This window comes from Cryptomeria japonica, chromosome 7 (genome assembly GCF_030272615.1).
Source record: "Cryptomeria japonica chromosome 7, Sugi_1.0, whole genome shotgun sequence".
In the NCBI taxonomy this organism is placed as follows: Eukaryota; Viridiplantae; Streptophyta; class Pinopsida; order Cupressales; family Cupressaceae; genus Cryptomeria; species Cryptomeria japonica.
Genome location: NC_081411.1, coordinates 705,835,719 through 705,907,807, shown reverse-complemented (window position 1 = coordinate 705,907,807; position 72,089 = coordinate 705,835,719). Strand labels below are relative to the sequence as shown.

The 72,089-nt window shown below is 34.2% G+C and overlaps 1 protein-coding gene across 8 annotated transcripts; it reads left to right on the top strand.

Annotated features, from left to right (window-relative positions):
• The first annotated feature begins 13,870 nt into the window (after nucleotides 1–13,870).
• LOC131040229 (S-type anion channel SLAH2) lies at nucleotides 13,871–45,305 on the top strand. Of its 8 annotated transcripts, none has more exons than XM_057973111.2 (7): nucleotides 13,871–13,976; nucleotides 14,084–14,165; nucleotides 40,381–40,619; nucleotides 40,714–41,277; nucleotides 43,503–44,273; nucleotides 44,376–44,407; nucleotides 44,540–45,305. In XM_057973111.2, exons 3-7 carry the CDS (start codon nucleotides 40,431–40,433, stop codon nucleotides 44,832–44,834), a joined length of 1,851 nt encoding a protein of 616 aa, XP_057829094.1. In that variant the 5' UTR covers nucleotides 13,871–13,976; nucleotides 14,084–14,165; nucleotides 40,381–40,430; the 3' UTR covers nucleotides 44,835–45,305. The 8 variants fall into 8 exon arrangements, with proteins under 8 accessions (XP_057829094.1, XP_057829101.1, XP_057829095.1 ...); XM_057973116.2 differs by lacking the exons at nucleotides 13,871–13,976; nucleotides 14,084–14,165 and adding exons at nucleotides 33,141–33,421; nucleotides 33,536–33,653; XM_057973117.1 differs by lacking the exons at nucleotides 13,871–13,976; nucleotides 14,084–14,165 and adding exons at nucleotides 35,575–35,708; nucleotides 35,834–35,903.
• Nucleotides 45,306–72,089: the final 26,784 nt, after the last annotated feature.

The window sequence follows — 72,089 nt, the reverse complement described above, 5'->3', positions numbered from 1 at the left end:
CCAAAATAGTGTACCGGTAAATACGAATTAATGTAGTAAACAGAAACAATAATGACAACATAGAAAACACACCATAACACAAGATGTTTAATGAGGAAACCCGGTGTGGGAAAAACCTTGGTGGGATTTGTGACTCACAATATTCACTCACTGGCCAATGAATAAATATTACTTACAATGAGGGGCCTCCACATGCAAGAAGGCCAACTGCCTAAAGCTCACTGCTCAATCTACAAAATAGAAGTCTCACTGAATTACAAAATGGATTATGAAAATCCAATACAATGTACTGCTTCAAATCAGCATCAACTATGCCAAGTTTAGTACCTGTTTGAGCTCATACTATAACCATAAACCTTATACAAAATCTGCCCTTATTATTCACTCATTCTTATCTCATCTTCTATTTCATTCTATCATCTATCATCTATATCAAAATGATTTACAAAATCTCATACATATATGAGTCTATTACAATATGCCATGTCGGCTTTACAAAGATATATTTACAATTAAATACAATAAACAAAAGTTTATTCCTGTTGGTTGGGGTGTCGGTATACATTGTTGTCATTATCAGTGACGTGTCTGTTGGTGTCGGGTGGTTGCCAAAAGGTTTCCGGTAGGTTGCCATCAATGACAACGTCATCATTTCTCACTAGAGTGTAGAATGCCAACATTCATTTTGTTGTCATTGATGGAAACAAGATCAGATGGAAGTCATATACCAGCATTAGGAGGCATTTACCGGAAGACACCGACATTGGAGTATCCAAGGTTACACTAGCATCGGCACTGGCACCGGCATTGATATTGGCATCAAGTACGTCAAGGAAGCCGACATCAAGGAAATTTAGAAAATCATTTTGTAATTATTTTTGAGGCCGATATTGAATATATTTTGTATTGTATTGTAAGTCGACATAAGGAATATTGTTTGTAATGGGTATATAGGTCAGTCTGCTAGGTCATTTTGAAAAGTGTGCGACATAGGAGAATATAGCATAACTGTATAATGTGAAGTATATGTATGTAGATCATTTGTATGTGAATGTTATATCATTTAATGATCTATAAATATTTTGTAAGGCATTCTTGGAGGGAAGGTGATATCGGTAGTAGTGTTTAGGGTTTATGAACCGGTACAGAGTAGAGCTAGAACCAAAACTCTATTTGGCATAGCAGATGCATTTTGTCAGTTCATTTTCATTGTCTTACTTCAACAAAATCTTGTAGTCAATGAGACTCTTTAGTGATGAGCAATGTGCCTTTTGATGAATAATGATGAACAATTAGTACCAAACCGATATTGAGAGGGGGGGGTGAATTGGTACAAGCAATAAAACTTTCTCAGAACCGGTTTTTCTGCAGCCACTGCGCTTTGGCAAACAAATAGTAACACTGGTTTGAAATAGAGTACAACCGGTAAAACCAAGAATAACTAAGACAAGCATAAACCGGTTGACACTTATCTCTACATACAATCTAATACCTCATTTCCATTTCACCCTAATACATGAACAGGTAATCTATCATCAGAAATATATAAATAGCTAGATCAACATGATTTACCGCTAGACACAAGACACTAAATAATCACATGAAAAGCATCACACATGACACAGATTTTTTCACGTGGAAACCCAACTAGGAAAAACCATGGTGGGGATGAATACCCACAAGCTATTTTGAACTCTTTAGAAGTCCACTCTATTAGGAGCCTAGTCTGATTAAAAACTGTTACAACAAGTTTTGTTAGGAACCGATCCTATTAGGGATCACCCGGTTAAGGGATGGCTAGAATACTCGGTTAAGGGTTAAACCCTGTTAGAGGTTACCTTGTCAGAGGATTTTATGAACTTAATGGCTTTGAGTCACCCTGTTAAAGGATTTACAGCAAGTTGGTTAAAGCTACCCGATTAAGGGATTTTCCAACTGTTGAAGTAGTTAAAGATCAATAGATATTACAATGATCTGGTAGTAGCACTCAATGCCAATGCAAATCCACTTTAGTTCCCTCCTTCTACACTCACACTATGCATGTATCAATTCACTCCTCTGGTTTGGCAAGTATCATGTATCACTTCACTTGGATACACACACATTTGCCAACAACCTAAACATGAAACACAACATCGACCTTATAGAAAATAGATAGGTCGGTAGCATAAACCCTAAACCCTAAACATTTAGGTTTACCAATACAGTCAGTTCAATACTGACCATTAATCACATTTCATTGAATACAACGGTCTTGAACATATCTCAAGACATTCTCCATCGTTCATTCTTTGCTGCTTCAGGAAGCTGATAATCCATCACGTGCTCTCCACCATTTACAAAGACTTCGCACATTCTTGAGGTGGATAGGATTGATCTCCTTCATGCAAGATCCTTCACGCGCTCAAGCTGATGTGGCAACACAATCTAATCCTCATTACAATGCTAACTCATCACACAAGCTTGGGACACTTCAACCGGAAAGCCTGAAGTTGAGACTACCAACCAGTAGTCATGCAAAGCCTTCATATATCAGTTCTCATACTAACATATCGGTTGACCTTTTCACATATACCGGTTCACAATGTTATACCAGTTCTCACATATACCAGTTCTCTTGCCTGTTGCAAACTTCAATATACTAGTTCACTCTTCAGCATATTGACATCAATGACAATATACAATATCATCATGTCATCATACTCTACACATATGCCAACAATCTCCCCCTTTGGCATTGATGGAAATATACAAAGATATCTCTCCACTTCACATCTGCTCCCCCTTTGACAACAATGCCAAAGTGGAGGCACAAGCTTACCATGTTCCACTATGTTGCTCCCCCTTAGGAGTAGCATCCTTCAACACATCAATCTTAAAAAGATTTGACAATGCAATACCTGACTGATGTAGAGCACATAACTTTAGTTCACCTCTTGAAGGGGAAGCACCCCTAATTCACCACTCAAATAGGTAAATGTAGCCTTCGGTAGAGGCTTGGTGAATATGTCTGCTAACTGCTCTTACTAGAGACATGTTCCAATATAACCTCTTTGTTTTGAACCTTTTCCCTCAAGAAATGATACTTGAGTTCAAAGTGCTTGGTTCTAGCATGTAAAACCGGATTCTTGGAAATGTTAATTGCACTTGTATTGTCACAAAATATGTTTACCGGTTCAAATACAGGAACTTTGAAGCCATTCAATACATGTTTAATTCAATACTTGTATTGTCACAAAATGTGTTTACCGGTTCAAATACAGGAACTCTATTTTTTACTCATCCATGAGACCAATCTACCACCGAGAAAGAATGCGCCACTGGTTGTGCTCTTCCGGTCATCCACATTACCAACCCAATCAGCATTTGTGAATACTTTTAGGTTGAACTTATTATTGTATGGATACCATAACCCATAGTCAATAGTTCCCTTCAGATATCTAAGAATCTACTTGACTACTACCAAGTGGGATTCTCTTGGGCTTTGTTAAAACTGAGCAGTAATACCCATTGCATGTGCAATGTCCGGTCTACTCTGCACTACATAATGCAACTTACCAATCATTGATCGGCATTCCTTCTCATTTACCAATGTCGAGTCATCCTCTTTTGATAGCTTACAACTGATCACCATTGGTGTACCAACCGAGTTACTATCTTCCATGCCAAAGGTCTTCAACACCTCTTTGACATACTTGGACTGAGTAATAAAGATTCCATCTTTCATTTGTTGAATCTATAGTCCAATGAAGAACTTAATCTCCCCTATAAGTGACATTTCAAACTCCTTTTTCTTCTCATCAGCAAATTCATGACTCATCTTGTCATCACCACCAAAGATTATGTCATCAACAAATACTTCACAGATCATAATCTGATCTCCTTCTGATTTCAAGTAGATATTGCTATCTTCACTTGTTCTTTCAAATCCAATCTTTACAAGATGGGAGTGCAAGCGTTCATACCATGCTCTAGGTGTCTGCTTTAGTCCATACAAGGCTTTATGTAGACTACACACCATGTCACTATCTTTTGATAGGGCAAACCCATCTGGTTGCTCTATATACACCTCCTCTTCAAGTATTCCATTTAGGAATGCAGATTTTACATCCATTTGGTATACCTTGAATCCTTTAAAAGCTGCATATGCAAGAAGCATACAAACTCCTTCCAATTTGGCTACTGGAGCAAAGGTTTCTCCATAGTCTTCTCCTTCTTCTTGAGCATACCCCTTACACACCAGTTTGGCTTTGTTTCTTATCACTATCCCATCTTCATTCAGCTTATTTATGAAAACCCATTTGGTACGAATGACATTTTTATGCTCCGGTCTGGGTACCAAAGACCATGTACCATTCTTCTCTATCTAGTCAAGTTCTTCCTCCATTGCCTTGATTCAGTCTTCATCTTTATGTGCCTCTTTAAATGATTTAGGCTCAAATTTAGAGATCATACAAGAATTCTCTCTGACCTTTCTTCTTGTAAGGATTCCTGCATCGTTATCTCCTATGATCTGCTTTGGATCATGATTTAGTTTTACATATCAAGGAATGCTCTTGATTGATTCCTCCTGCTTTTCTTCTTCATCCTCATCTTCATCAACATCAACATTTACTAGTGTAGGAACACTATTAACGGTACTTGGTTTATTAGCAACTGGTTCATTTACCGCTTCCTCACTCCTGGTTTCCTCAGGCTTCTCAGATGTTTCATCAACTCTAACATTGATACTTTCAACAATTCTCTGAGTCCTATTGTTGAAACATTTGAGAGCTTTGGTCTTGGTGGAATATCCTAGGAATATTCCCTCATCACATTAGCATCAAACTTGTTTAGATGTTCACTCCGCTTGATGTAACATTTGCTACCAAACACTCTAAATTAGCTTACCACAGGTGTCTTACCTGTCCAATACTCATAAGGAGTCTTATCCTTACCCTTTTTAATGAGTACCTGGTTCATTGTGTAGACTGTAGTGCTCACCGCTTCCCTCCAAAAGTGTGAGCAACCTTTCCTTGGATCAACATAGTTCTAGCTGCTTCAACCACAGTCCGATTGTTCCTCACTGCTAGGCCATTCTGCTGTGGAGTCCGTGGGGTAGACAATTTCCCCTTAATGTCATTCTCTTCATTGTACTTGTTGAATTCAACGGAAGTGAATTCTCCTCCTTGATCAGTTCTAAGGCATTTGATTCTTTTACCGCTTTATTTTTCTACCAGTGCTCTGAAATCTTTAAACTTTCCAAAAGCTTCAGACTTATCTTTCAAGAATGTGACCCACATCATTCTTGAGCAATCATTAGTCAGAATCATAAAATACCTATCTCCCTGCACACTCCTAGTTTTCATAGGACCACACAAATCAGTATGCACAAGATCAAGTAAATTGTCTACAGTGAAAGATTTACCTTTAAAAGTTGAGGAAGACATTTTCCCTAGTTGACATTCTTTGTACAAAGGACTTTCCGATTTGTTCATCACCAACAATCCTCTAACTGCCTTGATCTTACTGACCTTCACAATGTTATCAAAGTTTACATGGCAGAGTCTCCTATACCATATCCAGCTATCATCAAATTTAGCCATAAGACATGTACTGGCATTTGCATTCAACTGAAATAGGTTGCCTTTGGTCTACATACTAGTGGCCATTAGTTCACCATTCTTTCCTTTTATTTTTCACACTCCATTTGTGAATTCCAGAGTGAGTCCACTGTCATTTAGCTAGGCAACACTCAATAAGTTGTGTCTGAGACCTTCCACCCAATACACATTGTTAGCATTGCTCTTTCCATTCAAAGAGATGGACCCTCTTCCTTTGACCATACATGGTGCATCATTACCAAAACGAACCACACCACCATCATATTCTTCCAAAGATAGAAACTTGCTCCAGTCGCCAGTCATATGGTGAGAACAGCCACTGTCAATAATCCACTCATTGGAATTATCAAAGCAGGAGACAAGAGCCTTCTTGTCTGACACATCTTCCTTTACTACAACAAACACAATATATTCATTTTCTTCATCTTCTAATTCCTCATCTGTGACACCTTCATCAACTGATACAAAATAGTTTCTCTGATTTCCTCCTTTGAATTTCTTGAACCTTTCCGGTTTGTCCTTGCTATCACCATTAGGACAGTTTATGTGTCCTATCCGGTTACAAGAGAAGCATTTCAAAGGAAGCTTACCATTGTATTTGTTGGTTCCCTTAGGAAGTCTCTTGGCAAGAAGAGCTTCAAATTCCATCAAAATCTCCTCATCATCCATTTCTCTGGTCTGTCTTGGTTCACCTCTGGTGCTTGCTTCTTTTCCTTTTCTGGATGGTGCAGCAGATGCTCTAAAAGCTTATTCAGTCTTCTGAACACTGCCACCAAAACTATTTAGTTCATAGGCTGTTAATTTTGCAATGATGGAGTCTAGGGATACCTTAGTCTTGTCTATTGATCTCAACTCCTGAATAGCAGCAACCCTTATTGCATAGATCGGTAATAAGGATCTCAAAACTTTGCTAACAATAGTGGAATCTTCCATTTTACTACCTGCACTCTTGATATCTCCAACAACAGTTTTGATTCTTATTCCATATTGTTGAATGGTCTCACCTTCAACCATCTGCATGTCTTCAAACTTCCCTCTAAGGCTTTCTTCCTTAGCTTGTTTTATATGCTCATCACCGCCATAGATATTCTCAGGAGTATCCCATACTTCTTTGGGATTATCTTTATCCTAGACATCAATAAACTCAATGTTAGATAAGTTGTTGATTAGGGCTTCCATGACTTGCCCATTCTCGTGGATCTCTCTTTTGATCATTGGTGAGAGTACCCATAGGAATAACATAAGCATTCTCAACATAGCTCCAACATTGAGAACCCATGCTTCTAATGTATATCTTATTCTGTCCTTCTATATTTTAAAATTATCTTTGTTGAATTTGGACCTTCCCTCTTCATCATTCTAATAGGATCTTTCCCTCAATCAGTTAAGCTTACAACATAGAGGACTTGGAGGTGCTCTGATACCAATTGATGAATAATGATGAATAGTTAGTATCAAACCAGTATTGAGAGGGGGGGGAGAATCAGTACAGGCAATAAAACTTTCTCTGAACTGGTTTGTCTATAGACACTACACTTTGGCAAACAAACAGTAACACTGGTCTGAAATAGAGTACAACCGGTAAAACCAAGAATAACTAAGACAAGCATAAATCGGTTGACACTTATCTCTTCATAAAATCTAATACCTCATTTCCATTTCACCCTAATACATTAACATGTAATCTATCATCAGAAATATATAAACAGCTAGATCAACATGATTTACTGCTTGACACAAGACACTAAATAATCACATGAAAAGCATCACACATGACACACAGATTTTTTTCACATGGAAACCCAACTGGGAAAACCATGGTGGGGATGAATACCCACAAGCTGTTTTGAACTCTTTAGAAGTCCGCTCTATTAGGAGCCCAGTCCGGTTAAAGACTGTTACAATAGGTTCTATTACGAACCGATCCTGTTAGGGATCACCCAGTTAAGGGATGGCTAGAATACCCAGTTAAGGGTTAAACCCTGTTAGAGGTTACCTTGTCAGAGGATTTTATGAACTCAATGGCTTTAAGTCACCCTATTCAAGGATCTACAACAAGTTGGTTAAAGCTACCCGGTTAAGGGATTTTCCAACTGTTGAAGTAGTTAAAGATCAACAAGTATTACAATGATCTGGTAGTAGCACTCAATGCCAATGCAGATCCGCTTTAGTTCCTTCCTTCTGCACTCACACTATGCAGGTATCAATTCACTCCTCTGGTTTGGCAAGTATCACATATCACTTCACTTGGATACACACACACAACATTTGCCAACAACCTAAACATGAAACACAACATCGACCTTATAGAAAACAGACAGGTCGGCAGCATAAACCCTAAATCCTAAACATTTAGGTTTACCAATACAGTTGGTTCAATCCTGACCGTTAATCACATTTCATTGAATACAACGGTCTTGAACATATCTCAAGAAGTTCTCCATTGTTCATTCTTTGCCATTTCACTAAGCTGATAACCCATCACACGCTCTCCACCGTTTACAAAGACTTCACACATTCCCGAGGTGGATAGGATCGATCTCCTTCATGCAAGATCCTTCACGCACTCAAGTTGATGTGGCAACACGATCTGATCCTCATTACAATGCTAACTCATCACACAATCTTGGGACACTTCAACTAGAAATCTTGAAGTTGAGAGTACCAACCGGTAGTCATGCAAAGTCTTCATATACCAATTCTCATACCAACATACCGGTTTACCTTTTCACATATACCAGTTCACAATGTTATACCGGTTCTCTTGCTTGTTGAAAACTTCAATATACCGATTCACTCTTCAACATATTGACATCAATGACAACATACAATAGCATCATGTCATCATACTCTACACATATGCCAACACCTTTCTGCATGTGCAGGCCCCCAATATATGTAATATCTTTTCATATGCCCAGTGAACTGATTTTGTGGGTCACAAATCCCACCATGGTTTTTCCTCTTTGAGGTTTTCCATGTATAAATTCTATGTGTTATGGCGTTCATTCATTTGGACGATTTATTTGCTTCAAGTTATATGTTTATTTGTTTACTAGCTTATATGTGTATGGTATAAAAGAATAAAATCTTATCTTAGTGGTAGAACACTAATTCAGCCCCCCTCTCAGTGTCATTGGATCCCAATAGTTGGTGCCCTAAATCAGTAGGGGTTGGTGCTCCTTGGGTTGGTACCCTAAATCTTTGTAATTCAGTGTTTCACTTGTGAGGTTGGATTGAGCAGTAGACTCCAGCAGTATTTCTCACTGAGGTTTTTCTCATATTGGGTTTTTCTCGTACATCTAGTGTTGTGGGTTACATTTGTGTGTTTGTCTCTTATGGTATCCACATTTATCCTACTGATTTGACTATTTAGTGCTTAGGATAATAACCAGTAATCTAAGGTTGTATTAAAAAGGAAAAGAATTTATGAACCACTGTTTCACCCCCATCTTAGCGGTACATTGTGCTCAACAATTGGTATCAGAGCCTAGGTTCTTGGTTGATTAAAGCTTGGGTAGATTTTGGACTTAAAACACAATGGCAAGAAATGAGTCTGCCTCCTCTAAAGCCCCCATGTTTGATGGATCTAACTATGTCTTCTGTAGCAGAAGAATGGAGACCTATATTTTCTCCCTTGGTTTTGATGTGTGGATGTCTGTCAAGAATGGGTATACTATCCCTAGTGTTCCTCCAACTGATTAAGATGCCAAGAAGGAGTATGAGAAAAATGTTAAGGCTAAACATGTTATCGTGAGCGGGCTATCGGATAGTTAGTTTATCAAGGTCATGCACTGTGCATCTGCCAAGGAGACTTGGGATAAAATGCAGAGGTTATTTGAAGGAGATGTAAAAGTCAAAGAGGCCAAGCTGCAAGCACTAAGGGGCCAACTTAAAGGCATCAAGATGAAGGATGAAGAAAAGATTGTAGACTACCTTCACAGATTTGACGAAACTGTGAACATCGTCAGAGGACTTAGAGAAGAAATTGCAAATGAGATTCTTGTCAAGAAGGTGCTCATATATGTGTGTCGGTTGAAGAAAGCCCTATATGGTTTAAAGAAAGCTCCTAGAGCGTGGTATTCAAGATTAGATCAGTACTTGAAGGAGCAAGGATTCAAAAAGGGGAGTGCTGACAACAACTTATACATAAAGAAAAATGCAAACCACATGATCATTGTGGTTGTGTATGTAGATGAAATTATTTTTGGAGGCAATAAGGACACCCTTTGCAAAGAATTTACTAATCAGATGCAATCAGAATTTGAGATGTCAATGCTTGGAGAATCGACATATTTCCTTGGTTTGCAGATATCACAACAAGATAAGGGAATCTTTATCTCACAAACCAAGTATGCAAAGAATATGTTGAAGAAATTTCAAATGGAAGACTGCAAACCAATAAGTACCCCCATGGTGACTGGAAGAAAATTAAGCAAGAATGATGAATCACCGATAGTGGATTAGACATTGTATAGATCCATGATAGGCAATCTATTGTATCTTACTGCTTCTAGACCGGATATAGTGCAGGCAGTGTGCATGGTGGCTAGGTTTCAAGCTACACCTAAGCAGTCACATATGAATGTGGTAAGAATTTTTTTAGGTACCTACAAGGAACACTCATTTATGGATTATGGTACCCTAAACAAGGGGAATTCATCTTGGAAGCATACACTAATGCTGATTGGGCAGGTTGCATTGATGACCAGAAGAGCACAAGTGGTGATGCATTCTTCCTAGGTGACTGGTTGGTCTCATGGAACTCAGTCTCCTTATCAACTGTCAAAGCAGAATACATTGCTACTACTACATGTTGCTCTCGAGTACTTTGGATGAAGAAAACCCTCAAGGACATACAGGTAGACATCACTAAACCTATTCTCATCCAGTGTGATAATTTAAGTGCCATCAACATATCAAAGAATCTGATGATGCATTCCAGGACAAATCATATAGTCATCAAATATCATTTCCTTAGAGAGAAGGTTGAAGGACAGGAAGTAAATATGGACTATGTCCCTACAGGAGAACAAGTGGCAGACATTTTCACCAAACCTTTTCCGGTAAGCACTTTTGAGTACTTAAGACACAAGTTGGGAGTTGTGTCACCTACATTATGCACTTAAGATACTAAGGTATTATATGGTTCAGGGGGAGTTCATAGTAGCATCTATAACTCTTGAATCACATGCTAGTCATAGGGAAAGTTCAAGGCTGTATGTCTCAGTACCAGCTGTAATCACTGGTATCAGCCTAAGGGGGAGATAGGTATGCATCAAAGGGAGAGTGTACAATACCCTTTGTCACTATATCAAAGGGGGAGAAATCTACTTGTATGAAGTGTCTTGCAGTAAGTTGACATCAATGCCAAAGGGGGAGAAATCTACTTGTATGAAGTGTCTTGCAGTAAGTTGACATCAATGCCAAAGGGGGAGATTGTTGGCATTATTGGCATTAAGTTGTCATTGATGTCAACTAGTTTGGCAAGGTCATCAGTAAGTAAGAAGTGGTGACCGGTATAAAAAAAGTAAGTTATATGATGACAATCCACATGTGAGTAAGTAGACAAAAGGAAGGTTACCAATACACATGAATTGTGTCATATGCCAGTAAAGTAGGCTTACCGGTTAGGCATAAACCGACATGAAGGTTGGTTGTTTGTTTGTGATGAAGAGGCAAAATGTTATTTGAATCACAATAACATTCGGTGAGAAAAACAAAAAGGATGGCATGAAGATATACCGGTAGGCAAGATGAATTGTCAAGAGGATGTGCTACAGATAAAGAGGATGTTTGTTGGTTATATTGGTAAGGTGAACTGAGCTGGTAGTCAACCTTGGTCAACGAAGAATGTCAAACCGACATAGAAATCCAAGCAAAGGTGGATGTCGACAAACATGACAGCTGGATGTCAGGTGGTGATATTGCACAGATCGGTGAAGTGTGCATCGACGTAACAAGTCAGCAAGCAGGTTGACTTTTATGAAGAACCCGCAAGTCATAGAGGATGCTAGAGGATTGCGACTCGAAGAAGGCAAGTTGTCAAGCGACTGAACTGATCCTGTAAGAATATTTGATGTTCATATCCATTTGCTGAAGGAAAAATCCAAGCCATTAATGGCATATGATAGAGAAAAACTGAAAAGCATGGTGCAGACTTCCAAATTTAGAAAATGCACATTAGAATGCAAAGCTTTAGTGGTGTTGATCGATGACATGAAGATCATATCCCTGGAAAAGCATATCGAAACAAATCAGATTTGGATCGAGTCGGTGAAGCCAAAACCTAACACAACATTGTTTGAATGAGGTTCTTAGCGGGAAACTTAGATTATAAATATGTGAGCTCGAGACAGAAATTGATGATGCTTGATGTGAAGAAGGAGAGTGAAGGGAGCTTGAGCAAAGAGAAGGATCATCTTCCTTGAATTTATTCTAAGAAAGTTGCAGAGTGAGTTAGTAGGCAAACCAGTGAGAGGGTTTAACCGATAGAGACAGAGTACTGGTAAACTATTGCAAGTCTAATAGTTGAGCTAACAAGTGAGTTGTGATTGGTCAAGAAGGCATCCAGGTGTGACTAAGTGTGGTGTGAGGCTGAGAGAGAAGAAGAGAAGGTTGATAACCGACAAAAATCTATTGACCAAGTGTTGCAAAACTCATTTGCAACCAGAAGTTATAACTGTATCAAAATTGTATTTCATTATACTTCACCAATTTGGAACTTGGTGCAGGGTTTGGTGCTCCTTGGGTTGGTGCCCTAAATCAGTAGAGGTTGGTGCTCCTTGGGTCGGTACCCTAAATCTTTGCAATTTGGCGTTTCACTTGTGAGACTGGATTGGAACACTAGACTCCAACAACATTTCTCACCGAGGTTTTTCCCATATTGGGTTTTCCTGGTACATCTGGTGTTGTGGGTTGCATTTGTGTGTTTGTCTCTTATGTTATCCACATTTGTCCTACCAGTTTGACTATTTAGTCCTTAGGATAATAATGGGTAATCTAAGGTTGTAGTAAAAAGGAAAAGAATTTAGGAACCACTAATTCACCCCCCTCTCAGTGGTACATTGTGTTCAACCATGCAGAAACTTCTACACAGCTGAATCCATAAGCATATTTGAATATAGCATGGACTATGGAAATCTCATCTCTCTAATACTCTTTGTTTTTTTTAATGGTTCTTAGGCCTAAACTAGATTTTATTAAGAAAAAAAGAACTCTAAAAAAATTAATAATAAGAAAACTCAAAATATGTAGAAATTTGAATACATACTACATGTAAATTTAAAACATCCAAATATATATCATATTTGTATACATATTAGGAGAGAGAGCGCTCTAGCTGAGCACCCTAACTTTGTGCTTCTCAAAATACTACGTGGAAATTTCAAATCACTCCCAATTTTTAACAACTTACTTGGCAATTCCCTTGCTAACAACTAAGGTTTCAAGTCCACATCATCAAATATGATGCCACATCAGCACACAAGTATCAATCTCACTTTTGTTTACATATTGGTTTCATTTTTTTGGGGCTGATTTTTTTTAGCGCTTACGATAACATTTCAATCAATTATGTGTAGTCATCATCACAATAACTTTAAAATCACAACTATTGATACCATGTGATAAAAAATATTGTACATTAAATCAACAAATACTATCGCAATAAGTAGAACGCACTCTTAACTACTGAATCGTGATTTTCACCATTACAATATTAACCTGTAGTACGCATTTGCGTTCCTATTCATTACAAGCTGTAAGGAATGACTCGACGTTCCTTCCCCCTCACGTTCTTCATAATTGGCGGATCCCACCGCACATAAAACAATTCGGAATTCTGCGTCCGCATGAAGTCGGGATAATACATTGCGTTCTGCACTGGAAAAGCAATTGCGAGCTGGCCACCAACAAAGATTTCTTTGGATGCGACAGCCACGTCATACTTCGCCGGAAACATACCGCCGTTTTTAGAAAAATTCCGTCAACACACCGGGCCCGGCTAACCAATACGCTGTTTAGTTGTTTAGCTCCCCTTACGATAATTTCTTTGTCAATTGACGGTAGTTAGACCCACTTTTTCTGGACCAAAGAAATACAGTGTTGCGTAAACAAATAAAAAAAATGCCACAGCTGGCAGCTCTAATCTCAAGAAGAGCTGCAAATATGTCGCAACGGGAATGGTTGTCTTCCAGAATCTTCATTATCCGTCAATTTCCGTTTTTGTCGCCCAATACAAGAATATAGTAGTGAGAAATTAGTTGTTTTGTGGTTTTGGACGAGAAGTAAATATAAATATAATGATGTTTGGGTAGAAATTGCGGTAGTTGATGTGACTTTGGTGGCGAACCGAAAAGTATCTGATCTCGAGTGAGTCATGATATAGATAAAATGATTTCTACATTTCATGCGATTTTTTTTTTAAATAGGAATTGAGCTTTAAATTTGGATGGTAATGTAAAGGTTCATGTCTCCAGGATTTGATCTGCAGATACTGCTTCGTGCTTCTTGCGAAATTTAAAGGTTCTTGAGATCGACTCGACAGATTCGTGATTCCAGGTATTTTTCTTTGCGCATATCGCAATATTCAAGCATTTATGGTTATTTCTTTGCTCGAATTTTGAACAAATGGTTGATTTGATTATGTACATTTGTGGCAAGTTCTCAGATATTTGGGATTATTTGTAATCTTTTCTCTGCTTTGTTAAATATGAGTTTCCGGGTTTGTCCGTACTCTGATGTTTGCATTTAGATTTGAGATTTTGGCGTGATGTAACTTGTAGCTCCGAATAATTTCATTTAGATCCCGGAAAATGCACATGCTTGATGTATTTTGAGTTATTTAGTCTTGAATTTGTGTATTTGGTGCTCGTACTGGAGCTGTAGAGTTTAGAGAACGGAAATTACTGTTTTTTGAACTTTCAACCTCGTCTATAAGATCTATCCAGACAATTTCTTAGAAGCAATCGATGTTCAATTATTTCAATAGATCTGAGCGTCATCACCTTGTAATGCGTCACAGGTTCGAGCCCTTCCCCTATTCGTAAGAAGCTTTCCTAAGTTTTAGGGGTCTCGGGTTCTCATAAACTAAACAATTTTCTCTGGTATGACTATGTAATTAGGAATTGGTGAAATTGAAAAAGTCTTTGCCGCTATACAGTTTAAGCTCGGCCACAGGACAATGAACAGATACGGAAACGTTTCCGATTTAGACAAGACATGTGCGCTAGTCTTACACTGTGTGCTGTAACTCGTTTAAATGTCAGGCAGGGTTTCAGATCAAATATGAGTTGACTGCATATTAGTCTACAATGATAAATATAATCATCGTTATTCGTAAATCTTATGTTCTCGCAATTTCTAAAAATCATTCATGACAATTCTAAACAAATTTGTATGGTTACCATTTACGATAAACCTGCACGATTTTTAAGCTCGGGTACTAATTATTTATCTTTGGAGAATTTTTAACACCGCGGCAACCATGCTAAGAGGGTAAAAAGGGAAGAAAACAATCCTAAAAAGCCTTTATTCGAGGTCTGAAAGAGGAATCTCCCTCTCTTGATGGAAAATGGAGGGTAGAAATAGGAGATTTCGTCTTGCGAAATGCATGATTTCGATTAATTTTCTGAGATAACTAAATACAATTTATTCCTTGAATATGTGGAAACGGAATGGTGCGAATGTGTTCACATACTCCAACGGTGTACAGCTTTATCATCAACTTCGTCAAAGTGCTGGTCTCTGATTCAACGAATTAATCTAAATGGATGACCAAGAAGAATGTTCTTCCATCTATGCTTTATGTCTACAGATGGACTTGCAGCTGAGATGGTCGGTAGAGATTGATAGGGAGTATTCCTATTAAGCTTCTAGCCTGTATTTAAATTTAAATAAGAAAACAACGGCTCTACTGTGGAAAACTCGCGTACCTCGCCCGCCCAAACAGTTTCGCTATGTAAGGTCTTTTTCTGAAGGCCCAGAATTATGGCCCACCATCTAGCCTGGGCCTGCTCATATCATAGTTTTCAGTTATTCATTTATTAAATTAAATTAAAAATCACAAATCAGTCCTATTGTGATTTTTAATTTAATTAATTAATGGTAGAAAAGGGTCCATTATGTGGGCTGCATAGACATTTTCATTTGCAAAGATTCAAATTTATTTATTTTTCAATTAAATCTAACGTTATAGCAAGAGCTGCACAGAAGCACAAAACCAAACTAAAATATAGCTGCAAATAGCAAGGTGATCTAAAACAGACCAACAAGGATGAACAAACTTCAGCAGCAACTGCAGATAACAAACACTTGCATATCCCTAGCATTAAAGTGCTTAGGTATATCTAAGGATAGATGTGTCATAAGATATAAAAAAATAGAAACACGTCAAAATCTGAATATGCATAGCTGATCAAAAAAAAAATCTGAATATGCATAGCATAAAAGTCATAAAGTATATCTAAGAATCGATGTGTTAGGTATATCTAAGAATAGAGTGAACGCAGATCAGTTAAGGAGCAAACCTTAAAAACGGTTATAGTTTATATTTATATCTTTAAAAAAATATAAGCATATAGAAATCAGAATTTAGAAATATAAAAACATATAAACTATTATATGTAGATCTTAAAATATTGATTAGAAACTTATAAGATAGGTTGTAATGGATTGATCAAGTATAAACAATTTTTTTTTTCTTAAGACATAGTTTAGGTCAATTCAACAAATGTGCATACATAAGCACAATTGACTTAATCTAATTAATTATTTTGTTAAAATCAATGATTTGTGGCAACTAGTTTAGGAAAGTGAAGTACAATAAATAATGACTATTTAGCAATGTAATCAATGAATGTACGCAATCTAAAATGATACAAAAATTTGAATACTTTGGGATTTGAAAATGATAATAATAATCTAGAGCTCACCTCAAGATCAAAATATTCGCATACTCCTTGTCGAATCGAATCCAAGGATCACAAATAAGTCCATAACTACAATCTATCTTGTACCTATGAGATTGTATTGTAAAATCTATAGACTTTCATTCTTCATTTTACTTGATGTGCCTTTGTATCTTCTACCTTCCCTGATATTTGTAGATTGGTAATATTTATGAGTACCTTGATAGGGTTGTCACTATGTCACACGGGACATGTTCTTTAAGGTCAACCCTCATTATTTACATATACAAGAATGAAAACAACAATCTTTAGTCATACATATGCTTTTAGATTAATCATGCAAAATTAGATTACTTTTAATGCTCCAATAAAAGTGTGCAATGCAAATGATATGTCTTGGAACAAATAGAGATATAGATGATTAAATAAATGTATTGAATGTCTTAAAATACAAGGACATAGCAACACATTACACAATTTTTTGTTTAACTACCCTGAGCAAAAAAAAAGTATAGCTAGGAGTTGATCAAATTTAAGTTAAATTTTTTCCAAATTTAAGATGGATGATTTCATGACCACAAGGACATCCTTCCAATCACAAACTTATCTTGAGTGTGAAAAGAGCCAAGATAAAGTGGGTAGCATGTGTATGGAAATATATGTATGTATAGATATAATAAATACATGACTAGGATAAATGTATATAGATGTGCAAATATATGGATGGAGTAAGTGATAAATGTTTAGAAATATGTGTAATTGATAAATAGATGATGTAAGACTTCCAACCTTATATAAATTATAATATTTGGCATTATATCTATATATCAAACTTAAAATTTAATAGAAAATGTCATTAATGCAAATTTCTATTAGAATATTTAATTAGTATTTTAATGGTCATTAGAGTATTTTTTGCTTTATTTAGTTTTCTATTTTTGGCTTCTATTTTTAGAAGTAGTTGTTTCTTTTTAGAAACATCACCGCTTGCAATTGCCTATTTAAATGACTCTTTGATTGAATAAAGATTACATCAATTATTGGAGCAATTAATTTTTCATGGCATCAGAGCCTTGATGACCTTGAAGGAATTTTTTTTTTGTGCTATACCTGGAAATATTTTTCGAGAATTTTTTTTAAAAAGATGTTTTTTTATGAAAAAATTCTTATTCACGAGTTAGGGTTTACCATTTTTTTCTAAAACAAAGTTTTATTGCAGGGTTTTGTGGGTTGGAATTTTAGTGTCGGATTTGAGGGTTTTTGGTTCAAAAAGTTTGAAGCATTCACATGCTGGGCGGATTTCGTTAAAACCCTGAGAACTTTTCCATCCTAGTTTTGTTTAGCGAGATTTTTTTCAGAAAGGGTTTTTATATTGTGTTTTTCCCTCTGCAAACAACACATTACTAGTTGTCTTTCACATGAGGGTTCTATTGGTTTTATTTTTTATGTTATATAATGTTTATTGGATACAATTATGATGTTTGTCAGAAAGAAATTGGAAATGAAATAGGGATTTCCATTTTCCAATTAAGTTGACAAGGATCTTAACAAGCATTTAGATCATTTTATTCATCCCTTAAGACTTAAACATAGCCCTCTCCTCTAAGATTGAATAAAAGAGTCTTGGGTTAAATGGTTTTTCATGAAGTTCATCAAAATTATATAGATATGGATATGTAAGTTGTTGATAAGGGTAATCTCATTAACAAAGGTCTTATAACACTTATTCTCAAGAGTAGGATTGAGGACCCAATTATTGGTTGGCATCTTATAAAATTTGTCAACGCCTCCTTTAATACTACAGTTAAAGTCATTCCTCTTCACATAAATATTTTAGTTCAATCCATTGCTAGACCTAAGAAAACTTTATTTTTAAGTGGTAGCTATATTCTTAATAACCCCATCTTTCCTTAGGAATGATAAAGTGGGCTAAACCAATTATAGAGTACTCTTTCTTAGTAAGAATTGTGTAATAAACCTTATGATTGCAAGCATTGGACCTTCATAGTTGAAATTATTAAATAAATTCAATTTGGGCTCTATCTAGTCTCTCACATCCTAATGATTATTAAGATCAAGGAGAATAGTTTCATAATTTTGGATAGTATTTTGGATAAATCCCAAATCTAGTATATCTAGTCTCTCACATTTATTTCTTGCTTTCTTAGATAAGTTAAATTTATGCTATTTACATCCTAGACAGTTTAAATCATTCTCCTCTAGTGGTATGCTCCTTCAATATTTCATATGCTGGAGCAATGGATTGTTGCATGGATATTAAGATCAAGGAGAATAGTGTATTAACATTAAACATTATTGTATTAAAAAAAAACCCTATTCGAACATTCTAATAAGATAAAATACCACATTATAGCATTGAAGATACCAAGGTCTTATTATTTTTAACATTAAACATTATTATGTAGAAAAACCCTATTTGAACATTCTAATAAGATAAAATACCACATTCAAACATCGAAGATACCAAGGTCTTGGTATTTAAAGATAATTTATTCAAAGAAGACTTAAGATAAGTCATCACTTGATCAACAAACACTTGGGCAGTAATCTTAATAGGGAAAGGGTTGGGGATTTAGCCACTCATGGAATCCCAAAATAAATTCCCTAGAAATCCTAGCTTTTGATATTTCTCTTTTCAATGGCAATCCATCTCATTGGTTTCATTTTTAACATGTGCTTGCATATGTTTGTCAATTTGTTTTTTCCCCCTAAAATTTTTACTCATCTACCCAATTTGACAAGAAATGAATATAAATTTATGGTTTCATAATAAGATAGTAAATACCATTTCATTAAGTACAAGCCAATAAGACATCACATAAACATATATATTTTTTCTATTTATTAAAAATATAAATATTAGAAGATGTTTTTGTAGATTACTCAAATTTTAAAAATTAAAAAGAATATGATTTGATTAGTCTATTTATTTAAATTAATTGATTATATCAATCACTATAGTTATCTTGCTAGAGTAGGGACTCTACATAAAATTCATAGGATTAACTAACTTATTAACATTAGCATCACATATCTTAGAAATAGAAGTTGAGAGTGATAAATACATATTGAAAATAAATGCTAATAGTTTTAAATAATAAATACAATTACATAGATTTTGGTTCAATACAGAATAAGAATTTGCTAGATGTCTCAAAGTGATTCATCATTGTTGCAAAAACTAAGGCTTCTTAATAAAATGGTTATAGTTTATAAAAAAAACCATTATTTTATGTGATTGTCATATTTGTGGTTGCAAAATTGATCCCACAAGTTATGATATGAACCACACCTATAAATTTAATCTTTGTTGAATTATATATTTACTCACTCAAGTTACCTCAAAGTTCTTAATTTGATCTTTTATATAAAAACTTGGTTGTGTGCTCAAGAGTCTACATATGATTGTGATAATTAATCCCTTTTATCAAATTGTAACATCAATGATTCAATGAATTTAGAAAAATATTAAGGATAAGTGTACATTCATGTCGTATCTCCTATAATGTTGATGTACTATTAATACCACTAGAGGATTCCTTTTACGAATATGCCATGTGCTTGCCAACTTCCATGCTATTAATAATTAATGGTTATTTCATAACTAATATATACTACACTAGACAACTAAAATTATATTGCATTTAGTTGTTGGATATTATACTTAAGAGCTAGATATTACATTTGGGGTTAACCCAAAATAGTGTGTCCCACTTTTTGACCAAAGTGGGACATTGAAATTAACATTTTTCACCAAATTTTCACTTTTTGACACTTATAACAACTAAATCGTTAAGTTTTTGAAGATGGTATAAAACATTTATTTTTGAAATTTTGTATTAGGTTATAATATATTTTTAATTTAAGAAACAATTTATAATTTTTTCATGTAACTTTTAATAATCTATTTTTTATAGTCAATAATATTTTCAAAAGTGACATTACTTTGATAAAGCATAACTTTATTTGTAAACAAGATTAAGTTATAATTTTTTAAATATAAATTTGTAAAACCAATATCTAGGTCACATATATTTTTTATTAAAAAAAATTGCATACTTTTTGTTTTATGAAATTTTAAAGTAAAATTAACTATGATTTAAACATAGGTTACTTTAAGGAAGCATAATACTTTTTTTTATAGATTTTTAAAGTGGTATTAACTATGATTTAAACATAGGTTACTTTAATAATGCATAACTTCTTTTGTATGCATCTAACTTAACTTTTTCTTTTTTTTAAATGAGTAATTCAATAGCTAGGGCATATATATTTTTCTAGTTATTTTCTTATTTTTAACGTGTATAAAACGAAGACCTTGATATTTAGTGAAAAACTTGCATTCACAAGAAATTAAAAAAAATTATAATAATAAATTAAATATATTTTTAAAATTACACTTTTGGAAAGCTTATACTAAGGGATGTATACTTACAAATTTCACAAATTTTAAATGACTTCATTATTTTTCCTAAAAGGTAAATAAAAAGTGGATTTTTGTTAACATTTTGATAGATGCAAAAGAGACTCCATTGTGGGTTCTATCCAAGGGGGTTTTATCTAACCCTCTTCAATTAAAATCCTTTAGATGGAACACATTAAAGGTTAAATAATTTTATTTTTTTTAAAATATGTGATTTCAGGTAAAAATTAGGATGTGCTAGAAGAGGAACACATTATTGTGGCAACAACCATTTAAGAGTTAAAATGGTCCTACCCTCAATAATTGGATATTGACTGAACATGTAATAGTTACCATGATTATGTGGAAGATATTGCCTCGACAACATTATATTCTCCTCTCCAATTATTTGTATGCATGAAATGCAATTTATGTAGAGATTAAATAATATAAATCCTATAAATCTTGATAATCATATAACAACATAAATATGTAATGCTATAAAGGAGTGAGAAATATGCTCTTGAAATCATAAGTAATGATAAGTAGCAATATATCCTCAATGTTTCCCTATGTAGGGATCACGAAAGGGTCATATAATATGATATCATGTAAGTATTAATAAATGTGAGATAGTAACATGGTAAGCATTAGGGAAAACATAATCATTAAGAACATTTTAGTGGGTTTCAATTGTTGACTTGGTGGTCAACACCTCCTTTGGGACTTGTGACATGACTTAATTGCCTCTTGTGGGTTAGGTTAAATTTGGCGTTTGTACGAGGAGTTGATAGTTCAAGCTTTTGGTGCAACAACAAAATATTCCAACAATTGGTATCAAAGCCTTGGGTTACAAGTTCAAGTCTCCCTTTAGTGGGCGTTGAAGGCTCAATTGATGCTAAGGGGGAGATTGTTGGCTTGGTGGTCAGTTACTCCTTGGGAACTCATGACATGGTTTAAGTACCTCCTATGGGTTGAGTTAAATCTGGTGTTTGTATCAGGCATTAATAGTTCAGACTTTTGGCGTAATGAAAAATGATTCCAACATCAATACAATATAATGTTTCATTTTTTAGCCTTTAGAGGTTGCAAAAATTACAATTTCTATAAATTTATCATGCATTTTTTTTCATTTATAGATAGAATATGAACAAGAATATAAAGAAAAAATCATATGTTATTTGTGGATTTTTTCATGTAGATCTTTTATTTTTAATACTTTTATTGATTAGAGCCATCCATTGGTACATCTAGATTTTCCTCGATAGTGAGTGCCCTCACGTCCTCCATATATAGTTTAGTAGGTAATAATCTAAAAATATAAAATGATCTCCTAGCAACAAACAAATTTCCTAAAAATAAGAGCATACTTCAAGAGCGTATGGAAAGTATCAATTATAATGATACTTAGGTCAATCTTCATAAACACACAAAAAAATAAAGAGATTCCTTGTTAGAAAATGCATCCAAGGAAGGTACATATAATCTCATAAATTTTAAAAAATCTCCAATCATAAATTATTTAATCACCATTAACAATATATATTTTAAGAATAAGAGTTAAAAATGTTAAGTATGCTAATTTAATTAAAGCTAAAATTCAAATTCAAATGCGCACTTAAACTCTTGGTTTGCTATGGAACATGACTCTATTAGGTGTTCTAAATTGATATGTCAATGTTGCAAAAATTCAAGGCTTGTTAAATGAATGTGTCAAAATATGTAAACTTCTATATTTTGGTCAAGGTTATTTATGTAATTGTTGATTGGAACCATGTCCATGGATATGATGTTAGGTAATTTCTATATGTTTTCTTTTAGATTACCTTGAAGGTTTTTATCTTATCTTTACATAAAAAACTTGGTTTATAATTTGTTCCTAAGAGTTTGCACATGACAAGGATAGTTCTTCCTTTAAGTTAAGCCCCTGGTAAGGATGTGGAGTCAATGATTTTGAACAAGATTAAGAACAATAAGCAATTGTGTCGTACTTCCTAGAATGTTGATGCAATGTTTTTAGATTAAATAATTCTATAAGGCTCCATTCAATGTGTTTTATTCATTTTTTATGTTTACTATATGTTCTAAATGAACTATTGTTAGTCTTTTTTACAAAAATAAAATGTTTTGTGTATCAAGTCAATGTGTAGAAAAGCTATGCAGAGACAAATAAGAGGGAACAATTTTGAATTTTAAAATATTAGGGGTCATTTATGCAAGTACAAAAGTGCCTTAGATCCCTACCCAAATGCAAATATGAGCCAAGATAGGAAATAAGAAAATCTACAAATACATTAGTTCTTGGGGATATATGTAGGGTGGAATAAATATGGTTTAAATGTTCCAACTGTAAGTTGAAATCATGCCACTTTTATTCTTTTCATTCCATAAAAAAGATAAATTAGTCATAATGAGTCTAAAATGAAGGGGTATACATGTTCCAATATCATACAAAAAAGTATCATGCATTGGCTAGTGTATGCCTTGAAGTGTGGAATCTTGCAAATGAGAGAAACAAGTCAAGCACACCAATGAAACATTATGTTAGAAGTTAGAAATCATAAAACAAGAAAATGAAACCAAACTCTAAGCATGTTTCATTGTCCTCTATCTCCAAGGATCCCTTAGACTCAAGGTGGCTCTCAGCTTGGAAGAGCACTTGATCTTGGGATGACTACTCAAAGAACGAGAGATATTGTATGATCTAAGATCTAAATGAATGCAACTAAGATCTTAGTGATATGATATGGATATGAAATTATGATATGGTGCAAAATGAGAGATTTAGTATGAGATTAAATTGCATGAACATGATATGGATATGATATGAGAGTAGCATGATATACCAAGACATGATCTATGCAAAACATGATTATTCTAAGATTATAATGCTATAAAAAATAATCTAAAATTCTATTCTATCAAAGAGAGGCAAGATGCTTAGTGTTATGAGACTATAATATGGATGCATAAAAACTTGGATCCTTAAAATGGAGGAAATGGGCTCTATGTATAGAAGAAATGATCAAATGGATGGTCAAGATTGAGTTGACTTAAGAAGGGTCAAGATTGAAAGTTATCAATCCATGTGATATTTTCAACCCAATTTCATGTTGACAAGTGTCACCATAAGGAGGCTTGAGAGGATGCTAAGTAAGCATTAGATCCTTATTAAGCTTTGAGGGTTAACCTTAAGAGGATGAACCATTGGATAAAGCTATTATCCAAGGATGAAGGCTATTGTCCAAGAGTTAAAACTCTTGTGCAAAGTTGAAAGACGGTCAAAGGGACAAACCATCATGGGTTAGTATGGTGGAGAGATGATGTCTTGTAAGGGCATTAAAGGCTCTTTGTAGACTTTGGAGGTTAACTTGTTGGAAGTATATAACCTTCAAATATTTTGTAAGAGCCTTACAAGTTTGGAAGACTCAACAAGTTAACTTGTTGAAAAAGGTTAGGTCTTCAACACATTTTGAAAACTTTCCCCAAATTTGGAGAAGTGACTCCCTCAATTTTAGGGATGTGACATGATTAGAGGAATTTAGGCTAGTTAAGTGGGATTTGAGGACTTCTAGAAGAATGATTAGGAGGTTAATGGAAAAAAGTAGGAAAATGCAAGTGGGATAACTATGAATTTTATTTAAAATAAAAAAAATTATTTCAACTAAAATGAATGTAACTTGCATTTGTAGGAAAGTGCAAGTGGAGGGGATTTTTATAAATAAATTTGATTACTTATATGCAAGAAGATGAATTTAATTAAATGTAAATTTAATTAAAATGTGGAAAGAGAATCTAATTAAATAAATAGATTTTATTCAATTAATGGAAGATAGGGGATTTAATCAAATGTTGTATTTAATTAATGGCTACATAGAAGAAAAGGGGATATTAAATAAACCTTAGTTTAACTAATAGGTGAATAAGTAATAATTAAACAAAATAAAATTCATTTAATTAGATGTGTCGGTTTTAGGTGTCTACAGCTAGTATATGCCTTTACAAAGTGCAAGCTTAAATTTCCAATATTGATAAATGCATTATATGTTTTTCACATTGGAATTCCAAGTCCATCAATTATGCCAATACTACTCATGCATATTCTAATAGGTTATCTTGAAATGTAAAACAAATTCTTTTTTCTTTGATACGAACTTTAAAAAATAAAGTATATTACATGATAGTAATAGTACATATAACAAATACAATTTTACATAAGATCCAAAAAGAGATTGAGTTTTTTAGTGTTATATTAGAAAAAATTTCAATTGTAACTTTTATCTACATAATTCTCCTTACAACTAGAAAGATTTCTATTTCTTAATAATTTTAATGTTATTTTCAAATTATTTGTCATCTTTTCTAAATTGTAATTTAAATTATTTATCTATTTATTAATAAAAAATAACAAATTCAATCAAATTGGTATTCGCTTTCCAGGTTTGTGCTTAGGCTTTCTAAGTGGTGCCATTTTGACTTGAAAATGTGATCTCGTATTCTCCTCTTTTTTTTAAATATGTTGTAGACGTCTAAAAATGGTCAACGCTTGCGGAGTCATACTTTAACATTTGCGCATTGCCTTATATTAGGGTTTTTGCATTGCATTAACATTTCTCCTATGATTCGCACTTGGTCTTTATCATTTGCGAGCATCGAGTCCTTCTTCTGCATTCTTCATTCGTCTCGCTTTCAAATTTGGTCTTGTCAATAACAATCTTCAGTCATGATTTTGGTCAATCTTATCCTATCACATCAATGTGCGTGCTCATTTGTCATATTTTGGACATCGTCAATCCTAATCGATGATGGAATTAGGGTTTTTGTCCTCTTATCAATCTTGTCATCTTGCGATCGATTTGTCATTGATCGTTGTCGTTATCAATCTTGTCATCTTGCGATTGATTTGTCATCGATCGTTGTTGTTTTCAATCTTGTCATCTTGCGATCGATTTGTCATCGACCGTGGTCGTTTTCAATCTTGTCATCTTGTGATCGATTTGTCATCGATCGTGGTCATTTTCAATCTTGTCATCTTGCGATCGATTTGTCATCGATCATTGTTGTTTTCAATCTTGTCATCTTGCGATCGATTTGTCATCGATCGTGGTCATTTTCAATCTTGTCATTTTGCAATCTATTTTATCATTGATCGTTGTCATTTTTGTCATTTTGCGATCGATTTGACATCGATCGTCGTCCTTCTCAATCATGTCAATTTCGATCAATTTGTCATTGTTCCTCGTTAATTGGCGCATTTATCAATCAAATCATTTATCAATTCAAAATCATGATTGAATCGACATCAAATCAATCTTACATCAAGACCTAATTGTCATCCTTGCATTTCTAATTTATCTTCTAGGGTTTCATGATTTATTCATTTAACCTTGTTTGTCATTTCCTCTCCATTTTTCTCTTTGGGATAAATGATTTATTTATTTATCCTAAGTCTTCTTGTCACAATTAAATGTTTATTTAATTGGCTAATTAATTCCCTCTCTTTGTGTGAATTAATTGATGAATGAAAAATTGTTAATTAATTCACTTAATTCCTAATTTCCTCATTTTCTAATTTTCCTAATTCCTAATTTCCTCATTTTCTAATTTCCTAATTTCAATTTCCACCTAATTAATTTCTCTCTAGTTTCTTCCTATTTTTGTGCTTCGGTGGAAGCATGAATTTCTCATGTGTCATACTTTTGGCATAGCAAGATGTCATAAGCTTCTAGTCTTCTAACCTTTGCATTGGCAATATGTCATAATTCATGACATAGAAGGTGTCATAACCTTCTTCCTTCAACTCAATTTTGCCATTTTGAAATCAATTGCCTCTAATATCAATTTCATGCTAATCTTGTCTTTTCTCCAATTTATCTATAAATTGGATGAATTTCTTCAATCAAAGTCCCTAGTCGAATCAATCACGCTTCTAGTACCCTTATGCTGTCATGCTATCTTGTCAATCTTGCTTTCACATTATACTTATGCACTTGAAGGTGAGATCCACAAAACAAAGCTATTTGAAGGAGACAGAAGGACAATGGAGCCACATGAAGGAGACATTTGCATTTGGTTTGCTTAGATTTCATTTTGAATGTCTTGTTTTCATGTTTTCATTGAATGTAATTAGGATTTGTCATTGCAATTGAGTTTTCGTGATTGAACTAGGCTAATGTTTATATTGCTTTGATGATTTCCACATTTCCTATCTACATATGTATCAAAATGTTCGTAAACAAAAACCATTTTTAAAACAATTTGACATGCAAATGACGGGTAAATGCATGAAATATGCCATGTTTCAGCTTTTGTCGAGGTGTTATTTTATTACTCCAAATAAAATAGAACCCTCGCCACTTGTCTCTAGATTCACTACTTTTATTTTTGCATCTAGGACTTTAATGGATTTGTATTCTTGATGTTTAGTATTTTAGAAGAATATTTATTTTACATATAATTCTCTTCTATTATAAGATAGCTCTCATTTTTCACATATATTTTTTAAATATAAATATACTAGTTATATTTAATCAATAGAAACTACATACTAATTCATAAAAGAGTAAAAAGTAAAAATGAATTAGATTTATATGTAAAAAGCAAAATCGGATGGGACAAAACTAGTATAACATAAAACTTGTATATCAGGTGACACGTGCTATGTGATTATGAGGATAGCAGAACTAAAAAGCCAACCATTAGGAAACCAAAGTTGGAGAGGAAAATTAGTAAAGATTATTCGATTATTTTAAGTGGGGATCCAAAAATGTTTACCTAGAAGTCTCAATAGTTATCGTACGAAAAGTTATACATGCGTTCCAAGTTCTGGGGAATGGATCTACATCTTGAACTGTTAGTGGGTATGCACGCCGTATTAGGTGTGCTGTAGGTATCTCACTGGGTCCCCATGATTTCCGGAAATAGGATATTTTTACTTGCTTATGAAGGCATAGGGCGTAAATTGATAATGCATTCAAATCTCCCTTATATTTTACCTTACAAACTTTAAGTTTTGATGGCGCATCGTCGTACATTGCTATTTTGTATTTTATAATTAACATTTAAAGAGGATTGATCATATGAATGGAAAGATTTCATATATATTATTAAAAAATCTGTAGAATTATTTGTATATACTAAATTAAAATTTATCTTAATATTTAGAGGGTAACTTTTAAAAAATAAAGAAATTCTTATCTGGCACGCAATGAGTATTGACCAAACTTTCCATGTAATTTGGGAGTGAAAAAGAAATGCTGAGCAGCCTGAGCCTATCGATGAGGATGATCACCGTTTAGTTAGGTATCAAGCTTTAAATAATTGAAGTGTGATTGTGTCAAACTCAATCCTTACATTGACTTTGACATAATAGATCTGCACTAATGACAGCTTTAACTGGAAACGCTTAAACCACTGAAATATTATAGTTGAAATCTCCAAATTCAAGAAAAATAACATGTGTTGCAACGGGAATGGCTGCCATTGCGAACTGCAAACTATGCTGTCCGTCATATGGCATTTTTGTGGCCCGTGGGAATTGACCGATACTTTATTGAGAAACAGTAGCTCTTGATTTAACGGACGAAATTTATTTGTACGGAAAATGATATTGGGCGGAAATTGTGATCCTTCATGTGACGTCAGCGGCGAATCGAACATTATCTGATTTAGAGTGAGTCATAAGATAAATTAAAAGGATTTAATGATTCCATTCGAGAAATATCCCTCCAAGTTTTCTGCTTTTAAGTGTCGAAGTTTATCTTCAGTTTTCTGCTGGGAAGGATTTGCAACTCCGGCTCATGTCTGGTGTTTGGAAACTTTGTAGAATTTCGCGATTAGGCTTTCCGATTCGAGTTTTTTGCAGGTATCTTTTTATAGTATACCGCAATTTTGGAGGCACTATCATGATTTTTTAATTTCGAATCGTTTTGGATCAATTGTCGTATATGCTTATGTGCGTTAATCTCTGTGATTGTCTGCTTTTGACTGCACTGAAAACTATGGCTTGCAGCTTTAACCCGTGCTTAAGCTCTTGCAAATTATTTTAGAGTGGTGATACTTTAACGCTTTTAGCTTCGAATTTGTGTATTTGAACATTGAAAAGTGCAGCTACGCGATTCATGTTGGATCGTATAGTCTCGAGTTTTTGTATTTTCTGTAGACGCCAAATATGTCTGATTAACATAGAGGAAGCCGCCGATTCTTTGAATGGGTAACATCGCTTATTTCGTCGACTGAAATGGTTTATTCTCTCTAAAATATAGGGTAACTGGAAATCTGTAGCAAACGTTTTACATCTGCAAGAAAAAAATCGATTTGCATAAACTATTTAGGCTAATTAAATAAATTGAAGTGATTCACTGAGATTAAAGAGTTTTTTTTTTATTGACAATAATAAATGTAGAAATTAAATAAATTTAAATCCTGGAGATGACAAAATGATGTTGGAAGATGAGGGATTCGGGTCCTCTCAGTATCAGATTTGTGGAATTTGATAAACATATGTTTCAAAAGTTTTAAATTGGTTCAGCTTTGTTCTAGTTTTATCTAGATGAGTGTTGGTTTGACTTTTGTGAGTTCAATTGTACCTGAATTGTAAGTTGTGAGATTAAGTCAATAAAATATGATTGTTAAGAATTTTTTATATTCTTTACTAAGTGAATTTATCTTAAAATTGATAGTGTTTAGGAATGATTTTTTTCTAGTACATCTATATTTAGTTCAATAATTTATTTATTTATTTTATATTATAAAATGAATTCATGAAGGGGGCTTTCTAAAATAGAGTGGATGCTGTTGAGTTTTTTATGAATTTTGGTAAGCTGATGGTCTCATGAAATTTGTAAAATTGGAGGAAGTTGGTGGTCCCATGAGCACCTTTTTTTTTTCTATTTTCTCTTTAAAATTTTTGGTGGGACTCATGACTTTTTTTCCTATTTTCCTTCTAAAATTTTTGGTGGGACTCACGTCAACTCTAAAAAATGGAAGCCTAAAAAGTAGGAGCTTCTAGTTTTCTAGAGTAGATTCCAAATAACTCAAAACAAAATCTCCATCAGACCACCCCATGGGCCCTGCCTTATTTGCCACTTTTGCATGCACATTTAGTGATAAGTGGACTCTTGAAATCTTTTCCATGAACATTTAGTGATAAGTGGACTCTCTTGAAATCTCTAGGTGTTGGATTTATATCCCAAAGTTTTGGCTCTGAGAAAAAATTTCAAAAAAATATAACATAACTGAGAGGCACAAGTTTTAGGACATTTTTGGACAATTTGCTAAACTATCTAGGTCACATTCTTCTAACTCAAAGTTTTAATCAAACTAATACAATGATTTTGGAAAAGGTTTGAGAACAACAAGCAACCATGGAAAAAAATCTGAAATTTTGATAATAATATTTAAATGATTTGATAAAAAGAATGTAAAACAAAATAAGCATATATTATATTGATTCACAATAACCCTAATAATTATAAAAATAATTTAAATCAAATTTATAAGCAGTATTTTATATTTAGAAAAAAATATGTAAAAATTATTCATAGATACCCCAAAAAAAAAAAATCAAAACTAATTTTTACTTTTTAAAAACAACTCAAATCCATTTTCTGCTTTATATTATAGATCTATTTTTTATTACTCTTACATGAATTGTGGTAACCTCTTATAGACCCTCTTACCATTGTAGAATGTCTATAAACATAATTCTTTTTCTTACATAATTGTGCTAAATTCTTATAAACCTTGCTACCATTATTGCTTTAGAAACAATTGAATCGAAATAAGCATAAACACAAAGCACGATTAAACACAAATTTTCACTATTACACCATCATATAATAGAGCTGGTAGCGTTTAAAAAATGGCAATGAAATTCCGTAAAGCGGCTCAAATAACTAGCGTATAGGACGGTGTACACACACTCCAAGCTCTCTGGAATGAAGCTACATTTTATATTTCCCATTTACTTCTCTTTTGCGAACACAGAAAGCGGTGTTTCCCGTGAGCTCATTATTCAACACAGCGAGAATAATATTTTCTTTCGTAGGAAAACCTTCACTCAGACAATATTTATGTTGTAATGGACTTATCAGATGAATTGAACGAAGTACAATAATTAGTGGACAGGGGCCCCTCACCTAAGTTCAATTGACAGGAAAAAAATTTAACGAACAAATGACATCCGAAGCTGTTGGGTCCCACCACTGGGATAGATTTTGGACTCGTTCGTCCGTGCGTGAATGTATACATTGGCCCGCCATTTAGTGGCCAACTCACGAATGCCACCAAAAAAGTTCTCTTAAGAATCGACGCACGCCAATACAATGGTTAGATACACATAGGACAAAACTCTGTCAATTTACGGTCTCGGGCGTGTACACATGTCGTATTTCACGTCATCTCACTGAAGTCCCGGCGGCCGTAAATCTTGCCGAAAATGAGGGAGAGTCGTATAATCCACTGAACTATATTCGATTAATTGTCTCTCGCCGTTGTGGCCCAACGGAAATGTATTTATTAATAAGAAGTCCAGATATTTGTCTGGATTACGGTGTTTGGTGAAAACGTGGCTTCGGTGGTGAGTGGACTCACTCATGACACATGTGTCATAATATTAAATTACATCTTTCTATTTTTATTGAAAAAACTACATTATAAATTAAGAGACCATTTGAAAATATCTGCTACAGGGAATTTTTGATCCCCAAATTCGCGGTTTCCTGAGCTTGTCGAAGCAAGCTTTGCCTGAAGAATTTTCATCTTCGACTGGAAGAACTCCATTTTCTCGCGTAGTTTTTCCCCAGGTATGCAGCTTTATTTGCAATTTCTCTTGCTTTAAAGTGCATTGTGTAGTGTTTGGTCAATCATCGGCAATTATTCTGCGCATTTAAAGTGGCGAATTCTCTGCTATTTAAAATAGTCGGTAATTTTCAGCCAGCACTATTCCGTGAGATTTGGTTTGCTGTGTTTTATCAGTGCTCCAGTCCCATCCTTCATCTAGAAATAAGTTTTAAAACTTGTATCTGCGAGTTGTTATATTTATTTGTTGAAAGCCCGCACACTTAATTTTTTTCTGATTCTTTTAGCTTAGGGTTTAGGATTTATGCAATCGACGGAAAACTTGAATTGCTTAATTAAAAGATAGTGGAACCTCTTCTTCATTATTTCAGGACAAATTCTTTCCACCTCCACCATTATTTTTCAGATCTACATGCAAAGCAATACAAGCAAGGTATAGATTCATCCGCGAGTTGTCTAGATCTAACACGTTACCTTATACCTCGTTTGTCGCTGGCTCAACGTTTTCCCCTATATATTATTACAGACCATAAATTTTCGTTATTTTCACAGAATACAGGTATCATGAGTAATAAATTAACTAATAATAGTTTCTCCGTTGAGAAAAAGGCCTGCCCGTTTCACAGTTCACGTTGCGCTGAATTAAAACAATCAGCGATGGTTGGATTCTTAGGCTAGTAGAGAATGTGGGGCGCAGTAGAGCCTACCCTAGTAGTGAGTGTTTCAAAATTCCCTGCTGTTTTAGTGTTTATTGGGTGAACTTAATAAAGAAAAACAGATGCAAGTTAAAAATATTCAATAAGAGGAGATAAATAAGAGTTAAAAAAAATGTTCAAATAGAAATGAGGGATTGTTCAAGTGTTCAACAATTGATCTTTATGAGTTTAATATAAGTTGTCATTTATATAATAATATGTTGTTTTTATAATAATAAATATTTTTTTGTGTTTAATTATTGGTTCTTTGGTGTTGGATATAAAAGTTAGAGATAACATACATTTATGATTATTAGTAGATATTTGGTTTATTTAAGTTGTATATAAATTATATTATATTATATTATATTAATGACAAATGATATTTTAGAAAGTCATTTTTTTGACACTGACATGTTATTTTGATGAGTTACATGATGAGATGTAGATAGCTAAGTGTTCATTTATATTTCTGAAAAAAACAAAGATCTTACTATATTCCATATGATAGCTATATATTGACAGCTATATGTTGATGAAGTTAGCCCTCACCACTACTGATCCCTCCCTACCAAGTCTGATCCATAGATGTATTGTGGCCCCCCACAAGAAGAATAATTTTCAGTTTTCTACGGCAGGCCTGTCGTGCAAGAGCCATTGCACCGACCCATGTTTTCTGGTCTGTCTCGCACGTCAGCCGGTTAATTCACGGCGGTGTTCATGTTCACACAAAACTTGAAGGATTCTCAAAGATCTTCATGTTCACACAAAACTTGAAGGCTTCTCGAAGATCTACCGCTAAGAAACTCCCTCGGGCATAACTGACGGCTTAGATTCTTCGCCTTCAGGCTACGCTCTAAAAATTTCCGCGGACGATACAGAAGATTGTCTTCGCTTTTATTGATTACCCGCAGGAGAAATACTGCGAAGTCCGAAGAGTCGCGGAAGCCTCCTAGCAAACTTGACCGATAAGGCATATTCAAGTTCACAGTGAGTGCGACTTCCTCATAGCTGTATTATGATTCTTCTGTCTGCATTGGAATGTGTAGCAATTTCGAAAGAAAACAAAACTTCTATAATGGATTTACGTTCTATACTTGAAAGGTTTAACTAGTATCAAAAGGATTCGATCATTGGAGGCGCGTAAATTCTTGAAAGAACAATCTCGTCTTCAAACTAAATGCTGAGTGATTTCTACTCGGCGGATTTCTTGTGTTGGCAGGTATCTACCTTTATCTTAATGCAAATTTATTTTCCTGAGCTTTACTGTTGCTCGGATAAACGGCTGGACATAATTATGTGCACTGTAATGCAAATTTTCGAATAATTAAGGCCTTTCGTATTTTTTAAGCTTTCTTGTAAAATTTAGCAGTCGTTGCATCTACCCAGATCTAGTAAACGAAATGCCTTTAGCTTTCGAAGCTGGAGAAACAGAATTTACGGCACGGTTTTCCTGTGATTCTTTAAGCTATTTTGGCCTGTTTAGCCTGGAGGAGTTCGAGTCTAAACTTAGTTTAGAAAACAAGTCTGTCAATTTTGAATGAAAATATTTCAAATAGCAATGCTCTCGCTGTATGGAGACTTATGCGACCTAATAAATGGCGACTTCATTGTCCAATCTGTATTTTGTCACAATAAATGCTCCCATGGTTGAAAGATTACTGTTTAACAGGCATTAGGAAGAATTAAAATATTAATAATTAAGATTAAATAAATAAAAAATTATAATAATAATGTTATAATAATTTTTTATTATAGATAAACCTTTTTTTGTTTATAATGTATGATAGATTTAATATTTTTTCTTTAAAATGTAAATTAATTGTGATTATCGAGTCAAAAATTAATTCATTATTCTTTTCAGTTGAAAACTGAAATGGCTTGTTCCACGTATTAGTGAAAACTAAGTTATGCTTTATCATAAAATACTCAACCTAAAATGACCTTCAGGTCAGATACATATCTGATTGACAACTAAGAGGCACTTTATTATAAAAGACTCAAGGCTCAAGCTGAAGTGACATTTAAGCCAGATATATATCTAATTGAAAGGTTGACTTAAGAACTATTGCTAAAGTTGGGTTTAGGAAAAGTAAGAGAAATAAAAGCATAGAAGAAACGTCCTTCAATCAGTTCTAATTTGGTAAGTGTAGCCTCAAAACGTTAGACATAGAGTATGGCGTATAGATAGGCTACATTGTACCAGGCTGGAATTTGACGGTACACTGACATTTTATTGTTTTTTATAACCTTAAAAATGACACTTCAAAATATTAATAAACTTTAAAAAATTATAGTAGGTATTATATAGTATTATAATTTTTAATGCTGATATAAATTATTTTAGAATGTTTATTATAAAAATACAAATTTATTTAGAATATTTTGATATGAAAGAATTATTTCTAATTTTAGAATATTTTATTATGAATTTTTAAAATGGTTTTTATTTTTTAATATGAAACTTGTCATAATTGAAATGACAAGATATAATTGTTAAATACTCTAAAAAAAAATTTACAAATAGTTTCAATTTTCATATTTTCATATAAGAATTTAGAAACTAATTTTTAAAATATATTTAAGAAAATTGTCGGAAATAAAAGACATTGAAATGACGGAACGGTCATAAAAGATTCATGTCACAGGTAGGGGTGGACTTTGATAGTAGAGATCTATCCTGATTTGCTGGTACTATCTCTGTTGTCGTGTTTATGCTCACCTATCTTTACCTGTTACTCCGCAATACTAGGGTATGACAGCTGGGAAAACGAATTCCAATTGAGTGGCAATACATTTTTGTTGGCCTGCGTGACATTTGTGCGCATGCGTTGACGTTTTAAATTGGCAACTGCCAGCTAACTACCAACAAAGATCACTCGTTGCGTGACAGGTTACCGGTTCAATTTTGCTGCGAGCGGCACCTTATGACAGATTCCGCTCTCTAGATTCGACAAAATCTATAGAGGCTAAATTGAACCGGCGGTAATTGACGGGCCGGGTTGCTTCTTGATTTTATTAGGCAGAGCTGGTCGTTGTTTGCTTTTATTGTGCCACCACAGGCCGATCCTTTCTCGTTGCAATGGAGGTTGCATGTAAAAACAGGCGGGCTTCCAGAAGCTTCTTTTAGAATCAATGTGCATTCTTGCAGCCTAAAGTGAAGTTCACATTATTTATTATAATGATAAGCATGAGCTGTTGCTTTTAGGGAGGACAATCTATTTGTTCGGGAAATGCTGTGCTTGAGCTAGTTTTGCAATTTCACGTGGCTTAGGAGGTGATTTTTAATGGTTTTTTCAGTTGGGAAAACATTAAAAATTCTATTTGAAGAAATACCTTAAAACAAAAAGAAGAAACGGAGAAAATTTTAAAAGTTCTTTTAATTTGGAAGATTTTATGAAGGTTTCTGCTGAATGCAGAGAAAAGTGTGTACTTTTTTATAATCGAGTGGACGTATTCCTGGATGCTGCAGGTACTTACTTCTAGGATTAATAAAATTTTCACCTGTTTGGGGTTATTTGTATTGTTATGCATGAAATGTGTGGTCTGGGACTTGAACCCGTGGACCAATTGCTAGATACAGTAACACGCTTTTAACCTAAAATACACGGATATTTGGGGAAAATCTTTCAGTCTCTGCAAAACGTCTGATGCAGGCTGAAAAGGACTTAATCATTAACCGAAGGCAGTATGTAGATTATGACGTGATGTATTGCATCGACTCATGTATTGCAAGGAAATACAGGGGTAGTGGACTTGCCTTCTTCATCAACAGTGCTTCTAACCAAAGTAAGAAGGCCTCGCAGTTCAGATGTGACCTAATAGGCTTCAGGTCCGTAGGAAGCTACCTTATTTTTTCATCAGATGGCGCCGATAAGAATTTGGAGTAATTTTCATCGAAATTGCCCTATCATACGTGAGATTTCTAGTCTTCCCTAACTTTCTATTAGGTATCTTAAGAATGGAAAATAATCAGACGAAGAATCCTCGTGCATATTCCGTCATTGGATGAAGAATCCCACTAGCATGACTACTCAAAATTTTATCATAAAAAAAGGTTATTTGTAGATTTAAGAATATGATTCTTCCTTCTCCCGTTTCCTGTTTCAGAGGGTTTATGGGTACACTCACAATGGAATTTAATAGCAGTAATCCTCTCCACGGGTCCGCATCCTATCCCAACTGTCTCGTAAAGATTCCATCTTAAATACCAGTATATTTTTAAGGGTTTCATTAGATAAAGAGTAAAAACACTTCAACTTTTTGTGATTTTTTCGGTAGCTAGCTTGACTTCTGGATTTGATTTGTCTCTGTGAAAAAAGCTGATGGTAACATATAAAGGATTAACAAAGGTGTGACGGTCATAATTGTCCTGCAGCTACGAGGATTAGATATGTCAACCTAACTTTCTAATAGGACGAATAATGTGCTTGGATCGTCAGACAGGAGACCTGAGCAAAGCACCTGCGAAGAAATCATCTTGTGGTGTAGCCCAAAAATCTAAAGCATTCCTGACGAACTCAGTCTTCCTTCTCTCTCCTTCAGTAGCTATGATACCACATTACTTAAGACGCCTTTCCTAAGGTACTGTAAGTTGAGGTCTTCTAAAAGCTAAACCTTTGGCAACAGTTCACACGTTTCTGAACTTACATGCGAAAGCCCATGATGCCAATGCTTCCTTTTTACCAAAATTCTTAAAGCCTCCATGATTTGTGACGCATTTGCCATGTAAGTTCTGCATTTCGATCATTTATAGCTCCCAACCTTGCTTTTAGCATCTTTCTATATAAATTCTGCAAGTCTTCTTCACTTGTGCCATTAATCCTACCACAAGAATTGTTAAGGCTGCTTTCCTAAATTAAATTGTGCGGAACAGAGTGTTTTAATTTATGATCAAGAGCGCTCACACCGTGAATATCCCCAAATGTGTGAAACGTTTTTAGCAAGACATTTCCGTATGATACTGTGACATGTTTACACCTTTGGGAATTATTGCATTGTACACGAGAAATCATCTTCTCTCATATGCTCTGTCCAAGTACCTGCACTTTTAAGGACTAAAATTTGTAGTGTTGTGGCTACCATACTAAACCAACTATTTTGTTTGGTATGAGATTGGACTACCTTCAATTTTCTTTTCCTTATTACTTGAGCAATATATATTCTTTTTTTGTGATGTATTTTAAAGCCAGAATGCAAATGCTTGTGTTTTTTTCATGTCCTTAATGTCCTTTGGCATTGCTGGTAAGAATTACCTTCATTCTTCTTCCTAAATTCGTCCTTAACTTGTGTGACAAGGGTATTCACAGCTAGCTCTACTTTAATTCCTGCATGTTTCCTTCCTCATGCAGTTACATTTTTTTACTTATATAATTTTGAATTAAACCAAGTTCAAATGCTAAAACTAGTGTACGATTCAAACAAGGTTTGAAAAGGTGTCATTACGAAACTCTTATTTGAAACCTACAGTTCTCATTCTGTGAGCTAATTTTTGAGACAAATTTTTTATGATTTGTTGTTCTGCACTCCGATTTTCATGCTTTTTTAGCTAAAAGTAAAAGCATCCCATTGCAGATATGGCAGTCAATTGATTGAAGTCTCTTTGAGGTGTTTGCATCACGTATGTAAACAATCAAAGTGTAATATCATTTAAATTTAAAAATATGCAGGCAAGAGCTATACCTTGCCCAGCCTCTCACTTGCTGATTCTATCCCTGTCCTGGGTTTTCTTTTTCTCCATTCCTTCTGTGGTAAAAGGGTATCTCAGCCCAGCAACATTCTCTTGATTCTGAGTTTCCCAAGGTGAAAGTCAGTACCATCAAAATCATTGCACATTCTTATGATATTTGTTTGTGATAGTTGTGGTTATACCTCTACCTTCAATCTTGCCAGAATTATTCCTTTTACTTGATCACAGACTCTAATTATTGTCTCTGATACATATGGCAAATGAGAGTGCACATGGGTGGATAAACAGGACAATAAAAAAAAAGAAAAAATCTTTACAGAAGTAAGAGCCAGAACAAAAAGCACCTGAAGATTATTTTTCATTTATAACTTAATTGTTTTATTTGAAAATTAGTTTGCATGAAGACTCTTGATAATGTTATAATACTGTTCACATTCTTTCCATTGTTTGGTTTCTTCGCTTTTGGATTCATTTTCTTGTCACCTTTTAAAGCTTCAAGTCCTATGGGGGTCTGGACAGAGATCTCTCAACATTCTTTTTTACAGCCATTCATGTTGTCTCTAGGTCCTTTAAGGACCCAAAATCAATGATAGGAAATTGTTTGCTTGACTCAAAAAGAATTGTTCCTTTCAAATATGTTGCTTTATGTTGTGTTCTGTTTTATATTATTCTATTGGAGATGCATGAGGCCCTATTTTGAATTGTTTCTTTGGTCCAGATCAGTCCTTATCATGAATTTTATTGAAATATAATGTGGGTTTCAATCTGTAAACTGATGTGAATATTCCACTAAACAGTTTTGTTGTGAAAAATAAAATTACCAGCAACTAACAATCTACCTACGACTGTAATTTATGGGAAAATGCTTGGAAAGATTCAAATTAGATTGGGAAGAGCATCAATTGAACCAAAACTTTCAAGGAAAACTGAAACACACCATAGAAAAAGCATAGCAATGAGTGTAAAACAGAGATTTACAACCAAGAAACCCTCACATGGGTGGAAAGTTCCAGCAAGAGTAGTTTGCAACTCCTCAATCGCTAATTCCAGTTAAATACAACTGGACAGATGTCACCAATGACTACAATTGAGCTCATGGAATACCAATTTTGAGTTCCATATTCACAAATTGTCTGCAACTTCATGGAAAACCCATTTTTCAACTAACAGCTCCAAGTTCTTAACAGCACTATCAAACTTCCAAGGTGCGCACCCAACAATGGCTTGTAACTTATAAAACATTCATTTTCCTTTGCTTTATAAGTTACATGCTTCAAACCAACAGTTTTTCACCAAACACGTGGAAGTGGAAGAGAAAATGTCTGCAGCTGTTACTCAGTCCCCACAAGATAAAATGATGAAACCACCCCTCTCCAGAGTGACAGTTATGTAATCAGTGGGGCATTTATAAATCATAGTGTGTGAACTGTCTGTCACAAAAAACTGTCAAGGTGATTACATAACTGCTTTGTGCTTATGTCTTCATCTACTCCCCTGTTTTTTGACTTCCCTAAGATGCCCCAGATAATCCTAAGGTAATTGGCATCATTGATGACTGTTGACTTCCAGACCATCATGACAAGGCAATTTGAGTCTTCGACAACTTTTAACTGAAATATGACTTCCCTAAGATGCTCTGGATAATCCTAAGGTCATCTTCATCATTGACAACTGTTTGTTGACTTCGAAACCATCATGACAAGGAAATTTAAGTCTTCAACAACTCTTAAGTGAAATAGACAGATTATAAAATAGACGTCATTTTATTCAGGTAACTGGATAGATATTATCAAATCTGGTTGTCAGTAACTTGCTAATTGTTCTGTAAGATTTTGGATGCAAAATCTTTCGTATCTCATTGGTTAGGGGTTCCTTTTAATACAAGTCCCATTTTATCTTAGTCAAAATAAACAAACTAGGTATGGATATTTGGTACATTAGATAGGAAAGAAATCAAAGATTTCTTAATCTTGTTTCTTCACCTTTCCTATGCCTCAGTTGTACAACTGCTGATATAGAGTTGCAGGGCATAATCGTGTTACTATAACATTTTTGTAATTTTTTATGCTAAAAAATTGTTGAACATAAAGGAAATCCCTAGAGTTATGGATGTGATTGTAAAAATTAGAATTTTTAATGTAACTTACAGTCTTCACATCACCTTTCCAGTATTGAAATTATAGAAATTTTCCTGTTTCTCGAGTTCTTGTTTTGGATTTATGATTGCCATTAACTTGTGGATTTGTTTTTATATGAATAGGTAATAGTTTAAGGTGACGCAACTTGAAGTTTCCAGATTTCAGAAAACTTATGAACATGGAGCAGTTTACATTTGGTACTTCAGCAGAAGCAGCTTCACCTGAAAATCTGCCACAATTATTGCAGGTTATATCAACTGAAAAAAGTCTGTCATTTGATAAATATGATGGTGATATTGAAAACCCTTGTCAAGCAATCCCCAAGGCAACTTCAGGATCTCCCCTCGAGCAAAGTCCAATGGTAAAGATGTCTTGTAAATACATTTGTTATGCTTAAAATCTCGAGCAACTTGTTTACATAGTGTTGTGTATTAATATATTGCCTTGATGTCCAGAGAACTTTCAATGCGGCAGCAGCTATCCCAAGCAAGAATAAACCTGACCGTCCTCCTCATCAACCAAGGTATTCTGTTGGATCAGGGAGTCCTCTTCCATCTCATCTAATTTCTATTAGCATGCCCTCTTCACCTGCCAAATTTCAGATGGAGCAGGCTAAGAAGGTCTCTTTTCGAACTCAGAAAGCTGAAGAGGATGCAGAGATGTCAAAATTACGAAACCCTTCAAACGTATCCTTAAACTTTGCTAAAATAAAACCCCGGAAACAAGTAAAAGCTTATTCACAACCCATACCAACAGGAAATGCATATGCTGAAGCAATAGCAAATGGAACCATTCCTAACTTTTCGGTTGACAGACGTAACTTCGATAACAGAACAAAAGACAACAGCTATGCCTATTTTAAGACAAGATCTGGAAAGATTGAACACCAGATTTCTCGTCTTCGTGGCAAGCCAGTAGAAGGAGATGGTGGTGTTTGCCCAGGAGACTGTGAGATAGAATCTTTGCCTGCGGGTCGCTACTTTGATGCTCTGCAAGGTCCTGAGCTGGAGATACTTAGGGTAAGCAAAAATACTGTATGCACTTGAGTTTTCTTGTTAGGTTCTTTCTGTACTTTTAATATAGTAGAACTGATTTTATCTGCTATGATATATTGCTTGGAGACTTTGCTTGGGCTAAGACATGGTTTCTTAAGATCAATTGGCAAAGCTCATAATATACAATTCTAAAATGCACAGATGGATAATGGCTTGAAAAGTTCAAACATTTATATCATTACTTGGTCTGGTGAGAGAAAGGGAGTAGAAAGAAATGTTTTTATTACTATTCTTTAGGTCTTAAAATATGTATTGGTACCCAAATAACACATTTTCTTACTTCTTGGAAAATACAATTGGAATTTCTGGCTTCATTCAGCTATTATTGATGTTTCCTATTGTTGCCTCTAGTTCATTGAACTCTATGATAATGCATACTATGTTACAAGGTCACCTTTGTTGCAGCTATGAAAGGCTGCCTTAAAGAAATCTCAGCGGTTGGTGATTATCATTAGTCAAGCTTAGGTCTTATCAATCTTGGAAGATGGTTATCTTTATGTGAACAGAAAAGTTTGTGTTATCCAATTTTTGACACCTTAATATTTTTTCTGGTACATAAATTTATTTTGTCTTATTCCTCAATTGTTTTCTAATTTCTATGAATACTTTATTTCACTTCAGGCAATTATGTTTTGAGCCTCCGTTTTCATGCTTCATTTGAGAGGCTCTTGTTTTTGTTTTCTTGTCTCTGGTATATTTGGACTCATTGTAGCTTTATCATACGAGAATGGATTCTTTTTTGACTAACTCGATGCTTTTTTAAAATGGTTTTCCAAATAAGATGCAAAACCATGAAGAGTTGTAAACAAATACTAAATTGTATGAAATGTTAAGATTTGAATTGAGTTTACAGTTTTGAAAAGGACAAACCTTAATATCAGATATTTTGGATCGGATCAGATTTGCTGAGAAATGATGACCGCTTTTACAGGGTGTAAATATGTTGAGCATCAATTCTAGGCTTATGAATCAATGGTTCAATTTTTTATTAGTGAACTGACATTATTACTGTAACTAAGCGAAATATATGCATGTCTCTTATAATCTGCTCATGGGGGTATCTCTTCATTTGTTTTTTATTTTAATGCAAACAATTGCTTGACATAATGAACAGACATCTAATCAAATCAATGCAAGTTTTATTTTCCATGTTATTAAAGGTGAAGGCAAAGGTTGGTTTTTAGGTTCTCACCAAGCCATATCTCAATTTGGCATGCGAGACACATTTCTTTCCATTTACCTTCTACACTATTAATTTTTAAAACTCCAAGGTTTCATCTTGCACCCCTTGTGAAGGGCGTTTCTTTCCATCAACCCTCTATATTGTTAAAATAAAAAATTTCATATTCCATGGTTTTGCCCTCATGACTAGGCTAAAGGCTAAAGACTAAACTGATCCTAGGGACTGGAAACATCACCGATCTAGATGACATTTTCTAAGAGTAAGTTTTATTAAAGGCTTATGCATAAAGAAATGTTCGGGAATTTTCTCTAGCAAAATATGGTGTTTCAAGCAATATTTTCACCAGCATAAAACCCTACACAGCATCTAAAGGCGCAGTCTTCTCTGATCAGTCTCCGATTTTCCATTAACATAGTATTGCTGTAACCTAAGAAACAATAATACATGGAATGGAAAATTTGTAGTGATGGATGTGACAGCAGTCTATTTAAGACTTTTGGACCCTAAGGCTTAGGCCAAAGTTGGAACAGGTTAAAGCGATTCTACTACCATAGTTTTCCCAGCTTGGCTCAAATAATTCTTTGGACTTGCAAAACATGCTAGCTATCAATTTTATAAATTTATATACTTTTAAAAGCTTTTAGTTTTCTTGGTATATGACACATTGAAATACTAAAGATCAACAAAAAAGTATCAAATATTACATATATAGAAGTATACTCGTTGTGATCTTATCAAAACGCTAAACTATGTTAGGCATACTGATAAAAGAATAGTTATTCCACAAGCTCAAATGAATCCTGTGATTTTTTTTATCTGGACTTGATGCAAGTTAAAGAAGTAATTTAGCTTCTAATGATAGCACCATTTCTGTATGAATTGCTGGAAACAACTGCCTTTACTACTGTGAACTTTAGCATTTATGTTAATATATGAACTTCCAACTACCATGCAGTTTCTATGCGTTTCTGAATATTTCTTTGCTATTATATTTGTCCATGATCAGGAGTCGGAGGAGTTGGTCGTCCCAAGTAATAACAAATGGCCATTTCTTCTACGATTTCCAGTATCATTCTTTGGTGTCTCACTCGGAGTTGGAAGTCAAGCCATTCTATGGAAAACGCTTGCTGCAACACCATCCATGGGATTTTTGCATGTTCCTGAAATTATTAATTTGGTATTGTGGTGTGTGGCACTTTTGACATTTATTATAATTTTGGCAGTATATGCATCCAAGTGCATTTATTACTTTGAAGCTGTTCGACGAGAATATTATCATCCTGTTCGAGTGAATTTCTTCTTTGCACCATGGATAGCTTGTATGTTCTTGGCAATTGGGCTGCCACCATACATAGCAAGAGCAGTACATCCTGTTGTTTGGTGTGTTTGTATGACTCCTCTTCTTTGTTTGGAATTAAAGATATATGGGCAATGGATGTCAGGAGGTGATAGGAGGTTATCCAAAGTAGCTAATCCATCAAATCATTTGTCAATTGTGGGAAATTTTGTTGGGGCATTACTTGGAGCAATAACTGGATGGAAGGAGGGAGCTTTATTTTTCTTTGCTGTGGGCTTGGCTCATTACATCGTGCTCTTTGTCACACTTTATCAAAGACTGCCCACAAATGAGACTCTTCCACAGGATCTTCATCCCGTTTTCTTCTTGTTTGTCGCAGCTCCTAGTGTGGCATCTGTGGCATGGGAAAGAATTCAAGGAGACTTTGACAGTGTTTCAAAGATTGCATATTTCATTGCTCTCTTTCTGTATGCATCTCTTGTAAGTATGATTAGTTTTTCCTCTAGAAATTTGCCAATATATATTGTTTCTTTAAGAAAACCTTATTTCTTCAAACTAAAATTTATTTGTGATGATATACAGGCAGTGAGGATCAATTTCTTTCGTGGATTCAGGTATTGCAATTTGCTTTGTTGGAAAATATTATGTGATTTGAATTGTCGAAAATTGCTTTGTTTTCATAGTTTCTTTTCTAACGAGTGTTATGCTGCCAAGAGTCTAACATGACCTTTTGCCATTTTGTACAGATTTTCTATTGCTTGGTGGGCTTATACATTTCCAACAACTGGAGCTGCTATTGCAACAATTAAATATTCAAATCAGATCAGACACCCATTTACGCAATCCTTAGCTGTGATACTAGCTTCTATTTCATCTCTAACAGTCTTTAGCATGCTGGTGTCTACCTTGTTGCATGCCTTTGTATGGGGCACACTTTTTCCCAATGACATCGCCATTGCAATTACAGACAGGAAGGGGAGGGCAAGGAAGAAGAACAAGAAATCTTCATTACAGCAGAAGGAAACCGTCAACAAAAAATAACCTTGCAGGTGAAATTATTGAAAATGGAGACTACAAAAGAGTTTTCTTCTCAAAGCTCAAGGATCTTACCCAGATTATAAATTCCTAACCCTATTAGGCTGTTCTCATATCAGGGGTGTGTAATGTGTCAGGGTAAAACTTGTGCTCAAAAGTAAGTGCCTATTCTCCGTTACATGAGCTAGTTGAGTCTGGGCTTAAGCTTCAATGAACAAACGACATTATTTAGTTTTCTTTGAAACCAGATAGCATCTAATCAGGAAGACACTATTTATGGTATTGTTCATGATACCAATTTTGATATAAGTTTCGAATACGAATGTGGAGGAATATATTCCCTTATATATAAGCTAAATAAACGCAATCAAGAAGCATTAATTTAATCATTTGATTAATCAAAGTTGGGATAGGTAATTGTAATAGATAAATAAAGGAAATTTTAAATATAATGCATGGAAGAATTATTTTTTTAAATTGTTCAAGGAAAAATAATGTTTAAGTTGTGTAGAATCAACGAGATAATGATTACTTTAAAATTTGAATTTTTTCAAAATATTTTATGATTTAGTATAATTGGTTTGATTCTAATTGCTGCACAAGAATGATCTATCAAAATTTATATTTGAAGAATTATTCTCTTGCTTTGTGGTATATAAGGGTAATGTTTATTTATTAAATATTTATTGACAATATTCTTCATGAAATCGCTAGCTTCATTTATTAATTTTTAAATACATTCCAAGATGTTGCACAAACACGTGTTTAAGACAACTCATAACAAGTAATAGGAAAGTGTAGAAAAGTTAGAATTAGAAATTGAACTTTTGAATTTTGGGATTATTCCCATGTGTCATGGGATTTAATTAGGTCAATTTCAAAGTCCTTCATAAATGAATCTTGAGATTAAATGATAATTTCTAGGTACCAGGTTAGTATGTAAGTAAATATGAATGAGGGTGCAATAATGATGAACCAGTGGTGAATGTGTGAGATTGGTTATAAACCAAGCATAAATAAATATGGATAGGTATAACACAACAATGTATTTCAGCTTTTTGTATTTTGAGTCATTGAAATCAATTTCTTTTCAATTTATCACATTTTGATCTTTATAATGAATAAATTGTCAAAAATTTAAGTATAATGTAAATTAATGAATTGTAACTCTTTTTTACATTTAATTTTTTTTTTAATTTTGTAAAAAATTTCATATTTAATTTTTATTAAATAATTATAATAGTTTTATTGTTTTTAATATAATATTTTTTTATAACATGTGATATGAATTATTGAACTATAATATCTAACTAATAATGATATTTTAATAATCTATTATTAAATATTTTTATAATTAATTTAATATACTCTTATAAAAGGCCACATTATAGAGGAAAAACAAAAACCCTCCAAGATGATAGATACCTAAAAGTAAATCAAATCCTAGCCAAATTGTACCGTCATTTTTTCTTATGAGAACTTTAGGACCATATGCAATTTTGTAATCCTTTGAATTATGAAGAAAGCAAAGACTCAATTAGAAGTTTGATTTTTTTTTCCAAAACGAAGAAAGAGGTAGATTAATTTGATTTAGAAGTGATCCACCTACACCCCATTTTTTCATATAGAAAAAAACAAATTACTTCTCACCCACCTTGAATGGATGAGGAATAGAAATGTGTTCTTCAAAATATTTAAAAGAATCTCTTTGCGTATTATATAACGACATATTCACCAATGATTTTTTACTAGAAGACTGGGTTTATTAGAGGAAGCGATTCAGTTTTGATATTATCACCCCACCAAACCACAAAGCTTTACTTAATTTGAGAACCCAATCTTCTACAAATTTGTAAAATAAAACAAAGTAGTGCATGGGTGCTATAGTAAATTTTAGTCACACCTTTAAGATACAATTTCCATAAGTCCATGCATGTAGGTTAATCAAACTCAACCAAAAAGAGTTAATTTTACAAAATAGACCATGTTTGGAATACCTTTCTTCTTCAGATAACACATGTTGCCCTAGAGAGATGAGAGGATGCTACCTAGAATAAGAAATAATATCTTCCTATGCACCTTATAACTAGTAACCTTCACTCAGGACAATTGAAATTCTTTAGCAAAATTTGTTGTAGCAGATGAGATATTTAGTATTCTTGAATCAAACATTTAGGGTAAGGTATATACTATTTGTTGTATGCTCTAAATTAGACTATGATTCTGCATTACCAACATACACCTTAAGGTTTCCAAGTAGTTGAGTGAGAAAAACCATTTCAAATAGGGATGTAGCCTATTAGAGATTTTACATTCAGAAGATTTTGTGCTTAACACTGATTAAAATTTGGTTGCAATATTGTGTGTAGAAACAAGTTCTTTTGACCATGTTAATTTTGTAGCATTCTGAATAAAGGTTATTATTATTTTTAGTTTAGATAGAGTTAAATATGATACATGTATATTTAGAAGGGTAATTATGAGGGTTATTTATTTGTAAAATTTTGTATCTATATAATTGTGTTCGGCCCCCCAAAAATTGTGATGTAAATGGGCATGCATTTTTCCTTAGAATTCTTCCACATGAAAAGGAGAGGAAGATAGTGCCACACAATTGTGTTTGGCCTCCAAAAAATGTGATATTAATGGGCATGCATTTTTCATTAAAATTCTTTCACATGAAAAGGAGAGGAAGATAGTGCTACACAAATGTGTTCGATTGAAGGGGGGGTCCATCTAAGTTAATAGATAATTTAATACCTTTGAATATGCTTCCTATTCTTGTGTTTACTTTTGTTGGGATCTACTTTGTAATTTACATTTTGTTATGATCTATTGACTTGCTTTGAACTATTCATGCATACTCTTGTATGAATTGATTGGTGTGTTTGTCCAATGAGATATATATAATTTATGCATTGACATATTATCAAAAAAGATATATGCATCCTATGACATTTTTAGACTAATCATATGTCAAAGATGGTGGTCCTTTATGTGGTAGTTGTTGGTATTACCTATGTTAAGATACACGTAAAGTAACATGACAGGATCATTGTGAGGACTTGAGTAGTTTATTACGTGTTGTTGCATGCATTGAAGGTGTTAGAGACCTTATGCACATGTCATGATTTACTTCTCAATTATGTTGTATATTTTGGGACGTTTTATGACTAGATCATAGTGTTTTTCCCATTGCTATCTTTGTATATGTATATAACATATGATAATAAATTACAATGATTTCAACTTGCATTTTATTTTATTATCTCATCTCTATGTCTAAGTGGTGTTTATTTTTCATGGTCTATAAGGCTACAATGCCTTTGACATTATGACTATTTATCTTTGTTATAGTGGATTTATCCCTATCACTAATTATTGTTTTAATGTCGAGGTGTTCTCAATGTGATTTTGAATTGGCATCTAGATGTTAATTATATATTGTATAATGCATGTGATTCTTTTATGTCTATAGATGATAATTCTTACACTCTTTTGCTTTTGTATAAATAGACACACAAATATATGCTTATATAGGTGAGTGTAATTTTTGCTATGTTGGCATTCTAAATGATTGTCAATTATCCCACTTCCATATTTGGATAATGTCTATTAGTATTGGACTATTTTAGATATAATGATAATGTGTTGTATGTGACGTACTCCATTAGGTGATTAAGAATTACTTCAACTATTATATATGGTGAAGGTGTGCTTGACATTTGTAATGTTGGGAAATAGGGCTCATAATTTTATGCATGCAAACCAAAAACTAGACCCATTTCCATAATTTTTACATTTAAGGAGTGGAATGAATCCACTTGGCTCACTCACAAAACTAAGAAAAGGACTAAGAACAAGGTGGATTCAAGTCTCCTTGATTTAGATGAATATGAACTATGAAAAGATTTAAATAGAATGGGAGATTTAAGGATAAATGTGTGAAATTGATAGTAATTAGCATGCGCATATAGGCTTAGATCAAATATGTAGACATAAAGTAAATATATGGAAAGAAGTAGAGAGGAACCTGTGTCTGAAATCTAAGCTTGAAATTGTTAGACCTAGGTGTGTGGGGTGACCCTATTCTCAGAGTGTTGGATGTGGGTAACAAGTATCTTTCCAAGATCAGGATGCTACTCAGAATCTTTCCCTAAAGTTTCACCAAAAAATTGTTGGAAATAGGTATGTGGGGCAAGCTTGTCCTCCACTTTTCACATTTGCAAAAGATAGGTTTGAATGTCTCTATTTTCTCTCCCTATATTTATAATTGGTCTTTCAAACATGTCACCTACACTCAGAAGAAGAGAAATTATGTTGTTGATAGGGGTTTGCCTAGGTCAAACCTTGAGTTTGAAATTAACCATATAATTGGATTGAAAGTGTTCCTTAAAAGGTTAGAAGCTAGATCCAAAATTGAAATGCTAAAATTGGAATGTTATACCTTGATGAGTCTTGCTTTGAATTCTTCATGCAAAGGTTGATTTTATCATTGTAGGAGTGTAGAAATGTCTTCATAATGTCTTGATCATGGATGCCATCTTAAATGCTTGAAATCTAAATACTTGACCTCTCCTTTACCTTGATGGTGCTTGATTGGTTGCTCACTTGAATTGATTCTTTTTCTTGAGAAATCAAATTGGAAACTTATGGAGATATGTCTCAAATGAGGGAGCAAGAATTGATTTTATACACCACCTCATGAAATGTGTGTGAAATTTTAAAGCAAGTCGACATGGGAAGGGAATTCCCACCCATATTTTATGGCCATTGGAGGGTCCAAAATTGGGCCCATTTAATCTAGACAAGTGTGCCCGTAGTGCTATTGTCCAAGTACAAGGGCACCTGGGATACCCTTGTCCAACCTGTTAGGGTTGAACAAAGAACCATTGACCAAATGCTAGGTGAAGATTGAAATTTGAAGTTGGTGTAAGCAAAATCAAACATGATCAAAGCACGGAAAAATCAAACATGATCAAAGCACGAAAGGTCAAAATGCTAAAGTGAGGCCTAAGTGAGGATGAAATTATATAGAGATTTTATTTATGATGCTACAACATCTTACTTGACTCTATAAGCAATATGATCATTTCTCCACTGTAGTGTGCAAGTCTAGATTAATTTTCCAATGATGGTCATATTGGAGATGTCACTTTGGTTTAATTGTATTTGATAATCTCTATCACACTTTATTTAAGTGGCACATGAGTCTTGATTATATCATATGAGTTAAATTGGCAGTAATTTAAGAATTCCTGTGTTGCGAAAAAATTATAAATGCATATATTAGGGGTGATTGTTTAAATTTTGATTATATTTCAAAGATAAAATCATTAAATTTTTAATTATATCTTATAAATTTAGAAAATTGAAGAATTGGAAAAAGGGAAAATCCTAGCTATATGCATTGGAATTTATATTCAATATATTGAAATTAGTTTATTTAAAGTTAAAAATTATTTCATTGGTTAGGAAAATTATGTTTGAAATATTTAGTTGTTTACTTGAAATTGGGAAACAAGAAATATTTCATTGCTTGGAAAATTAACTGAAATATTCATATTTAATTGTTGAATATTAATTTGTTAAAAGAAAAATGGATTTAATAAAAATTAGAAAGGGATTATAGTAGGCTATGTTGGTGTGTCCTACTACTTGCTTGATTATCTCTATAGAATAGCCTTTTCTAATCTTCAAGACTCATAGATCTGTGGCCAATGAATAGGATGCAATAAAATTGTTCTCATTTACACTTTACGCTTTGTAAGACCTAGGGGGTATTACCTCAACTAAATATCAATGGATTTAACCTTCACTTTACCAGGGCATAGTTATAGCACAAATATTCTCACAAATTCATCAAGAGATGTAATATCTACTCAAAATTGGACATGTTCTTGAAAATTTGTCATTATTGGCCTTGAGAATGTTGGCATTCTACACTCACATGAGAATGGTTGATGTTGTCATTGATGGCAACCAACTGGTAACAGGATTCTATAGGTTCACTGGCAACACAGACATCATTCACTGACACCGATAGGCACAACAAATTTATTCATCAGCATTTAGTTTACACCGGCAATGAAGCATGCCGACATCTAGGCCGACATGAGACAAGTTTTGTTTATGTGAATTATATTGTAATATAATTAATTATTTGTAAGCCAACATGATGTTTTGTAAAGACTCATATATGTATGAGATCTTATAGGTCATTTTTGATATAGCATGGAGAGGAAATTATGTAATGGAGTTATGTAGAAGATAGCGAAAAGATTTTGTAATAAGGCAGATAGGTTATGTGAGTGAATATCATTCACCAATAGGTTTTTGATTAAGGTTTCTGACAGAGCTTAAACCGGTACTGAATCAAGCATTGCAGATGCTATTTGAGCAATACATTGTATTGGATTTAATTATCCTTTTTGTAGTTAGTGAGACTCTTTCATTGAGCAGTGAGCTCTAGGTTGTTGGCCTTCTGCATGTGCAGGCCCCTATTGCAAGTAATATTTATTCATATTGGCCAGTGAGTAAATATTATGGGTCACAAATCCCACCAAGTTTTTTCCCTTACTAGGTTTCCTCGCCAAAATATCTTGTGTTATGGTGTGATTTATGTTGTCTCTGTTATTTCTATTTGCTGCATTATTACTTGTTTATCAGTACATTAATTTGAGTTGCAAAGTTATAAATAAGTTCAATTATTCCATTAACCGGTTAGACACTGATTGACCCCCCCCCTCTCAGTGTCTTTGGGACTGTCATTGCATCTAACAATTGGTATCAAAATGTGGTCCTCTATTTACAAAAGCCTAATAGCTTGAGGAAGATTCTGAAACTGGTACTGAAGGAGAGTTTGAGAAAATAGTTGGAAGGAGCTCTTGAAGATTTTGATGTAGAAAAATTGAAAAATATCAAACTTGAAGATGATCTGAGAACTGCCCAGGAATTCATTAAAGGACTTAAGGAGAACCTGGTTATAGCACAAAACAAGAGGAACGAACTTCATGAGAAAATGCAAAAACATGATGATGAAAAGGAAACTCTTAGAGATATTGTAGAGAAGTTGAGGCAAGAGAACAGTAACATGAGGAATGAAATGCAAGATTTAACCATGAGGCTATGTAAGGATATTGAAGACAGGAAGAAGAATGAAGAAGACTTGACTAGGAGACTTAATGATGGAGAAAATGAAAATCTAAGACTTTGTCATGAGAATGATATGCTAAAGATAGATCTGATTCACATGCAACATGATAAAGAGGAGCTTAGGAGACAAGTTGGCATTCTGGAAAATGAGTTGATCACTGCAAATGAACACAAAGACAAATTCAAGAAAAGTTCAAATTGGCTTGATGTCATGCTGAAAAGATAGAAACTTGATGGAGATACAATTGGACTTGGATTTGAACATTGAGAAAGTTCTTGGATTGCAAATAATCAAGATCATAACAAACCGATAAGACAACCTAATGCTTATAAATTTAATGGGAAATGTTTTAATTGCAACAAATTTGGTCATAAAGCAAATCAGTGTAGATTTATAAATAATCAAAATACAAATTTGCCCATTGGTCAATGTTCCAAATGCAATAAAGTTGGTCATAACTTAGAAAATTGCAGAATGAATGTGAAATTCTATGTTTGTGGTAGATTTGGACATTTATCTAATCAATGCAGAACACAAACCGGTCAAGGATATGGAAAGGCTATTAAGAGGAATAATGTAACTTGCTATGCATGTAACAAGATTGGGCATATTGCAAAATTTTGTAGAAGCAAGACTATATTAGCGAACAATAAAGGATCTAACGAGAAAGGAAAGGAAAAAGTAAACGAAATAAAGCAAGAATTTTCAAAACAATGGATTAAGAAGAGAGATCAAAGATTTGATGAATCTGTCTCTGCACCGGTAGAACATAGTAACCCTCCACCGACAAGAGATTCTTCATCTAACTAAGGAATAATCCTTAGAGGGTATGGCAGCAAATTGAAAATCATGCACTCTACCCTCGGTTGATGGTGATAAGTTATAATTATTCTTTATCGGCAAATATGTTAATATTTCACTTAACCGGCAAGCATTTAATGCGGTTGTTGGAGAACTTTTTGTTTATAAAACACCGAAAAACCCTCATTTCAAACCACCAAGCATCCAAGCATTCAGAGAGCGTGAAATTGAGCAAAGGCATTCTAAAGGCGAAGCAACAAAGTGTTTTCAAGCATTCAATGATTTCAAGTTAAAAGGTATTTATCTTTCAAAATGGCATCTTCATCTTCTGTACCTGAATTTATTGCAAACCCTACTGTGGTAGAAAATATTAAGTTCCCTAGACCCATGTTTAAAATCATCCCTAAGATTGCTAAGCAAGATGATTCCATCGGAGCCTTTTCTAAGATTCCGAAGGGATTTGCTTTTGTCGAAGACCCGAGGATTTATATTCACTGCAACATAGAGAATTTAGGGTCTGATGATTTGAAGAAAATGTACAGAGATGTTATAACTGATGAACAAGGTCTGATCAAGTCGGAGCATAAGATTGTAGGAGATTTAGGATTTGTTGAAATTCTGAACATCCTTGAATTTTTGGACAAGATAGTTCATCTTGTACTGAGCAGAGTTCATGGGGAGTTTATGTGGCTCGACTCTATTTTTAAATTCACTAAGGAAGCAATCAAAGTAGTTATTGGTTTACCCTCAACTGGTACTAGGCCCGACAAAAAGAAGAAGATAACAAGAAAGGGTGTTATGGACCTAACTGAAGCTACATTTGACAACAGATCTCTTAGGGTTAATGATATCACTGATGCAAATGTGAAATATGTGAGCATGGTATTTGGATACAAAGTTACACATGCAAATAGGTTAAATTATATTTCTAGTTGTAGACGTATAAAAATGACCATATTCCTAAATGAATATTTAATGTTCATTTTATTCCCATTCTTCTATTTAGTTAAATTTAATTTAACTAAATTGCCCACATTCTTCTATTTAATTAAATAAATTATTCAATTTATTTAGTTAAATTCACTAAAGCCCTTTGCATCATTTAAATTGAATAGATCATTTTATTTACTTAAATCCCTTCTTCTTACTTTTAATGAAATTTACATTTAATTAATAGTTTATCCCAAATTGAATAGATCATTTTATTTAATTTATTCAATTTCCCAAATTGCAACCAAATTGAAATAAAGAAATTTATTTTAATTCTATTGTCCCTCACCCACTTGCATTTTCCTACATCTCCCACTTGCATCCTAAACCCTATTCCTAATTTCTTCTAGAATTCATCCAATCCCAATCAATTAACCCAAACCCATCCATTATCCCTTTTCCCTAAATTTGAGGAGGTCACTTCTCAAATTTGGAGTAAAGTCTTCAAAAGGCATTAAAGCCTTTATCCATTCAACAAGCTAACTTGTTGAATACCCCCAAATTTGGAAGGACTCTTACAAATTTGTCCCCAAAGTCTTCAAACCATTAATGGTTAACTAACCCTTAGTGGAATGATTAGAGACTTTTTGACTAACTCAACCTCCATCTAACCTAGGGGTCTCATCAAGCATTCATTGCTTTGACCATGGTTATCTCTTTAACCTTTGCACAAGAGTTTATCCCTTGGATTAAAGCTTTATCCATTGGATAACCCTAACCTAACCTTAACCCTTACCTCCTAAGGTAACCTTCATGTCTTCTCAAGCATTTAATGCTTCTTTCATCTCCTCTCAACCAATCTTATGTTGACAATTGTCACCATTTCATTGGTGAAAATTATAAACATAAATTGATAACTTTCAATCCTGACCCTTGATTAACTCCTTCAATCTTGACCATCCATTGCCCTATTTTCACTATAAATAGAGCTCTCATTCCTCCATTTTAGGATCCAGGCAAGCTTTCAGTATCTCATTTATGCTCAAATTTATCAATGCATCTAGCTTCTCTTTGTAATAAGAATAAATCTAATAAGCATTTTAGACTATTTCCTTTATCATTAGCTTAAATCATTAACTAGTATATTATGTTAGGATAGTATTGCTACTAATCTTATCATCTTATAATCTAGTTTATTTCATTTGTAGAATCATGCATAGATAGGGTGCATTTCATATACACATCAATCCAAAGCATCCCTCATTCTTGCATTCGTCATCCCTAAGCCACTTTGCTCATTGATCTGAGAGCAAAGGCATTGGCTTGAGGGACCTTGTGAGATAGAGAACCATGGAACCAACCTTGGGAAGTTGAGTCATTCCTCATGACTCTATAACTTGCACCAAGAAGTCTCGTGGGTGTGTGAACAAGCCTCTTTGAGACCGCATTTTTGCATTTTAAGTTTCATCGACTCGCTTTTCCCGCACACACTAGTTTGTGTATTCATAGTGCATATGAGATGGTAATTAAGAAAAATGCTAAAGCTGACATCTGTGAGTGGCTTAAGGATGAATTGCTAGATAACTTGAAGAATATTAAGGGTGACAAGAAGGGGACATTCCATTTTGGGAATCTACTTGTGTGTTTAATGCTTTACTTCACAAAGGATATACCCAACATTGGTCACAAGGACTTTGCATATGATATCCCGGTAGGTAGACAGATCAAGGAAGCTATTACCGACATTGGTGCTAACAGTGATGACATGGTAAAATCCTATTTTGAAAACTTCCAAACCAAAATGAAGGCTAGAGAAAGGATACTACAGAGTATTGTGGATAAATATGACAAGAAATTTTTTTTTGTAATCAAAAGAGATGAAACATGGATGGAAGTTGTTACTCCTAGAACTATTTGGATAATGGAGATGGGATATGAAGTTGATCTAAATATTATTGAGGCTTATGCTAAGACACTTCTTGATGCACCTAAGGAACCATCTGAAGAAATTTTTGGTAGTGTTGAGACTATTGAGAGTGTTGTTTTGATGCAAAAGCAGAGAAAAAGGAGAGAAAAATTCATCAGAGATGCATCCAAGATGGCTAAAGAAGTCAAAGAAAATGTGATGAACTTGAGTGGTATTTCTGCTAGTGAACTGGAAGGACTAGAACCGGTAGCTCATGTTTCACCAGTTGTCACTTCTTCTGATACAGACAATGGTAAGGTAGCAGAGTTCAAGAGAGTAGAAAGGAAGAAGAGAAAACATTCACCGGTACCTTCTCCTTCTCCTAAAAAGGCAAGGACATTAAGGAAGAAGCAACAGGCTATAAGGGAGCCTAAGAAAAAGCTAACTCCAAAGAAGAAACAAACTAAGGCATGGGATACCCTTACACCGGAGGAACTGGTAAATGAGATAACTCAGGATGGTAATCTTTGCAATGTAAATAAACTTTGTGATTCATTCAAGGATTCTGATAGGGACACAATAGAGGAGAGCATCATTTTGCATCTTGACATCTACAAGAAAGTTTTGATTGAGGTTGTAGATGATTTTCCTAATGACTTGTACATAAGATTAGAGGCTAAAAGAATGCCAGTTATGGAATTGGACAAAAAGTTAAAGGTTGAAGCATTGTTGGTTGTTCACCCCATTAATTCTAGGGAAGAGATTGATGAACTAATTTTTGAAGCCAACCGATTAGTTTTTATGAGTGGTCACCAGTAGGTCAGCCTAATGGCTTGAAGAGTGAAAGAGATAATTGATGAAACTACAGACAAATGGGACATATTTTTTGTTGAAAAAGAAAAGAAAGAGGAAAGGAAGAGACATAAAATGGATAAATCTTTTGCAAAGGTATACCAAAAGGACAAAGGTAAAAGAAAAATTGGTAGTGTACCTTTTATAAAGGTCATAGATAACCTTTCTCCATCGGCACAGGACACCCCTCCAATAACTTCAGGAACACTGGTACATACAGATAATCAACCGGATAAGGAGGTTGAAGAAATAACACATGATGATACTAATCTGGATTCTGAAATTATTTTTACTATGAATGTCGATAAACATGATGCTAATATTGTTATGGATAAAGAGACTGCAGAGGTTAAGATTGCTGATGCTACAAACATTGAGATCTCTAAGTCACCGATTAACACTGTTGACTCTCAGAACATTGAAATACTGACATAAGCTAGGAAGCTTGATACTGAGAAACTGACAGATGCAGAGGTACTTACACAGACTAAAAAACCAGCAGAAGCATACGCAATAACATAGAGTGAGATACCGACAACAACTGTAAATAAAAAGGAATCAAATGATGGTGACAAGGGGGTAAGTCCAAGAAGTTGTGTCCACTTAATGTGGAAGTTTTGAACTTAGTTAAAAAGTCAAAATCGGGCGAAAAGAATAGGAGACGAATCGGGATCCCGTTGGCTCTCAACATCCTGAGCCTAAAATCAAACGGGATCTCGTGGGCCCTAGGACCCCGAGCCTAGAGCTCCAAACGGGATCCCGTGTTGAAAACGAAATGGGATCCCGTGTTGAAATGAAATGGGATCCCGTTTCATTTCAACATGGGATCTCGTTTCGAATATATTATTATTATTTTTTAACGTAATGCAGTTCATTTTTATCATACGGGATCCCGATTCAAGGTGTGGAGCCCTCACAGAAATTGCCAACAACCCGCCTTCTAGTCTTCTAGGTATGCCCAACACCCATTTTTATTCAATAATTCATGTTTAGATTAATTTTTTAGTTGAAAAATTAGATTTTTAGTTTAAAAATTAGATTTTTAGTTTAAAAATTAGATTTTTAGCTTAAAAATTATTTTTTTTGTTAATAATTTTTAGTTTTAAATTTATTTTTTTTGTTAGAAAAAAGTGTGTTTTAGTTCAATAATTTTATTTTAATTAGAAAAGTATGTTTTTATTTTAAAAATTAGTTAAATTTAGTTTGAATTTTTTTATGAACTGATTAGATTAGGATTTTTTTTAAACGAAACGAAAACCCCAAAAAAAATCAAAACCAAAACATTTAGTTTACAAGATCAAAACCAAAAAATTACAACAAAAATGAAACTATTTAAAACATCTTTAAATTGTATACAACATACCCCCTATGACCACATAGGATCACATCACGTCCAACCCCTTATGACCACAGATGACCCCATAGGATTAGCCATAGTGTCCAAAGGGGTCATGTATGTGATCTTAAGGGGTCATGCATGCACATTCTAATGTACATGTGTGACCCCTTAGGACCACATACATGACCCCTTAGGACACTATGCACGATCCCATGGGGTTGCACATGTACATTGTAGAACACATGCATGTATCACCTTAAGCCATCTCCTATTTTGAAATTCATTCCCCTTTTAAGCCACATTTGTCCTATAATTTAGTTTGAGCCATGTCTATATTATACCTTGAGTTACAATTTGTGTATGTGTGTGAGGAGCCTTTACTAGGACCACATTCTGTTCTAATGGGTCATAATCTAGTCCTAAGGGGTCACACTTAGGACCACATATGACCCCTTTTAGCATCCTACTAGTTGGGGTATATTGCATACACTAAGTATAAGATGTTAAAAGGGCTCATATGTGGTCCTAAGGGGTCACACATGCGTTAGAACACATGCGTGACCCCTTACAACACAATGTGGTCCTAAAGGCCCATCACACACATGCCACTTTTTTACCATTTATGTATGTACAACATGTACCTGTTATGGCCCAATTTGACCACATAAGATCTCCTATATTGTGTACATACGTCCATCCCCTTAAGTCAAGTGTCTTAAGTACATGAAATTAACTAATTAACTAATTACAACTATACCCCTCTTAAAATATACTATTACAGTCATACCCATTTTAATGTATACTAGGACCTATTAACTATATTTAAAGTAAATCTTCTTATAAAATGATCCCCTTAACTAAGTCAAATTTAATTTAAAATACAAAAATAGGACATGACTTGGCTTAAGGGGATGGATGTATGATTGGGACATGTGGCTTAAGGGGATCAAACTAGAAATAGGACATGTGCCTTAAAATAGGATCATTTGAACTAAATTATAGGACATGTCTCAAGGGGAGATTAATTGATTAGGACATGACTTGGCTTAAGGGGATGGGTGTACAATTGGGACATGTGGCTTAAGGGGATCAAACTAGAAATAGGACATGTGCCTTAAAAGAGGATCACTTGAACTAAATTATAGGACATGGCTCAAGGGGAGATTAATTGATTAGGACATGACTCGGCTTAAGGGGATGGGTGTACAATTGGGACATGTGGCTTAAGGGGATCAAACTAGAAATATGACATTTGCCTTAAAAGAGGATCATTTGAAGTATAACTTTAAAGCAAGTATAATCATTTCAAAAGACATACATAATTTTAAAACAAGTATACATACCTTTGTATATTAAATACTTATTCCATTACATGCAACACAATTGTGTAAGAGCTCTCAATAAGGGGATAGACATATATATATCAAACAATAATATTTAAACCATCTATATGATCAAATGGTATGTAATAAAAATAAATTATACATGTACACAATATATATACATACATACATTTAACATGTATACATACCTCTTTATTTAAATACTTATTCCATTGTACCATCTGCATCCTCTCTTTTTTCCAAAGCATCTATAATTGTCTCGTGATCTTCCATAGAAATTGTCCACAACTTTTTATTACTAGGTCTGCCGCGATATCTCACTAGTTGTATATTTGTTGCAACAATCAAATGTGAGTAGTGTATTATCTTCTTATGTGTTTCATAATCTTCAAAAGCAGGTAAACCATTCTTCCTTGTCAAATATTTCCTTAGCCAAGTTCCAACAACTACCACTGAACCAGTCGGATAATGAAAACCATCATCATCTTCTTGAGGATTAACTAGTTTGTGTTTAGTCTCAACACATCGAGCCAACCAATATTCTGTTTCCTCTTCATTGTCCTCAAGTGCAACAATGGCATACACATGTCCTAGACAAACAAAAAGTTAAATTATCACAATTTAGAATTAAAAAAATGCCATTTTTAATTTACACCAAATATAAAAAAGTTTGAAACTAATTTTATTAAATGGCCAACAAAATAATAAAAAATGATTACCTTTCTGCACAAGGTCTGAAACACGATCATAATCATCTGATGCAAATAGTTCATCATTATCTTCAATTGTGTTAATTTGATCTTGTGCTTGAGTAGGAGTCAACGATCTTTGATTCCAATCTTCAACCCATTCAGTATTCTCACATACATCAGAATCACTTGAAATACAAAATTGACAAAAACATGCAAGTTCCCTTATCCATATAGTCCATGTGCTTGCATTTGAACTCTTAAATGAATGCCATTTCGTTGATCTGCTAATTGTCTCACAATCAAGTTTCAGCACAATGTTTTCCTCTTCAACTAACCAAAAGAATTGTTGAATTGTAGATTTCACACTTGATCCAGTAGATAAGGTTGTGTTGCACCAATCTACAATTGCACGTGCATCTTTAAATTTTACATTATCTTCAAATTTTAATTGCTCTCTAGCAAGAATTCTTATAACACATGCACCAACTCCATCATGTTCTCCTTTGCCATGTCCAGCTTAAAAAAAACTCCATATATGTTGGTTATTGTATTCCTTGTGAGCCCTGCTTAACCAATAAAACATTCAAGCATTCTTGAATTGTCAAGTATAATTATCTGACCATATAAGATGTTCTGTCATCTGGATTCCTCTTTCTCTTATATTTCTATAGAATATGCTGAAACAATATTGAACAAACTCTGACGAGTGCATCCTATTATCACTCACATAGAAATGATACTCCCTTATGATTTTTCTATTATCCTTTGTGCTATCATCTGCGTGTCTATAAACAATATGAACAAAAATAGCAACTTGAGTGGAATTGTAATATTGAGATTGAATTTTCTCTTGTGGCTTAAGAGTACAATTTTCTGCAAAGTCCACCACTGATAGTATGCTTCCAACTGAAAATGTATTTCTACATGTGCGAAATTGAGAATCAAGCCATCTAGCATGTTGAGAGTGTGTCACATATTTTGGTACAATCTTACTTTTAAATTCTGACATGAATGCGTGTACACTAACCTTCTCTGTGATTAAATTGACATGCTTTCCTATTTTACCACCCTTTAAGGGATACTCAACATTCTTAAATCTTCTAACATCCACTAGTTGTTGTCCAAAATCAGTTTCACTACTCTCATGCATACATTCTACTAGTGATGAAAAATTGCCACAACTAGAACATTGTCTAGAAATACATGAATGTAAATAAAATAATTGTTCATCAGTTCTTTGACAAAATAAACTTGCAACAAATTCTTTGATTGATTCAGGTGGCATATCAATACCACATTCCTGGATAAGCATGTTACTATGCAAAACACAACATATGTATCGAAAAACATCATAACAATAATGAAATTGTACGTGCGTTTTACAACAAAAAGAGACTCTTTGCTTGTTAATTTTCACATACTAGGGCTTGCATTTTTCAAATGATCTTTGACTTAAAGTGATATTTCCAGGTAACAAAACTTCATCCAAAAATTTTCTATAAAATTCAGTTTGAGTTGTGTCTAATAGGTGTTTTGGATCAGGGTCATGAATTTTACACCCCACTCTCAACTTTAGAACATCTCTAGCATTAGATGATACCCTTGTATTATCATGCCAAAAATTTTCAACCAAAGATTTCACTTCAATATTCAATTTCATATCTAACCTGCAAAGTCTACCTCTAAAACTCCAACTTTGTTGATTGGATCACTTTCAATACTTTCTCTTCTTTTAGTTGCTCTAACCAATTTTTTAGGATGCATCTTTAAAATTCCACTAATGTTGCTTACCATCCTTTTATTCAAGGTTGCTTTATTCACTATGGCAGTTGTTATAGCTCGTCACACTGCATTCTTATCTTTAGATTGACTAGTTGTACCAATAGATTCAATGGCACTTGCAACAGTAGACATAACATGCTTAACAAATTCATCTTTTTTTGATGCTTTCACATAGATGCCTATTTTTTTCATCACTTTTCTCATTTTCCACATTCTCATCAATTGCATCATAAGTTGACATTGAATTGCAAGTTTTTTTCGATTAAAAAATTCTTTGTATATTCTATTGGCATATGTTCTTATCTGTCTCCAAGAAATCTTACCAAGAAGATTATCCAAAACATTTTTTTCAATTTTTATAAAAAAGTTTCCCTGATCTTCAACAATTGGAGGATTTTCATTTTCACCATGTTCAAAAGGATTTTCAGTTTCAACATTGAAAATAATTTCATCTCTACCAACATGAAGGTTTTCATTTTCATGGACAATTCTATCAATATCAACATTGGTATATCTAGTTTCTACTAAATCAGCAATATGAAGATCACCTATAATCACATTATCCATGTCTTGCAGAGAAGGATTTGAAGATTTACCTAGATAATTTGAAGATGTACCTGGATAATTTGAAGATGTACCTGGATTTGAGGATTTTGTACTTGGAATATTCTTCATAATTATTTCATTCACATCATCATCGTCCATAATTGCATCATCTACGTCCATCTGATCCCCCAAGGCATCATCTTGAATGTTTGTCTCTTCCATTGTTGTGGATCCAGAAGCATCAGGATTATTCATTTGTCGAATCGTCATTCTTCTATCCCTTTGACATTTGGCCTCCTTCTCTCATTCTTCTTGAATTTCTTTGATGGTCAATTTCTTCCTTTGTTTCTTCTTCTGACGTTGTTTAGACCCCATGACTAAAAACACATGCAATAAATGCCACCTTCAAAAAATGGATCTAAAATTGCAACCAAAAAGCATCCAAAGGACAACTAGATCATAATATATCATGTAAAAAATCGTACATTTGAATCGACATATTTTATTATGTTAAATGATCATATATTTATACAATTCAAAAAAAAAAAATTAATGGTAGAAGCAAACGAGATCCCGTTTGCTTTTTTTTTTATAAATAATTTGCAATAAATAACGGGATCCCATTTTCAACACGAGATCCCATTTGTAAAAAGATTTTTTTGGGGCCCACTTGTAGGTTCGGAATTAGGCTTGGTAAATGGTTCGGAAAGCTGAATCTGAGGCTCGGAACTGGTTTGACCTGCAACTTCAAGCCTAAATCAAGCTTCATACAAAAAATGACTTCAAAAATATATCTGAACACCTAATTTTTAGAATTTTTTTAAACAAAAGAAACCCATTATAGCACACACTGTCTAGATTCCAAATACATAATTTTTTAAGAGAATGGATTAATATTTTTAATTTTAAAATAATTTCTAATGAAAGAGATCCATAAACTTGAAATAACATGGTTTCTTAAATTTTTAATAAATTTTTTTTTTTAAGTTTTGTGAAAAAAAAATTATATGGCATCAAACTACAGACAAATCTATACAATTTAAAAAATAAAAATAAAAAATGTTAAGTTTAGGTCAAATTATGCTTGTCATACACATGAATATTTCAAAACATTGATTATGCCCAATTAAAAAATAACAAAAAAACAAATATATGGAAAAAAATTACAAAAAAATATCCTTATCAAAGATGAGTGAGTTATAGATCTTTTCCCAAAAGGATAAAGAAAAATAGTTTCATTTAGGTCAAATTATGCTTGCCATACATGGGAATGGTATGGTCCTTAAAAGTGACTTTTAAACTATAGGTTTTACTAATGCCTATTCAAACTTCCTTTTTAAGATCTGGGTATTGAAACAAATTACATATTTGGAAAGTAGACTCCGAGCACTACATTTTCTATTGCTGATTTTTTTCAAGAATCATCCTTTAAGTGCCTCAAATATTTAGGTCAAACGGGATGAAATTGAAAAAAAAGGGAAAAAACTTCCACTTTTTGGCCAAAAAGTGGACACAACTTCTTGGACTTACCCAAGGAAGAAATTGTTAAGGTAATTGGTCAAGTATTTGTGGAAAAGAAAGTTATTGCAGAACCAAGCACATCCACTATAGACTTCGGACCTACAAATATAATAGATGTTCTTTTGGATTCAATTAAGAGGATCACAGAGTGCAACACCTTAGCATACAAGGCCATTGATGATACATTGCCTATTCCGAAAATGATTGCACCGACATGCAAGTTAGATCATATTGATGGTTCTTTGAGTAAATTGGATGCATTGTCCAAATTTATTTCTTCAAATGTTCTAACTGTAGATAAGGTCAATGAAGAAACCATTAAGGAAAGGGTAAATAAAGAAAAAGGTGAATTCTTTGAGAAGACTATCAAGGACTATACTAAGCATATTGATTCCTTATTACAGGTAGGTAATTCCACAATTTTGGAATACAAATAATTATATAAGGAAGCTTGTAAGCCTCACCATCTAAATGAAGACATTGATGAGTGTTGGTATTATGGATGTGTTGTATTGGTTTTGTCAGTGATGTCAACACTTGTCAACACTTGAGAACACTTGGAGATCTTTGGTTATGTTCACTGACATGTTCAGTGACTTATGCACAGTCACCGGTATCTGGTTAACCGACAGGATTATATTGTTCACCAACATTGAGGATGATCTATTATCATCTGGAGATTACGTGGTTATGTCGAAGACATCATTTGGACACTTGGTTTTGGTGATTTGATTATTGATCTAATCTGGTTTGCATATTTGTAGTTACCGACAAATAGGTCTAGGTTATGGAATAGCAAGCATTATCTATTTTAGATCAGCACGAAACATTATGGAGATGATTTTTTATTGTTGTAAATGCATTGAGCTGACATCATGCATCACACGTATTGATTCATTTGTAATTGATTTAATTGTAATATCTTAGTGAGCCGACCTACACAATTGGTCTTAGTTTTTGGTATATATGTAAGATCTCATTTATGAGATTATGTGGTGGAAGTAGAAAAAAGATTTTAATAAGGTATATGCGAATATAAGTAGAGCTATACATGCAGACATCATTCAAGATTGAAGGAAGGTTTGAAGAAGAGAATCAGAGCTTAGTCGGTACTGAATCTAGCATATGAAGATGCTATTTTGAGCAATACATTATCATTGGATTTAACCATCCAATTGTAGTCAATGTGACTCCCATTTTGTGATTGAGTAGTGAGCTCTAGGCAGTTGGCCTTTCTGCATGTGCAGACCCCATTTGTACACACATACTATCTGCAGTAGTATCATCTGATTGCTAGTAAGGTTTTCCACTATGGTTTTTCCCTTTACAGGGTTTCCACATACAAATAACTGTGTTATGTGTTGTGTATGTCATTTATCTTTCTGTTTCATGCATTAAACTTTATCGGTATTGCAATTAACTGTTAAACTATTTTTTGACATTAAAGTTTGGTTTACTGGTATTATGCACTAAGTTTGGTTAAGTTTTATTTGGTTGAAATTAATAGACAACTGATTCATCCCCCCCTCTCAGTTGCCTTTGAGACCTAACAATTGGTATCAGAGCTTAGTCCTCTTTTTGTAGAAGTTTAACAACTTGAGGAGATCCTATGTCTACTAAGTATTTCAGAAAGGACAATCCAAAGCTTGATGGAACCAACTATGGTATATGGAAGATCAGAATGGAGACTCATCTGAATTGCATTAGAAAAGACATATGGGATGTTACAAAGAATGGCTATACTGTTCCTACTCAAGGTCAACCTAATCCACCAACCTTGGTTAAAGATGAGGAAACTGATTGCAAAGCAAGAGAAGCACTTTTGAGCGCATTGTCAGATCAACAAATCATGGGATTACCAGATAGATCTACTACTAAAGCTATTTGCGATAAATTAGAGACATTGAATGAAGGTGATACCATAGTCAAAATTGCAAAATTGGAATGCTTCCAGGTCAGGTATGAAAATATGAAAATGGAAGAAGATGAAAGGATTTCTACTTTTATGGAAAGAGTTAATGAAATTGTTCTGGGTATACAATGTTCTGGAGGATCCTTAAGTGAAGATGAAATTATTTCTAAAGTATTAAGAGCTTTGCCACTGGCATACAAAATGAAAGTAATTGCTATTAATGAATTAAGAACAATGCCTAATGCATCAGTATCTAGAGATACTTTGGTTGGAAAACTTTCAGCTTTTGAACTTGAGGAATTTGGTCCTATTGCTACAATTAAGATAGATTTAACTTTCAAGGCATCATCATCATCATCATCTGAAAAATCTAATTGGAAAGCCTTTTATGCAAGAGAACTTGAAGAAAGTAGAAAGGAGAATGAAGAACTGGAAGAGCTTGAAGCACTATTTGCAAGGAAAATGCCTAAAGGTCCAATTGGAAGTAAGTATGAAGGTAAAGAACCATTTAAATGTTTTAATTGCAATAAAATTGGTCATATGGCTTCTAGGTGTCCTGATAGACATGCAAGCTTGAAAGAAGAAGCTAAAAGAACATACAAGCCTAACCCTGAATATCAAAGGTATAGATTTAAGAAGAATAGAGACAAATCATGTTACTATGCTGATGAAGGAGTTACTGATGATTTTGATGAGGAACTGACAGAAAATGGACAGGCTTTTGTTGCTATAATAGAAGATCAACCGACACCTATTGTTCAACTGATAGAGCAGGCCCTGGTAGCTAAAATTTCAAGAAAAGGATGAATGGATTATTGATTCTGTTCACATCATATGACTGGGGATAAGAGTAAATTCTTAACCTTTTAGGAATACAATGGAGGTCCAGTAAGATTTTGAGATGACAAAGCTTGTTTGATCAAAGGAAAAGGCACTATATCTTTTGATGGTAAGCACAATATTGATAATGTTTACTATGTTGAAGGTTTTAAGCATAATCTTTTGAGTGTTGGTCAATTAGTTGAAAAAGGATTTCAATTACAATTCAAGAATGGTAAATGCAAAATCATGAATAGAACTGGTTTGGAAATTGCAACCGAAAATTAGAATAGAGGTAATATCTTTCATTTGAATAACAATGAAAAGACATGCTTGACTGCACATATTGATGAAAGTTGGCTATGGCATAAGAGACCGTGTCATGTAAATTTTGATTGCATTGTAAAAATCAGTACAACTAAGGCAGTAAGAGATTTACCTAAGATTGTTAAACCTCACAATCCGGTATGTAAGGAATATCAATTTGGAAAGCAAGTTAGAAAAACTTTTAAGAGTATACCAAAAAAATCCAGTAATGTTCTTGATTTAATTCATACTGATTTATGTGGTCCAGCAAGAACTAGAAGTTTACAAGGAGATAGATATTTTATGCTAATCATTGATGATTATTCTAGAATGTGTTGGGTTACTTTTCTCAGGGAGAAATCAAAAGCTTTTGGGAAATTCAAACTATTCAAAGTCATGGTAGAGAATGAAACCGGTAAGAAAATCAAATGCTTGAGATCAAATCAAGGAGGTGAATTCACATCTAAGGAATTTAATACATTCTGTGAAGTGAATGGAATCAGAAAACAATTATTAGCACCTCAGACACCCCAATAGAATGGAGTTGTGGAAAGGAAGAACAAAACTATTTTGGATGTAGCTAGAAGCATGATATCAGAAGCAAACCTACTGTTGTTCACCAAAACTGGTTAACCCAAGTTCACCTACAATTGATCTATGAAATAGCCAATTCAATCTATGAAGAACCTCAGGACTTGGACAACATAACAAAGATCTAAATCCTTCTACTCTTCAGGCTCAGCAAAACCTAGGTGGGTGTACCTTTGATGCATTGGATCAGACTCATTTACCCACATATGACAACATCAATAAAAGTAGATAGATCTCATAAAAGGTTCGAAAACAAGGAGGATACTGTAGATAGGCTAAATCTACATTGACAACTCAACATGCTTGAACATGAGATGGATGGACACAACCATAGAACAAAAAATAAAAGATATTCTGATTTTGGATTTTAAAATGATGTTCTGACAACCCTTCAATGTTACAAAAGACCAGTGCCTTATTCAGGCCATAGAGTCAGGCATAAAATTGGAAGAGAAATCTCAGATGCAAGCTACTCTCAACATTAAATTTTCATGTATGAATGCATTACATTAATACAATCCTCTTCTCCATCACAAAACCATACTTATATAATCCAATATACATTCAAGATCATTAATGCTGAGTTTCAGGATTTAAATTCTTCCTTGAAGAATACCCAAAAGGCAAACATTACACTCTTAGAGAAGGCTAAAAGAGACAATTCCAAATTATCCTTGACAATATGAAATTGTATGAATCTAAATACATTTTTGGAGACAATTTCATGAAAAATCACACATGCCTTGCATATGTGTAAACTTGCAAACTGAAACAAAACCTACAGCAAAGACAATACTGAAACCTCGAAGAACACACTGTCATTTGCAAAAATAAAAAGATGCCATCATTGGAACCTGCAATTTCGGATTTCTCCCTTGGAAAAAATCTCTCAAAAATTGGAACCCTTACAATTGAGAAGAATAGGGAATAAGAAGGAGAGGGAAAAAGATCAGAATCCATCAGAACATGCCAAGCATCCTTTTTCCATAACTGCAAGAATATCTCCTTTTCTTCCCATGGAAAATTCTCTCAAAATATTTGAGATCTGTTGAAAATCATTCCATAACTGCATTCCTCATTCCGAGAGCTTTTCGGTGATATATAATACTTGCATATTTGGCCAAAAAATACCGCTCACGGGAATTTAATCTTGAAAGCAAATCATCATTTAAATTTTTCAAATTTCTCTATAGTTTCAACTATGCATTTAAATTTGATTTTTCACCATTTTTTGGCTTGACGCCCTACCACATGGTAGCTTGTGATTCGTCCGTGCTCCATTGGAATAACACCTCATTGCCACCTCAACAGTTTTGCCACTTGTCCACCACTTGTCTGCCACTGGACCACCTCGTGGACCACCACCTGTCTGGGATCCACCAACTCACCTACCACCTCATTTTTCTCCATTTCGAGATGGTTGGGTGAGTAAATTTAGATAACGAAACAATGCCGACCGTCGGATCTTCTTCAACCTACGCGATCTTTACCATTTTGCGAAGGTTATCTTTCGAGCAACTTCGGATAGCGAAACAGTGCCAGTCGTCCAATCTCCTCAACTTGCACTGGGCACCCAACCAGCAACATGCATCAAAAGCCTTTGAGGCTTTGACACTATACTTGTGTGGAGCCTTATATTTAAATACCAAAAATGATCCCCGCCCAGCTAATGTGGGATAAATGGTCTATGCCTGGGACTGCTTTTCTGAAGGTTTTCTAAGACTTTTAATGGCTTTACACCTGCTAATGCAATTTATTGAAGGTTTTCGTTGGCTTCTACCACGTGGGGAAGGGGAGGTTTCAGGGTTTTTTTCCTTCTACTTGCATTTTCTTTAAAAAATTTAAAACCTCCTTTTACCACGCTTTTGTTGGAGGATTTGTCTTGGCTTTTACCTGCCAATGGCATTTGCTGAAAACTGCCATGGCGTTGCTCAAATGTGGGAGGGGGTTTGTTTGCAATGTTTCCATTGCCTTTCCCATCACCTACCATTTGAATTTGCTAAAGGTTTATAATGGCTGCCCATGTGCATTTTCTTTAAAATTTCTTTTGGAAACCACGCAGAGAGGATACTGGCATTTCATTTGCCAATTTCTTTGGCCTTCACCAAACACCATGCAGAGGGAGGACTAGTTTAAATGGCTTCTATCCACACACCATGGGACTAGCGACACACCTGCCAATTGCTATTTGTTGCTAATTTCATTGTTTTACCAACCACGGCTAGGAACATTGGCACTAAAACCTGCCAATTGCTATTTGCTTGCAATTCTAATGACCATTTACCACGCAGGGGAGGAGAGCTACAAGGTTGTGGAGTTTGGCTTACACCTGCCAATGGCATTTGTTGAATGTTTTAATGCCTCTTCAACACATACCACGTTGCCTTTATTTTGTTTGAAATTTTAACGCCTCTTCCATTTGCCACTAGCAATGAAGAGGATGACATTTTGCTTGAAGTTATATGCCTTTTCATTTTTTACGCCATTCACAGGGAGGATGCCACAAGGAGATTTAATGCTACATCAGTGACTACCAAAGTAACTCCCCTCCTTACAAGTTGTGTAATAATATCTTTGATTTACAATCTTGCAACTTTCCTCAACTCCTTATTTTTAAGAGGATAAAAGACAACTATCTTATCAAGTCTATTTAATAGCTCTAGCTTCAAGTGCATTCTCATTCTTGCATTACTCTCTCCAAATATGGATGTCAATATCATTCTAGAATTGCTCAAAGGGCCAAGTCGCTAGTAAAATTAATGCATAGGCATTTATCCAGGTCGGGCCCCAAAGTGGGTTTGGCTAAAAAAAATTTCGTTTTCATGCAACTGACCTTCGAAATACCTCAAGAACCTTAAACATACCTCTGGAATCGATCGACACCATTTTCGGATCATCAAACTGAGTTTTGCGACTTTCAGGCGCCTGCACCATATTTTTGCATTTAATCACAAAGATGTAATTTTAAAATTGGTCAAAACACCTTTCTGGACCTTGCAAACTGCATGCGTGTACTCTGATATACAAACATAAACTCTGCCAAGCCATTTTTCAAGATGAATCCCGAGTGAAGAAATATTAATGGTCAAAGATGACCAACTGGCTTTGTCAACACTGCGGACTTGATAAAGTCAATGCGCAGGCAACTCATGATGCCTTTCTTAAAAATATCAAATGATCTCCATAGACCCTCAAATCTGAGTCATAGGTACCTTGAAGTACATATCAAAACTTAGAATACTTAGTTTGATGAAAACGCTGACTAGATGCAAATGGTGCGCTCATGAAAATAACAACTTTAACTAATGTAGCAATGAAAATACGGAACACTGAATAAGGTGGCTCAAGAAACCCTTTTGAAAACTGGTCAAACGGATTGACAGGGGCTTCAAACTGGAAACATAGCTCATCCTTCATACTAGCAATAGCTTAGAAAAAACATTCTGACATGACATTCACCGGGGCATCTTTTACAAATGTGCAAAGCGAGGCTCTGAATAGCTCCTCAAACAGGGACTTGTGCAAACAATAAATTGCAAACGGATTAAGCTTTCTAAACTGAGCAAATGGACTGCTAGAGACTTGAAATTTTGCATGTGGACTCACATTTATTTATAGAATTCAGTGCACTTTGAATTTCACCGTGACGTTCAACAGGGAAAAAGTTACAGGAGCTCAAAGTAGGCTATGTAATAAAATCTACATTGGCACCTATGATGCACTTTCAACCCACCCCTTGAAATGGGTACTTGACAAACTAATCCAAATTGAAATCTGAAAGTTGCAAATCACTTCATAGGCCAAATGAAAGCTATAGGACACATTTCCCAAGACTTACCCTTTGATAATTAACCGGCTCCATTTTACCCTCTCTCTAACTAGGCCACTTGAATGAGATTATGTGCCTTTCTGAAAATGAAATAGCAAAATTTTTGAAATGGGCCTCTCAAATTACTCAAATTTAATGAGTCCCAACACCTACCTCATGTGTATTGGAGAGAAGTAGTCAATACAACTGTTTACACATTCAATAGAGTTCACATCAAAGGTGAAATTGGTAAGACCCCTCATGAACTATGGTTTGGTAATACTCCTACTCTTAAATATTTCAGAATATTTGGAAGCAAATGTTATATTAGTAGAGATGATTATATTGGCAAATTTGTTCCTAGAAGCGATGAAGGAATATTTCTTGGTTATTCATCTAAGAGCAAGGCATATAGATGTTTTAATAAAAGATTGTAGAAAATCATTGAAAGTGCAAATGTGAAGATTGATGAATGGTTTAGAAGGTTTATAGACTCTGAATTGACAATTGAGATAATCACAAATGAACCTACTATAAGCACACCAGTACAAAATGTTGATCCAGTCACACCGGCATCATCTGATAGTTCCATAGTGACTGAAGAACAACAAGAAGTAAAAACACCCTGGTATGTAAGATTGAATCACTCTGAAAATCAGATAATTGGGAACAAGTATCAAGGAGTTATGACTAGAGGAAGACTGGAAAATGAAGAGGTATGTCTTATTTCTCAATTTGAACCAACAACTATTAATGAGGCATGTGAAGATAAACATTGGATTAAGGCTATGGAAGATGAATTGGAACAAATTGAAAAGAATAACACATGGACATTAGTTCCCCAACCTAGAAACAAAAATGTAATTGGAACTAAATGGGTATTCAGAAATAAACTTAATGAAGATGGTAAGGTAATCAGAAAAAAAGAAAGATTAGTGTGTAAGGGATACTCACAGA

Coding starts and splice junctions, on each gene's coding strand:
- LOC131040229 (XM_057973111.2), top strand. CDS start 40,431: ATGAACATGGAGCAGTTTACATTTGGTACTTCAGCAGAAGCAGCTTCA. Junction 40,620..40,713: donor CCCTCGAGCAAAGTCCAATG/GTAAAGATGTCT, acceptor CTTGATGTCCAG/AGAACTTTCAATGCGGCAGC. Junction 44,274..44,375: donor TCTTTCTGTATGCATCTCTT/GTAAGTATGATT, acceptor GATGATATACAG/GCAGTGAGGATCAATTTCTT.